The 72,089-nt window shown below is 42.1% G+C and overlaps 1 protein-coding gene across 1 annotated transcript; it reads right to left on the bottom strand.

Annotated features, from left to right (window-relative positions):
* Nucleotides 1-50,419: 50,419 nt before the first annotated feature.
* Nucleotides 50,420-61,132, bottom strand: MRPS30 (mitochondrial ribosomal protein S30). Its single transcript, XM_044446619.1, has 5 exons — nucleotides 60,503-61,132; nucleotides 54,427-54,572; nucleotides 53,126-53,231; nucleotides 52,367-52,543; nucleotides 50,420-51,303 (listed from the first exon to the last, which is right to left on the bottom strand). Exons 1-5 carry the CDS (start codon nucleotides 61,119-61,121, stop codon nucleotides 51,035-51,037), a joined length of 1,317 nt encoding a protein of 438 aa, XP_044302554.1. The 5' UTR covers nucleotides 61,122-61,132; the 3' UTR covers nucleotides 50,420-51,034.
* Between the last annotated feature and the right edge of the window lie 10,957 nt (nucleotides 61,133-72,089).

The raw sequence follows: 72,089 nt of genomic DNA, 5'->3' as shown, positions 1-72,089 counted from the left end.
ATGTAGTAACATTAATAAATAAATTCCTTGAACATTCCTAGTGTGGGCATGCACACCACCTCGTGAGGCTGCAGAATTTTAAGACAGCAAAACACATGGGAATAAGCAAAAGGAAACGGATGGACTACTGAGCCACTCTACATGTTACAGTATCTTTCTGAGACATTCCCATTCAACGAAGAGCAAATGCATGAAGAGCAGGGCTGCGGCATTCTCACCCACTTTCCCTACCTGTATGCATTGCCCTGTACAGGTAAGGGGTGAATATCTGACATGGAGAGCCTCTTCTATCCATGGAGCTTCTCCACACAATTTGGAGGTTTCTGAATCCTATGGTGATCCTCCCCAGATGAAGAAGGATCTCCAGTTCAGAAGTCAATTTCAGATGATAGAGGGGTGTGATCCTGTCCCTCACTGTCTTACTCCACACTGAGCTGCAAATCAGACTACTGCAGTGGGCCCATTTTGGACTATTCCAGTTGGGGTGTTAGACAGGGAAATTATAGAACGTAGAAACATAGAGCCAGTCAGAAAGGGCCTCCCGGGCAATCTAGTCTGACCCCTGGCTCCAGCCGGCTCTGCTCATGAAATACCTAACATGTGCATGCCCAGCCTCTCTTTGAATGCCCTCCCATGGAAACCCATTCCATACCCTCGGGGTTCCAACTGTCAGGAAGTAATTCCTGGCATCCAAATTGAACCTTGGTTTCCTGAACTTTGCATGACATGATTGGAGCTGGCTGGAGCCATGGGTCAGACTAGATGGGCCAGGAGGCCTCTTCTGACTCATTCTGTTTCTATATTTCTATGTTATATTCTTGAGTGTTCATCTTTGTGAAATGCTAATGGTATATATTCAACTAGTATTTCAGAAAGAGTTTATATCACACCTTTCACTGTGAAGTACTAATTTAATGTTGTGCCACACTTACAACAATTATTCCTGAATGCCTATTGCCTTAGATTTCTGTGTTAATGGTATGCTTTTATTCCAACTATTATTTGAAGTAGCATAAATATATGAATTTTTCCATCAAGGTAAGATGAAGATATGTATTTTGCTACAGCGTGGCAGGATGAAAAAGATGTTTGCTTCAATGAATGGCAAAATGCCCATCTTGCGGGGAGGGGAGGGTTGTTTGTTTGGCTGCTTCTCTTTCACCACAGATTGGGAAGGTGGATTTTTGCGTAGGTGAACCTGTTGATACTGTGGGCTTGCTTTAGGCACCAGGGAAAAACTTCCATACTCAAGTATCTGAAGTATTGCATATGTTTGTTTTATCTGCTTCGTTTGTGTTGTAAATTGTGTATTGCAGTGAGCAAGTGAGTCCGAGATCAAATCGAGCCAGAGCTTTCTCTGGAAGCGAAAATGACACAACTGAGGCTGTCCTACTTTGGGCATATCATGAGAAGGAAAATATTCCTGGAGAAGACAATCATGCTAGGGAAGGTCAAAGGCAGAAGAAGAAAAGGGAGACTGGCTGTGAAGTGGACTGACTCCACCAAGGAAGCAACAGCCCTGACTTTAGAAGAGCTGAATGGAGCTGTCATTTTGGAGAGCTTTCATTCATGGGGTTGCCATGAACCAGAGACAGCTTGATGGAACATAAATGCACACTGAATTTGTTCCTTTAATTAAAATTATTAGTGGAATCATTTTTGATGAAGGGCAGTGAAGGAAGGAGAGATGCAACCAACCAACCACACCAGGTGAGCAGGCAGAACTGGGGCATTAATATCCAACATTACAAAAAAACCTAAAAAACAGAGGGAAAAACTGGCACATCTGTGAATTGAATAGTAACAGATGATCCTTGAACTGACTCAGCTTAAAAGGTTCTGGAAAAATATAAATGAGATTCTGAGGGGGGAAATGGACATAATTATTTGGGACTGCCATTTTTATAAAATTTTAATTCTTTTCTGACCCTGCTGCTACTTTTTAAATAAAAGTAGCTTGATTCTTAGAAAATAGAATGAGAAGCTTTTACAGTCCACAGATCCACCTGTGTAGCAGGATAGAGATGGCTAAATTTGTCAAATTCAGTGTTGTTTGGGCAGTCCTTTTTTCTCACCTCTAGTTCATCCTGCCTCATTTCTACATCAGTTTGAAAAAATCAGTCTGCATAACAGTCCGTGCATATATTCATTCATGGGCATTTTGTAGCTATATGCAATTTGGCATGCATTTTCAAATTTGCAAGTAGTTTTTCCATAGAAAAAGTGATACAAATCAATTTGCAGGGAAAATGAAATACTGCCATGGACTAAAATTATTTTGAAGTGGGATAGTGGAGTTCTGCAGAGATTGGTGCTCAGATCCAATTAGTGGTAGGACAGTGATACTCTACCTCCTTAAAACATTGTGTGTAACGGGGAATACGATGCTTGTGAAGTTGGAGGCTGAGAGAGATTTTGAGGAATGGGTGAATGGGAGAGACACGTGAACTATTTCATGCACCTGTCACTTTAAGCCCTTGAGCGTGTACTTGCCTCCCAGTTACAGAAAGAGATTGCAAGTAAATCAAGTGTTCTTGTCATCTGAACAGTGTCAGCTTAAATGGCTTCTCAATCAATCACCCTTCATATTGGAAACTCCAGGGCAATGCATCTCTCTCTCAAGCCAACCAATCAAACTCACTTGGCTGACAAGCTGTAGGAAAAAGCAAATCATGAAGTCAGTTATAATTCCAATAAACGTCATTGGTATCAAACCCATCCTGACACAGCACCCGTCCCACGCAAGGCCAGCACTGCTGGAGAGCAGCTCCCGCTTTGAGTAAGCAGACCTGATGAGGCTGGGGCCAAAGCTCTGTGCTTCGTTAGCAAACAAGCATCTACAGTAGCACCCACACCAAACAACACTGACTTTTCTCTATTTACCATTGCATGAATTGTGGCTATCAGTATGGGAATGCCCATATTCCAGTTCCACTTACTGGTGGCCACTGGGATTGGGTGCCAAAGCTCATAACATAACAGCATGTCCTCTTCATGTCCTCCCCAGTTCAATGAGGCAGATCCAGTTTTATGGCGGGGAAAAGCAAATGTATCTAGAGAGAACAAATGAGATGGTATCTGACCCTGCTCATACTTTGCCCCCATTTTGCCTTTTGAGATTAATCAATCAACTGATTGTAGGGCTTTGATTCTGTCCTGGGGCAGGGGTTTATTTGAAAATGTAGTTGCTGCATAAAACAGCCCTTGCCAACATGGTGCCTTCCAGACTATCAGTAATGCTGGCTAGGGCTTATGGGAGCTGCAGTCCAAAGCATCTGGAGGGCATCAGATTGAGCAAGGCTGCTCATTGGCAGTGCAGACTGGCAAAAAGCCATGTGTTCCTTTCCAAAATACATCGTGTCCTTTGAGAGTTAAAGCTGAGCACTAGCAAACCCTTTGCAGGGTTCTCTAAATGTTTGACATAATACTTGCAATGTACAATGCCATTTTCTTCTGCACCCTTTTCCTTTCGTCAAAGACCAAAACTCCCATCTCACTGGGAAAGTGGGACTGGGGAGCAGCTCCTGGGTTTACAAGGTTTTTACTCTGTCTTCATTGGAGCTCAACACCCCCAAAAGCATAGGAAATGATCCATGGAATCAGAGCAAATACAAATCCGTGGGAGCCTTCATCTGCCTTTCTGTCGCTGTGATCCCAGCCCATCCTGCTGACTGCAAACTTAGGTGAAAAAGCAGAGTCACTCCCCTTTCCTCCCTGAAAATGAACGTCAAATGAGAGACGCCTGTTTGGAACATTCCTTTAAAAATAGAACTATCCTGACAAATCCAGTTACCCTGACAGCACTTCTAGTAGACAGGTGAGTTCTCCAAACAAAGTCTTTGTACTCCCTCTTCAAAGGGAGAGAGGGGAGCAGCCTAAAACGAACCCTTGCTCACACATCTAAGCCAGTTTGAATCACATTCAGCTGTTTCTTTGTTGACATTTCTTCCTTGCTCACAAACCTCACTGCATACATACAGAACACCTCCTGCTGCTGCTTTATTTATAAAGGTGGTGCAATTCTTCAATATCATATTTATCAATTGGGTAACAGAATGTAGCACTTCCTGATCTAACAACTGTGCTCCAAATGGCCTGATAGCAAATCCTTGTGGTTAATGACTGATATTTTCTGTTTAATGTTGCAGTGCAGCCTAAATGTCATGACATATTTTGAATTTTGCATCCAGCTGCATGATGCAGGATACAGGATAACACAATAAAAAAATGTCTTCAACAAGAAATAGAGCCAGGACGAGTTTTTTCTGAGCAATGGCACAGAAATTACACAGACACATACAACATAAGCATGGTATACAATGCATACTAAAGTATGTTGGAAAAAAGGAAATGGGGAGAAAGAACCACAGGGCTACTATGCATGAAGCTTGAGTGATATATTTAGAAACTGTTCCTTGATTATAATCCAAAAGCTTTCTCCACTGAGAGACATACCATATAATGGTTAGATATTTCCTCCACCATTTTGCCTGATCTCACCTTTCTGCCCCTCCCCAGGTTGGAGGATCTAGGCTCAAGTCCCTAAGCTTATTGGATGACCAGGGACACTTACTCATTCTCAGCCTAACCTATTTCACAAGGTTACTGTGAAAATAAATGAACAGGAGAAGTTGGCTGCCTTTGGTCTTTGGAAGTGGAGGAGAAGCAAGATAGAATACTGCATCCTGTTCTGGGCACCAAGATTTAAAAATGATGCAACTATTGTCTAGGACAGTGAGGGCAAAACTTTTAAAGACCAAGTGCCCACACTGCAAGCCAAAACACACTTGTTGTTGTTCCTGCTCGCAAACTCGTGACCGACCCATCACGACCCCATAGACAATATTCCTACAGGCCTTCTTGTCCTCCACCATCTCCTGGAGTCCACTTAAGCTCACACCGACTGCTTCAGTAACTCCATCTAGCCACCTCATTCTCTGCCATCCCCTTCTTCTTTTGCCATTTGTTGTTCCCAGAATTAGGCTTTTCTCCAGTGAGTCCTTCCTTCTCATTAGGTGGCCAAAGTATTGGAGTTTCATCTTCAGTATCTGGCCTTCTAAAGAGCAGTCAGGGTTGATCTCCTCTAGAACAGACTGGTTTGATTGCCTTGCAGTCCAAGAGACTTGCAGGAGTCTCCTCCAGCACCACAATTCAAAGGCTTCAATTCTTTGGTGCTCAGCCTTCCTTATGATCCAACTTTCACAGCCATACATTGCAACTGGGAAAACCATAGCCTTGACTATACGCACTTTCCTTGGCAGGGTCATGTCTCTGCTTTTTAGTATGCTGTCTAGATTTGCCATAACTTCCCTCCCCAGGAGCAAGTGTCTTTTAATTTCTTGGCTGCAGTCCCCATCTGCGGTGATCTTAGAGCCCAGGAAAATAAAATCTGTCACTACCTCCATTTCTTCCCCATCTATTTGCCAGGAAATGATAGGACCGGATGCCATGATCTTACTTTCCTTAATGTTGAGTTTCAAGCCAACTTTTGTGCTCTCCTACTTCACCCGCATCAAGGAGGCTCTTTAGTTCCTCTTCACTTTCTGCCATTAGAGTGGTATCATCTGCATATCTGAGGTTGTTGATATTTCTCCTGGCAATCTTAAATCCAGCTTGTGATTCATCTAGCCCCGCCTTTCTCATGATGTGCTCTGCATATAAGTTAAATAGGCAGGGCGACAGTATATAGCATTGCCGAACTCATTTCTCAATTTTGAACCAATCAGTGGTTCCGTGTCCAGTTTTCACTATTGCTTGTTGACCTGCGTACAGGTTTCTCAAGAGACAAATAAGATAGTCTGGTACTCCCATCTCTTTAAGAACTTGCCACAATTGGTTGTGATTCACACAATCCAAGGCTTTAGCATAGTCAATGAAGCAGAAGTAGATGTTTTTCCGGAACTCCCTAGCTTTCTCCATGATCCAGCAGATGGTGGCAATCTAGTTCCTCTGCCTCTTCAAAATTCTATCTGTACTTCAGGTAGTTCTCGGTCCACATACTGCTGGAGCCCAGCTTGTAGGATTTTGAGCATAACTTTGCTAGCATGTGAAATGAGTGCAATGGTGCGGTAGTTTGAATATTCTTTGGCATTGTCCTTCTTAGGAATCGGAATGTAAACTAACCTTTTCCAATTCTGTGGCCACTATTGAGTTTTCCAAATTTGCTGGGATATTTTACTGCATCGTTTTTTAGGATTTTGAATAGCTCAGCTGGAATATTGCCGCCTCCACTAGCTTTGTTGTTGCTCAGACTTCCTAAGGCCCATTTGACTTCACATTCCAGAATGTCTGGCTTAAGGTCATTGACCACTCCATTGTGGTTATCAGGGACGTTAAGCTCTTTCTTGTATAGTTCTTCTGTGTAATCTTGCCACAACTTCTTCTGCCTCTGTTAGGTCCCTGCCATTTTGGTCCTTTATCATGCCCATCTTTGCATGAAATGTCCCTTCATATCTCCAATTTTCTTGAAGAGCTCTCTGGTCCTCCCTATTCTATTGCTTTCTTCTATTCCTTTGCACTGTTCATTTATGAAGGCATTCTTATCTCTTCTAGCTATTCTCTGGAATTCTGCATTCAATTGGGTGTATCTTTCTCTTTCTCCCTTGCCTTTCGCTTGCTTTCTTTCCTCAGCTATTTGTAAAGCTATTTGCTTTCTTGCATTTCTTTTTCTTTGGGATGGTTTTAGTTTCTACCTCTTGTACAATGTTGCGAACTTCCATCCATAGTTCTTCAGGCACTCTGTCTATCAGATCTAATTCCTTAAATCTATTTGTCACCTCTACTGTATATTCATCAGGAATATGATTTAGGTCATACCTGACTGGCCTAGTGCTTTTTTCCTACTTTCTTCAATTTAAGCCTAAATTTTGCAACCAGAAGCTCATGATCTGGGCCACAGTCAGCTCCTGGTCTTGTTTTTACTGACTGCATAGAGCTTCTCCATCTTTCGCTGCAGCGCACATAGTCACTCTGATTTCTGTGTTGACCGTCTGGTGATGTCCATGTGTAGAGTCGTCTCTTGAATTGTTGGAAAATAGTGTTTGCTATGACCATCGTATTCTCTTGACGAAATTCTACCAGCCTGTGCCCTGCTTCATTTTGTACTCCAAGGCCAAACTTGTCTGTTATTCCAGTTATCTTTTGGCTTCCTACTTTAGCATTCCAATCCCCCATGATGATAAGGACATCATTTTTGGGTGTTAATTCCAGAAGGTGCTGTAGGCCTTCACAGAACCGGTCCGCTTCAGCCTCTTCAGCACCAGTGGTTGGGGCATAGACTTGGACTATTGTGATGTTGAACGGGTTGCCTTGGATTTGAATTAAGATCATTCTGTCATTTTGGAGATTGCATCCTAGTACAGCTTTTCCTACTCTTTTATTAACTATGAAGGCTGCTCCATTTCATCTGAGGAATTCATGCCCGCAGTAGTATCCCTGATGGTCATCTGAATTAAATTCACCCATTCCTGTCCATTTTAGTTCACTGATTCCTATGATGTCAATGTTCAGTCTTGTCATCTCTTGTTTGACCACACTTATTTATCGCAAAGTGCCAACATTGCAATAAAACCTGAAAAATGTGGTCTTGGTTTAGAAAAAACAGTTCACACTCAGTCCAAGCTCCTCTATATATTTTATTTATTATTATTTATTTAAACATTTCTATGCCGCCCCTTGCCGAAGCCTCGGGGCGGCTCACAACACAAAATAAAATACAATAAAATACAAAAATAACAATATAAAATTAGCAATATTAAATAAATAACAATATAAAAGAAGTCGCCCTGGCCAGATAAATAAGCAGATATTGTTAACAATTAAAATGACGCTATCCTTGGCAGCGCACTGACAAGACATGCAAAAGCTCAGACGAGTTACGGCTAATCAGCAGGGGCTCATGATGTCAAAACCTGGGGCTGTGATTCCTTTCCGAGCACACGCATGGCCCCTATGTGCTCTGTTATCCAACAATTAGCGAATGGAGTGATGCTGGGGTGACTCGGCTCACATGTAAACAAAGAGGGCTCTGCATGCCCACTGTGTCAAGCATGCCATAGGGTCACCACCACTGGCCTAACCTTAATATAACCCCCTAACCTTAATATAAGGGTAAAATACAATTGAAAGGGGCAATTTTCAAAAAGTCTTCCCTGATTAACTTTTTCTGCACACCTCAACATTTCTGCCCATTCTAAACACAATCCAACCATCAAAATCGTGCCAGGACTCCTCGTTTTTCTAATCTTATCCATACTCTGGTGCAGACCCCTAACCCTAATAAAGGGATAAAATACCATTAAAAATAGGGCAATTTTGAAGAAGCCGTACCCTTTTCTGAACAGGTCATCATTTCAGCCCATTCCAAAAACATTCCTACAATCAAACTCATGCCAGGACACCTCATTTTTCTAACCACAACTGTACCATGGTGCACACACCTAACCCTAATAGAGGGGGAAAGTTCCATTGAAAAAGGTTTCTTTGAGTAGCTTTTCCTGCATAGCTCATCATTTCTGCCCATTCTAAAAGCATCCCAACCATCAAATTCAGGTCAGGACACCTCATTTTTCTAACCCTAACCCTACCCTGGTGCACACCCCTAATCCTAATACAGGGGTAATGTTCCATGAAAATAATGCAATTTTGAAAATGCCATCTTTGAGTAGGTTTTCCTGCACAGCTCATCATTTCTGCCCATTTTAAGCACATCCCAACCATCAAATTCATCCCAGAAGACCTTGTTTTCTAACCCGAACCCTACCCTGGAGCACACTCCTAACCCTAATAGAGGGATAAATTTCCTTTGAAAATAATGTGATTTTGAAAAAGCCTTCTTTTAGTAGCTTTTTCTGCAAAGTTCATAATTTCATCCCATTCTGAACACATTCCAACCATCAAAATCATGCCAGGACACCTCCTTTTTCTAACCCTAACCCTACCCTGGAGCACGCCCCTAACCCTAATATAGGACTAAAGTTCCATTAAAAGTAATGCAATTTTGAAAAAGCCTACCTTGAGAAGCTTTTTCTGCACAGCTCTTCATTTCTGCCCATTCTAAGCACATTGCAGCCATCAAATTCATGCCAGGACACCTCATTTTTCTAACTCTTACCCAGTGATGGTGAACCTTTTAGAAACCAATTGCCCAAACATCCATGCAAAACCCACTTATTTATCACAATGTGCCAACCCTATAAGCAAATATATGTATATCCTTGGCAGTGCACGGACTGGCCATGTGAAAACTCATTACATCATCACCTGGCGCCTCTATTCCTTTCCGAGATGTGTGTGTCCCCTGTGTGCGCTGTTGTCCGATGCTCGGCTGCTGGGATGATGCTGGGGCGAGTTACCCGCATGCTGACAGAGAGGGCTTTGCGTACCTGCTGTGGCACGCTTGCCATAGGTTCCCCACCACTGGTCTAGGAAGTAGATATAAAAATTAGTAGTAGTAATAAAGAATAAATTCCCTTCTGCCATATTTTTACAACACTGAATAAAGGATAAAGATCACCCTTTGGTGATATTAATCTGCTTGTGTCTTTTCAAAATGGCATGTAAAACTCAGGAAGATGGGGTGAGATAAAGGTATATTTACTCTGCGCTTTTCCTAATCCCTAACATGAAGGAAAAGATGCAACAGCACTTAAAAGAGAACCATTTGCCTTTAAGATTTCCTCTTCACTCCCAAAGCTGGGTACAGATTTATGCTTATCTGCCACAATGTCTCACAGCTTTGCTATCATTCATACCTTGTATGCCAAGATAGTTTATGGCATAACAGTACTGCCTTTGTCACAGAAATAAATTACATCAGCCATCATAAAAAGAAATCATATAATGAATATTATTTGCTGCTATCCCTCACTGAAGTGCAATGGAGATAGAGGTAAACTGTTTTAAAAGGGGACCATGATACTCCACCTAAAGTCAAAGGAGGTTATCATTCAAAATCAGTAAATCAAACGAACAATAGAGAACATGCAAAACCAAAAAGAAACAACCCATTCCTCTTGTGATTACTACAATAAGTTAAACATCTTGGATTGATTTCAAATTTAGTCACACTTAGAGTAGAACCATTGAAGTAACTGAGGCTTCAGTCTTCACTGACTTAAATACCTTTAAAAATTATGTATCACAGAGGTTTCTAAAGGCAAACAACCTGGAAGTTTCAGAAGCAAAGCTACATGTGTTTAGAATTTATGGTGATTGAAAAGCAGTTGCTTGGTGGGACTGGAAGACCGGACATATCATCCAGAACTTGCTTTAGCTCAGGTTTTGGCCAAATTTAATGCTATCCTTGCCGTACTAATCTAATTATCTGAGATACTACTTTCTTCTTATAGGCTGCCTCCCATGCATTTCCGAGAGGGGGCCTTGCTTAAACTGGTTAGGCCTCATCTGCAGTGCTGTGTCCAGTTCTGGGCACGACAGTTCAAGAAAGATGCAGACTAGCTGGAAAGGGTTCAGAGGAGGGTAATAACAAGGATGATCCAGGATCATGACTGTGAACAAAGCCCCATGAGGAGAGATTGAAAGAACTGGCATGTTTAGAGAAGACTGGGGGAAGGTATGATATAACTCTACAAGTACCTGACAGCTATGAGAAAGAGGAAGGATGGGATCTCTTTTTGCTCATCCCAAAGCGGAGGGCATGGAATAAATGGGTGAAGTTAGAGAAAGCCAGATTCTGGCTAGATACCAGAAAAAAAATTCTGACCCTTAGGAGCAGTAAGACAATGGAAACAATGAGCTAGGGAAGTTGTGCGTTCTCCGACACTAGAGATATCCAAGATGCAATTGAACAGCCATCTGGGAGGAAAGGTTTAACTGGGAGCCCTACACTGAGCAGGGGGGTTGGACCCCATGGCTCTCTGGCTCCTTCCAACTCGACTCTTCTAGGATTCTGTAGTTCTGTGACACACACCATATGAAATGATCTTTTTGGTAAAATCAGGCAGACTGCTAGTATACAATACTTCCACTGACAACTTAAGATGCATTTGTTTGCCAGAGCACTTCCTAGAACTTTAGTATTGCCCATGTCAGATCTTGCATGAAACAGGCCAAAATAGATAGAAGAAAAACAAACCAGCAATATTTATTAAGCACATGGCATGCAAAGCTGTTGACATGTAAGGCAGAATGCTTTGGAACTGCATAGCACACAATCAGAACACAGTTTTTATCGTTTACCCCTCCCTCTGACAACATTTTTATAGCCCCAACCCCCTTCCCGGGCCTGGGAATTGTTCTCCTTCCATTCCTACCTTATCTAAGGACAACCCTTTAAAGATGCAGCTCAAACACTCATCCTTGGCCTGGTTCCTTCTTGTTCTGTCTTATCTAGGCGCAGTTCTTCTGCAGCTATCTACACAAAGTTTTCTCTTTAACCCTGTATTTGTAAGAACAAAGAAGGCAGTATCTTCTCTAACACCAGCTACTCCAGGTTATTTTAATGAGATATTTTACACTTTGATTACTCTTCTGTCTGGTATTTTATCATATGAACAATTGTATGAAAGATAGATGAAAAGGGGCATAAATATTTTGTGAAAATAATGTACTAGGCAGTAAGCTCCATTAAATGCAGTAAGATTTACTTCTGTGTAAAATACATAATATTGTTTGAGCCACAGCTGTTCATGAGGTATGCATAACTATTATTTTCATCATTATTAATTTCTTTTCTATTCCACCTAGTAGCAAAACCTCTGGGGGATGTTCACAATAATTCATCAGCATAGGTATAATAATTTCACATTCATTTCCATGATATAACCAGTTGTGGTTCTGTCTATAGAAAGGAAATCATCTGCCCAGTTTCAGCCCTGCTCACAACTGTTTTTATTAACCCAGTGCTTGTATTATAAACACCATCCACAAAAGCAGCAATACATGGAAGGCAGAAAAATCACATGCCAGCAAGCAAAATCATAGGAAAAGGGAGCTGGCACATTAATCAGTGATGTACAGATACTATTTTCCACATCAGAATTCCTTTCTTCTCTTAACCAATAGATATGCTTTAAAGTCAAACAGCTAACAGCACTGTTTTCAGACATCCACGTATTCAAGTAATTATGACTTCTGCCATTCACGTCATGCATCCATTTCCTGTTCTTCAAAAGATATACAGTCCATATCTTACATTATTAGGCTGAAACCTTGGACTTGGATCAAGGTTGTACGCCTATTTCCAACAAGTGTATTTTAATTCATGGCAACTTTGTTCATTCACTTTGCCAGAGGAAGAGGTCTGCATAGGCTTGGAAAACTTGCATTAGTTATCCTAGAGACATTTTCATATGGGTGGCCTTCTACAAACTACCCAAGCTGGATAGGTGGAACATAAACTGGCTCCATCTCTTGGAAGTGCATTGGGCTGTCTTGATATCACTGGTTTATCATTGTTGTTTCCATAGTAATATAAGAAAAGCCATGCTGGCTCAGAGCAGTGGTTCATCCAGTCCAGCATGATGGCAGACCAGCAGCCCACAGGATCCCTCAGGTAGGAAGGAAACCATAGTTAGAAGGCATACCACCTCTGAGAATAAAGGCAGCGCATAGCCATCAAGGCTGGTAGCCACCAGTATCCTTTTTCTTAATGAATTTCTCCACCCTGCCTTTAAAGCCATCCAAACTGTAAGCTATCCCTACTACCTGTGGCAGTAAATTCCATACTTGAAATATGTACTTTGTGAAGAAGTGCTACCCCAAACAGTGTGGTGCCATCTAACTTGGCCACTTCAATGATTGCTTCTAAGGCCAGATCATTTATGAATAGATTGGAAAACACTTCTCCTAATACAAAACCCTGTGGTTATATCCCTCCACTGGAAGAAATTGTCATTTATTCCCATGCCCTGATTTCTGGTCTTTAACCTGCTAGTGATCCATAAGAGGACCCTGTTCCTATTCCATGACTGAAATCTCTGGTGAGGGACTTTGCCAAAAGCCTCTTAGAAGTCCAAATGAACAATACCCATGTGCTTACTGACCCTCTCAAAGAATTCTAATAAGTCAGTTAGGTAGAACTTACCTTTGTGGAAGCCATGCTGGTTCATTTTCACCGAGGCTTCTCCTCTATGTGTGGATTGATTCTGCTTTTCATAATGCTTTCCACCAATTTACCCAGAACAGATATTAAGCTAATTGGCCTATATTTTTCCAGATTGTCATTTAAAAATTAGTTTTACACTGGCCGTATTCCAGTCTTCTGGTACAGAGGATGATCTGTAGAAGACATATCAGCTATTTTAGTAAGAAGGTCAGTAATTCTGTATTCAAGCTTGTTAAGAGAACATGGGAGGATACCATGTGGGCCTGGTGATTTATTATGTTTCCTAGTATCAATAAAGTCCAGACTTTAATCTTTTGTCATTATTATTTTCCTTAACTTCTCAGATTCTCTTTCTGAGCACATAAGTTGAGGAACAGGTAATTATTCTGTATCAGCTGTGAAGGCAGATTAAAACAATTCATTCAGCTTTTCTGCAATCACCTTATCTCCCTTTAGTGCTCCTTTGATTCCATGCTCATCCACTTGCCCTCTCTGACTGGTTTCTTCCTTCTAATATATTTAAAGAAATCTTGATTTGTTAGTGATATGTCCTCAAAGTATTTCCTTGCTTCTCTTATTGCCTGCTTGCGGCTCCCTTGTGCAACTTCGTGCTCTCTTCTGTTTTCCTGATTGGGGCCTGATTTCCATTTCTTTAAGGCTCCTTTCTCTCTAATAGCTTCCTTGGCTTTCCTTGTTAACCAGGCTGGTCACCTCTTGGACTTCGACCCACCTTTCCTCACTTGCGGTATGCAGACTATCTGTGTCTCTATTATGGCAGTTCTGTGTGGTCTCCATGGATATTGAAGGTATTTAACCCTCTCGACTCCTTCTTCAGCCTCATTTCTACCACTTCCCTCATTTTAGAGAAGTTTCCTAAAATGAAGCCAAACATGTCAGTGTTTGGCCTCTTTATCTGTCTTCCACTTACTGTATATTAAACTAGAGTGTGCCATGTTCCCTGTTTCAAATTGGCTCAGCAACATTTACAACTCACACCTATGGCCTAGGCAGCTTCACCTAGGATTAAATTCAGGTTTGCCCTTTGGTTGGCTCCATGACAACTGTTCTAGAGCACAGTCATTTATGACACTAAAAAATTAACCTCTTTGTCAGAACTGGAACATACATTAATCCAGTCAATGTATTGACAGCTGAAGCCACCCAGGATTGCAGCACTGCCTTTGTCTGAGGTCACCCTGATTTCATTCTGCTGCTGTGGAGGAAGATATCATAGTATTTTAGTATCCATAGGACCTCTGGAGAGCCAAGTATTTTCATTCACCCACAGTGGCTCACTGCTTTCAGAGTTTGTGCATGTCAGATTACCAGGTTGGCTCGACTCCACGTCCTCTTGATGTGCAGACCAACACCTCCTCCTGCACACTCTTCCCTACCCTTCCTCTGCAGCCCATAGTCAGAGATGACTGCAGTCCACTGGCTCGTTCCATTCCACCAGGTTTCCATAATGCCACTCGGTCAAGCTTCCCCTTTAAAACCAGGCACTCCAGGTCTCCTATTTTGACACAGAGGCTTCTAGAATTTGCACAAAAACATGTAAACACAGCATCCCTTGCCACACATACGCAATTTCTGTTTTGCACTTAGGCCTCTCTGACTGGGTATTGTGTCTCACCATAAGCTTGTGGCTTATTTCCAATCTGTCTGTCAGTCAATCAATTCAATTCATTGTATACCATCAATGCCCACAGTGCTTTACAGAGGGGAAAAGGACAGATACAACAGGGCAGGTTTGGCCTGTCTTCTTGCAAACTAACATTTGACACAGGCAGAGACGGGTAAGGAACTGTAAACAGGGAAAGGATGTGCAGTTATTCTAGCTATATCTACTTAGGCTTAGGGATACATTGATCAGTCCATCCAGAGTATTCTCTCTTCTCATCCAAGAACTCACTATATGTTGTCTTAGGTAAGCCACTATGGCCCAGACTCTTTATATATGAATATGATAATAATACTGAGCTTATCAGTGCTAAATAGCATAAATGGAGGTGGACTAGCAATCAAACCAGGCACCACGTCAGTCCCCCAGAAAGTGACTCAAGGGGCATCACCTTCAGGCAGCTCACAGCTCTCTCTACCACTGCAAGATTGGCATTTCTCACCAATGATGTGCTAGGCACACATCTCAGATCCTACCACTGCAAGTGAACTGCCCATTCAGGAAACACATTCGGCCATTACAGAATATTAAGGTCCTTTTGGGTCAGACTCCTGTCCAGAGCCCAAGACCAGCATTTGATATAGAAACATAGAAAACAGAGCGAGTCTTAAGGGGTCTCCCGGGCCATCTAGTCTGACCTCCGGCACCAGCCGGCTCCGCTCACGACGTGCCCACCATGTGGACGTCCAGCCTATCCTTGAACACCCTCACCGATGGGGCCTCAACAACCTCTCGTGGAAGCCCATTCCTTGGGGTCCTGACTGTCAGGAAGTGCTTCCTGGCATCCAAATGAAACCTTGGCTCCCTGAGCTTTGCTCCGTTGGAGCGCATTCTGCCTTCCTCTGCAGGGGAGAACAGGTCTCTACCCATCTCCATGTGACATCCCCTCACATACCTGTATGTCACCAACATATCCCCTCCGAGTCTTCTCTTCTCCAGGTTGAAGAGACCCACTTCCCTCAGTCTCGCCTCATACGGCATCCCCTGCAAACCTTCCACCAACCTTGTGGCCCTACGCTGCACTGACTCTAACCTGGCTATATCCTTTCTGTAATGAGAGGCCCAAAACTGAGCACAATACTCCAGTTGCGGGTGCACCAGAGTCATATAGAGTGGTAGTAATACTTCTCCTGATCTAGAAATCAGGCACTTGCTGAAGACAGTGCTTCTGAAGGGAGACAACCCATGTATGTTTGGATTGTATCATTTAGGGCATAGAAGACACTGGACATGCTTGTGTCTGGGTAGAGTCAGTGGTTTCTTGATGCTGATCAGTCCAGGTTGAGACATTTCCTGACCAGTGTTACCTCTGAGACTTTGTACAGCATTGACTAGAGGGAGGAGATGGAGTGACAGCAAGCGTCAGCCTTTTTCACTGGGTGGCCATGCAGATCAGAACTAGAGGAAGAGGGCAAACAAAATGGGCAATAAGAACAGGGAGAAGGGCACAGTTGACTCAGAAAAGCAGCTTGCACTCTGGTTGCCAGAATCATTTGGTGTTAACTGTATTGTTTCAGGGTGGGGATTCTGCTGGCACTCTGCACAGTAGCCTAGACTGCAGGGTTTTGTTACAGATCAGATGTTTTACAGGAGTCAGGCTCAGTCAGGTTTCTCCGGGAAGCGAGTCATGCAGCGAGCAGAACCACAGAAAGCACTGGGTGGTGCTGTAGCCGTCAGCCATACAGAATGACAGTTATCTGCATGTTGCTCCAACAAGGAACAGATTGAAACTGATCCTGAAGGAGGAGTGTGGCCACCTTATATTCTGACCGAGACTTAGTCTTTTAAAGGGGGTGGCTTCTTTTACTTGGCTCAAGCTGCAAACGTGTGCCTGTGTCTGTGGCATGCTTCCATCCATAGGAAGCCAGAATCCTTCTGGGGAACGTTGTTTCTCAGGAGGTGAAAGCCTTGGAATGCTTTTCCATCACTGAACCTTCTCCCTGAACTGTTAATTCGGGGAGCCTTATCTTTAGAGGACTAGGGGTTCAATTCCCCTGAGGATGAAGGTTTCAGGTGTACAACAGACTTAGCTACTGTCATCAGATAGCAACTCAGAACCCCTCCTCCTCCAAATTGCCCTTTTCTCAGTTTTTTTTCTCTGTATTCTTCCAGCATATTGTTATTCATTAGATCATGTCCTCAAAATATCATCTGGTGTGAGACACCATAGAGGTAATTCGAATCCGGCAATCTGCTGCTTATTTGGGTAAAACAAGAGAATGACTAATGGTCTGATAGCAAGATGTGCTGAAGCAACGAAGAAGTGCTTAAACCAGGAATACAAAGGGTTGCCATGGCACAGCACTGCAAGGGCATTGGGCCAGGGGGTGGATGCACATGACTGTTTACCACATTGGAAGCTACCTGTAAGTCCATCGTGGTACACCAGAAACCATGTGGGAAAATAGAATGCCTCGATATATGAACATGGTTGCGCACCAAAATTCACAATGAATGTATGCATATTAGGGGACAGTAATCCATACCAGAAATCCATGCACTAGGGGAACTGTGCACAAAAAGGCAGCCATTAGTGAAAAATGCACCCACAAATACATTATAAAGGTAGAATAGCTTGCAAAAATCATGTGTTAAAAAGGTGCACACAGTAAAGTACACAAGTGTGTATACTAAAACTGTGCCCAAAACTGCCTATTAATTTTCATGTGGAGTATTTTTTTAAAAGTTGTACACTGATACTGAAATGAATTTAAGGCCAGAAAAATACAAAACTCTAGAGAATTGTAATTGAGAGGTTTACCCCTTCCTAGTCTTGAGTCATAATATTGTTAATTTTAGAAAATCAACTTTGACTTTAACTGAAATGGGTTCTAGTTGACCTGTTAATCTAAAAACTCCTGCGAATGTTTCTTATATGTTTGATACTCACAGGCCATACCTAAATCCCTGAGCTTGACATGAGGTGAGTGAGGTTTTGAACTATTGTCTCTGGCTTGTAGAGGTGGCACCGTACGATGCGGTTTCATTTCAATCTGTCTTGGAGCCTCAAAGCCAGAATAAATGAGCGGCAAACATGACAAGTGTTGTGGGAAGCCTGTGTGATGGCATCTGCATGCAGCAGATCATAAAATGATGAGTGTTATCAGGATTAGGGCATTTGTCACAATTCTTCCGGATCCCTGGAGCAGAACCAAAGGAGGCTGTTCTTGCGCTTTGCCCTGTAATAATAGCAAATACAATTTATCTCCCTTGTGCTATGAAATCTTTATGCTGGATTCATGAGCAAACATTTTTCTAGATTTGAGTCCTGTTTAAATAGCACCTTTTCCCCAAAAGAGAGGAGGAACGGGTGCAATGAACAGGAATCAGCCAAGCATCATATGAGTTCCAGTCCATGCCCAAAATACCAATGGTTTATTATATGGAAATCTGTACAACAAAGATATAAATTCCAGAGTACTCTGTGAAGACACCATCCTATGTCTGTTTAGAGAGAGAGAGAGAAGTCACAGAGTTCCCAACATTCACCAGCCAATCTCCAGCATGCTCCATTAAGAATAGGATTGTAACAGTAGCAAAAGCATAAAAGACTCACTGTTTATTGGCTAGTAAGAACTAATAGATGCAACTATAAATCCATATCTAACAGAAGTCTTCATCTGATTCTTCAATGGATTTTAATAACCAACTCCTGACTCAGCTGGCAGCCACAATGGAAAGCTCCATAAGAAGTGATTAAGTACTTGCAACTAGTTGAGGCCTTTTCAAGAACCTCAAGCAGCTAGAGATGTTGCAAAAACAGAACTGGATAAAAATGGTAAAATGATGAATGCATCTGGGTCTCACAACCACTTTTTCCAGAAAGATCAGCTCAAAAGACATCCATTCTGTTTCCAGAATTTTCAACACCCATGTGAAAAAGAACGTCCACTTAAAATAATGTGATTTTCACAAGTATTTCAAAACCAAAAAAATGCAAATTGTTGCAAAATAGGACAGAACAGAGTTGGGAATGAGCACATGGAAAGCTGACATGGACCAGAAATAGACTGCAGGCACGAAAATGACATAAACCATCTTTCTCAGTCTGTGCACATAGTGCAAATGATGATAAATGATCTTTTGTGAAAATTTATTTATTTACGAGCAGCACATTCATTTAATTCCATGTATGATGGAAGCATCCCATTTTATCCATATACGCTGCAAGATGGTCACTGCCCTTGCCGAAGATCACCCCGCTCCTCCCAGTCCAAGTTCTGTCCATGACATCATGCCGTCTCTCTGCCTACGCTCTCAATTGCCTCATTGCTGTGCAGGATGGCAAAGCTGATATTTATCAAATAACTACTTCAACCCAATAATTGCTTAACTAGCAGCAAGATTATAACATCTGTCAAGGGGCCATTAATAGCCTGAAAGACTGCTACATAACCACAGCAGCTGTCACCGTAATTAATTCCAGATACTAGTCTGCAAGCGTGATCTGTTAGTGGACAAAATCTTCCATCTGACAGAATTAATCCACGCTGGATTCAGTTTTCTGCCCAGTCAATGTGTTTCCAAGTTTGATTCAGTTACTGGCTCACCCAGCCAAGGACAAGCAGCAGCACCAAAGATGTGAGAACATAGATGCTCATTAACTGACTGGAAGAACACACTTTTTCCCAGCAGCCCTGGATTGTGGCTTTGTTGTAGTTGTTATGCTGCCATCAAGTCCTCTCCAACTTATGGCCACCCTATGAATGAGAGCCTTCCTACATCTCCTGTCCATGACAGCCCTGCTCAGCCCTTGTAAACTCAAGGCTGCGCTTCCCTTTATGGAGTCAATCCATCTTGTACTTGGTCTTCCTTTTCTTCTTTTGCCTTCTACTTTCCCTAGCATGATTGTCTTCTCCATGAGTCTTGCCTTCTCACAATCTGTCCAAAGTATGGCAGCCTCAGTTTTGTCATTTTTGCTTCCAGAGAAAGATCTGGTTTGATTCCATCTGGGACCCAGTGCTTCATCTTTCTATCAGTCCAAGGTATTCACAAGGATCTCCTTCAGCACCATGTTTTGATTTCATCTATTTTCTTCCTGTCAACTTTTTCCACTGACCAGTGCTTACACCCATATATAGTAATCAGGAATACAATACTGTAGGTGATCTCGCAGCTGTGTGGGACATTGTGTGTTGTTTGTCTATGCCTTTTCTTTTTTCGAGGAGGAGCAGCATCCAGTGGTGTCATTCCACTGGTGCAATTAAGTGGAATTGCACTAGTGGAAACCAGGTTCCAAATTATCTGCAGCAAAATTTCTGCTTGTGTAACTACATACGTCAGAAGAATGGACCAAGTGTTCCATGTGCCTTGCACAACTTAAGGTTTGGCAGAGTTCTGTTGGTGTCACTCTGCAAGCTTAAGTAGCACTATTAGATGCTGCCTGAGAAATTTACTGGAAGAGGAGATCATTGATGTCTTGTGCAAACCAAAACAAGCCAGTATGGTGTGGAAGTTAAGAGTCAGACAAACTGCTGGATCTTGCATCAGAGCTGCACCTTCAGAATCTCTCTCTCTCTCTCTCTCTCTCTCTCTCTCTCTCTCTCACACACACACACACACACACACACACACACACACACAGAGGAGAAACAGGGCTCCTACAGTCCAGAATGTGGAGAAGATTGTGGAAGCCCTCTGCTACCAGAGGTATCTCTTTCATGGGCACCACAACAAACTAGATCCAGCCCTAAAACGGGAAATTCTAGGTTCAAGCTTACCCAGGAATGGATGGTTGTGAACTAGTCACATTCTTTCCACTTAAACTACTGATGTAAATTTATGTGATTTCATGTTATACTGAAGTACCTCTAAGATGAATTGCTATGGATGCAACATATAGCACTCTGTAGTCATTACTTACATTGAATGTGAAAGTCGTTCTAAATGGAAAAGTAAACAATATGAGACAAATTACCAAGGTTAAGAGAAGTGATTCAGGAGCAGAGGCCACTCAGATCTGGCTGTCTGCATAAAACATGCACTTGGCAGCTATACAGAAAGGAGAAATAATGCAGGGGAAAACCCAAGTATCCTTGCAACTGTATAGATAGATACTAAATCATAGATAATGCATGCCTGTTTCTTGAATGTTCCTATCTTTCATTTTATGAGAAGGCAAGAAGTTATCCAGTAGAATGCTCCATAAGATAATGTTTTAGCTCCTAAGATAAGATTAAAATGTTCATTGAAGGAAAGTTTTCTTTCCCATTCTCCATCTGTGCTCTCCACCTGCATTCAATCTCTAGACCTGTACTTGCTGTAAAGCAGATCAGCTCCTGCAGAACTACCTGATTCAAATTAAAATTCTGGAGGGGAAAAAACTATTAATTACTATGAGAAGCCTCCTTTTCACCATCTCCAAATAATTTTAAGATTTTGGAAGGCATCCCTCAAATCATCCTTCATATTTGGGCTGCAAATTCACTGATCTCCTGAAGCAGATCCATAAAAAGATGCCAACAATTAATTTCTGGCAATTTTTAATTTGGTCTTAAAAACAAACAATTTGGTCTTGTACTCCACATAGTTCAAAGCTCATATGTACCTGCAGGAATATATAGAACAGAATCCAGGTGCATCATTCTCCAGAGCTCTGAATTTCTCTGCTTCAGTTCTTTAGCATCAGACCCAGCTCCCATATGTGCAAGGAAAACAAGACCTTCAGTAGCTAATCCCTGGTGATTTTGAGTTGTTCTAACATATGAATCCATTTGAAGTGTTTATGTGGCCACAAGTAACAGGACGGAATTGTAGAAACATTCCCTCTCGGCCTGACATAGGTAATACACGTGCAGCTTTCCTGGTACCACCACTGCCTCATACCCATGAGTAGAGTTTAGCATTTGTAGGGTAGGGGGGAGGAAATCACAATACTTAATGCTGAGTAGTTCTAAAAGGGTCAATGAAAGGGTCAACCAGATAACTTTAACCATATCCTGCTCTTCTAGCCTTTCATTGAAGTCAGATGCCCTTTCCCTTGTTTTGTCATGAATTACAGGGTGCCCCACAGAATGCAGTTTTGGGGACAAGATGGCCCCAAGGACCTTTGCAATGGTCCATCTCTGCCCTAGACCTACAAGTACCCCATACGGGTGCAATCCAACCACCATGCATTCAAAGCAGCTCTTGTTACAGCTGATGCTGCAGGACTACAAAAGCAGAGACCTCCTCAGTCCCTGGCAGACCATAAGACATTGCTTGGTGAGTTGCTTTTACACTGGCTGGCTTCCATTTTGTGCAGTGATGACAGAGAAATCTCTCAAAGAAAGGTCACTCAAAACTCAAAGTAAAGAGGTTCTCTTTATGGGCACTTCTTCTCATAATGTTCTGTTCCAGATATACCAGTACTTTTTGATGAAACATTTATGGGAAGCAAATTATAATACCAGCAGTGGTTGAGAAAGGAGAAGCATTGCAGGTCTTCTGAGTGAATAAGGCCCTCAAAGATTTTTTGGCTTATGATGCAAAGTCCAGATAAGCACCAGGCCATTCAAGACAAAAACTGGGATTGCAGAGACTTCCAAGGATAAGAACAAGCAAAAGTAACTGTGTCTGACCTGTGCAGACTTTGAGTGATGCTCTCAGGATTTTAAAGGTTTTTAAAGTTCAGAAATAAAGCAGTGGAAGAAAAGAGAGCATCAGAACACAAGAACTGCCATGCTGAAGCAGAAAAACAGACCTTTTAGCAAAGGATCGAAAGTCAGGCAATGGCCTGTATGTCTTCCAGTAAATTTCATACTAGTACTTGTTCCAGACCTTCAGCAGGGCTGGTGAAAACCCTTAGAAACACATGAAGCTGTCTTGAGCCATATCAGACCACTTGTCAACCAGCCCCATGTTGCTTTCATTGACAACAGTTCTCCAAGGACCAAGGCAGAGCAATTTCTCCTGACAACGATAGACTGAATCTGAGAATTTCTGAATGCAAAGGACTTGGGTTTGTTATAATCCTATTTTAAATTAATTTGATTGTAAGTGCTGGTATGAATAATTTCTATAAAATTATATTTTGTGGAAATCTTAAATCCTTTTCATTTACTAAATGAAGAAATATGTGAACATTTTCCAATGAGGAGAACTTTCTACCTCTTGTGTTTAAACACACACTAACAAGTAAAACTCAATTTATTTCCTATTCATTTCTCAATAAATTGGCAGATTTTGGGCAAGTTTATCTAGAAATGAACCAAATAAAATCTTGTTTATTGTTATCTGGTTTGCCTGAATTATAGAACCGAAGAATTAGAATCCCAATTTAGAACCCCAGAGATTCCTACCACATGTGCCAATGACTGGTCTTTGACGAGTAATTCATCCTTCTTAGTGGTGGCAATGATATTTATTTCTCTCTAGATTTCAAAATGCTGGATTATCTGGGATTATTTCTGAAATGGAAGTGAAACCTTAGGATTTTTCTGTTCCATTTTTTCATTCTGAACTTTATAAAAGCATTTAGCCATAGCTTTCAGCTCTTTCCATCTATTTCTGTCTTCCTTCATCTGCAATACCAACGGTCCATGTCTATACAGATAATTAAAAAAATAGCTAACTAGATGGGATTGTATGCATGATCGCCTCAAGATTCATTGCCTGTAGTCTTTTCTGGTATCGCATGTATGTATGCTATCCATTGATACAGCAGTGGCCCGAATGTATTTGATTGCACATGTACTTGTTGTGAAGGTCCTATTGTGTGACATTCTACCAGTTTTCAGGAGAATGCATGCATGTCAGTAAAGTCACACAGAAAAGGAACCTCAGTGTTATCAGACATATGATCATATCTGTCTGATTAACTTTTTATTGTTTTGTCAACAAAAATACGCACGAGATTCATAGACAGCAGGGGGAACATGTGGAAGCATTTATATTAATATTTTCCCTTAATTAATTTGATACTAGTTTGGAATCATAATAATGTTGATTTTGTGTTGTCTTGGCCCAGCTGCAGACTAAAGCTTCGAATGATTCCAAGGAATTGGTATGCCTGGTCCAGAGTTACTTACAAGGTGACTTTATTGTTGCAGCAAGTAAATCACTAGCTAGCTTTGCAAAGGGTTTAGCAAGTAAGCCAGTTACAACACTGTGCATAGACCAGCCTGCAAGGTGGCTTCAATCAACTGGAAGGGAGGGTCAGCAAAGCTCCCTCGTGGAATGCTGGTGTCTGAACAAGACACAAGGGGAAATGGCTAGCCTAGAGAGGCTGCTCATGGGAAAGGGCTGGCTGTTACACAGGAACAGAGGCTAAGCAGAGTGAAACTCCATGCTTACCTTGTTTGCAAACCAAAATGTATACTGCATAGATACATAGGAACAGAGCAAGTCAGAAGGGACCTTCTGGCCATCTAGTCTGACCCCCGGCTCCAGCCAGCTCCACTCATGACATGCCTACCACATGCATGTCCAGCCTGTCCTTGAACACCCTCACCGATGGGGCTTCAACCACCTCCCGTGGAGGCCCGTTCCACACCCTCGGGGTCCTGACTGTCAGGAAGTACTTCCTGGCATGCTTTTAACTTCCCATCATAGCACTCATGACGTTCTGGTCCTCATTAGCTGGCCACATGCCACAAAAGCTAGGCCTCTCCATCCGTGGCGGTCAGGATGCTCATAACATACAATAGCATAAGCTAATTAAACTAAGCACAGATCAAGGTACAAGCCCATTAATAGTTCCTGATAAAGTGGGGACTCTCAAAGCAGCGGACAGCAGCTTGTCTGTCCTTTGGCCATCTTTCCCAGGGTCTTTGGAAAACAACAGCTAATGAGCTAATTATAGGACAGCATTTCACTCATGCTAAGCAGGCCTTTTACTTTCAAAGGCAGAGACCCAGGCCTGGATTCTCAAAGTACAGGCACAGGTCCGATATATGTGCATGTGTTATATGAATTGTCCTATGTATCTGTAGCATTGTTTTAGTCCATATTTGTTATCTGTTACAAGAAATCATTCTATCCATCTATCTATCTATCTATTTATTTTTGGATTTATATCCTGCCTTTTTCCTACAAAGCGCTGAAGGCAGCTTACATCTCCTCCTCCATCTTATCCCCACAACAACAATCCTGTGAGGTAGGTTGGGCTGAGAGTCTGTGACTGGCCCAAAGTCACCCAGCTGGCACCATGGCTGAGCAGGGACTAGAACCCAGGTCGTCTGAGTCCCAGTCCCATGCTCTTAACCACTACACCACACTGGCTTCTAGCAATTTAGGATACATTGCTTTTGTCATAGTTGGATATGAGCTGCATTGATTCAATTGAATAGTGGGCAGCACAATCCTATGACTGCTGAACAGCATCTAGCTGGCTACGGGATCATTTGGGGTTGCAGCTTCAATGCCAGAAATCCTTTCTGAGGTCAGGGCTGGAAATCCAAGCTCACAGCACCTTGCAACACTCATGCAAACAGTTGTATAAGCCATTGTTCAAGAAGTTTCACATTTGGAATGCACAACCTGCTGCACACCATTCAGTTAAGGATGTTTAGTGTATCTTTGTCTGCCATTATACAAGATTTATGCACAACCACTTGTGAAACCATGTGTATGCAAACATAGTTTTAGTTGAATTCTCTTCTCATGCATAGCACATCAATTGTGCTAACAGAGTGACAGGTGGATACTGCCCACTTAGATGCAATGAATGGTGTTATGTTGCTTTGGCAAAGCTTGTGCTGTCAGCATAAGCCTCTATCTTATCCTCAGTTATCATGAAATGTGGCACAACTGTTCACCGGTACTGAGAAATGAGTAGTATCCCAGAGGTACATGTGTCAGTGTCAGCCATTATTAAGCAAGGAAGAGGAGAGCGAAGGAAAAGAATGTCAGCTAGAACAAAGCCCATTTTACAAGAATAAAAGTGTGTGTGTGAGGGGGGGAGATGTTGTTTTTTCCTAGTGGTGTGCCAAGGCCAATGAAAGAACAGTTGGGTCAAAGTGGAATTGTCCACCCAGAATTTGCTCAGCCACTGGCAGAACAAGTTCCACTGTTCACATCTTTTTGCTAGCGTTGAATAAACCGATATTTTCATCCAGTTGTCTCTTATGTTCCTTTGTCCATGAGAACTGCCTTGATAGCTCGCCTGCCATGTCAGAAACCCTGGCCTGTGGCTTGCTCATTCCTACTGGACCGTTCCCGTGCCGGTTTTCGGAGCCAAGCCTGCTGCTAATTCAGCAGTAAGGTTTGCATGGAGTTGCAAATGCTTAACTCACATGTTAGTCACCCGAGGGAAAGCACTGGCAGGTATGAAATACGTTGAAGCTGACTAGCTCGTTTCATGAACCATTTGCACTGACAAAAATAAACCCAGCATGGAGCTCACCCTGCGCTTGCGCACACACCTCCTTTGACTGTTACTGAAAATTGTTTTCAGGCATTTCTGCAATGTTGAAACCATTGCATAACATTTTCCCCCCAAGACTCACCTCTGCCTACAGAACAGAAAAAGTTTCAAGGAATAGAAAGTTTTTTCTTTTGCTAAGTTTATCATTATTTTGAATCAAACAGTAATTCAGATCCTTATGCTGCCATGTGAAACCTGAAAGGGTGGATGTCCTGTGGAATAACATACAACAGAGAATCAAAATGGCAAGTTGAAGTCCCTTTCTGGAACTAATAGGGGGTATAAACAGCCCTGTAATAGGGAACAAAGGGTTAAGCCCCTTTCCAGCATCCTGTGGACCCAACCCTGGCCACTCTTCCCACCACTCTGCACCTGTAATTAGAGAGAAGAAATAAAGAGGCCCATTTAATAACACATCCAGTTTGGCTCATAGCCTTCATATCCATTTTACTTTTCAGAGTGGAAAGTAAATATATAATATAGCACATTTGTGAGTGAAAGGGGGTAATAATGAGATGGATGCAGAACTTTGATATAAATTTGGGCTGTATTTATTTAAAAGAAATCTGCAAAGGAAGGGGGCAGTGCAGGCTTTAGTTCTTTACAGGTAACTAATCCATAATTGCATTGGGCCAGCCACCTGCCCCTCACTGCACCTCAGGTCCACACCAGCCCAGTTAAGGCACACCTTGCTGAGCGATCCCTCTCCCAGAGCCAAGAACCCCAACTGGGTGAAGTGTGTTAGGCTCAAAGGCAATCTCTGTCACTATACTGGGCTGTAAAACCTTGAGTGTTAATCCTCCAGACTTGCCAACTGCCATGCAGGTTCCTATGGGTGCTCACAACCCTAGCCTCAGCTCAGATATGCTCGCACCTACCTGCCTAAATGTGACCAATTAACCTGCAAACAGCCATTCCTGCTTACAGAGTGATGTAGGGAAGCCCAAGATACAACCCACAGCCATTCAAACTGCCTACCAAAATTCCTGCTTTGCCCCTGAAAGGATGACCAGCAGAGTACATGGTTCCCTATAAGCCACACCTAGGCCCTTCATGCATAGGGCCTCCTTTATCTGTTCCACTCCCAGCACCTATTGTATCCTTTTGCACCCAGACTAGGTGCAGCCCCATGTGAAGGCCTCTCTCTCTCTCAATCTGTCACAATCTCTCTCTCGCTCTCTCTCACTGGCCCCTTCCTGTCTCACGCTTGCTACCTCCTGAAGCAGGGCTGAGTGAAGACTGTCTGTGCTGCCTTCTCCATCCACCTAAATGGGCAGGCTCTGTCCTGCTTATTATAGACAAGGATCCCAAATGTGGGTGTCTCTAGCAACTTGCAATGATTGTTAACCATAAAGCATTTCATGGGCAAGCAACTATAACATGGATCAAATACGTTTAAGATCCAAGGAAGAACTGTGGTGGATGAGGACAAGAGAAGTATGATTTGACATACAATCTAGGTCAGCGTTCTCATGGCACAAATTTGATGTGGTCACCCAGTCTTTTCCCTTCGTGTTCTGTCTATCCACCCATCCATCGTCTATCTGTGCATCACCAAACAGAGGAAATGGCAACCCATAACAGCGAGAATCCCAGAGGTTTTTCTGTATTTCTGGCAAAAAGAGCCATCTGGCAGAAATGTTTTGTCTCATTTCTCTGCACAGCTCTAATCTTTACTTGAAATACTTGAGGAAATTACTTCCTAACCGTCCCCGTCAGCTGGCCTTATGAGATGTCTAGCTCATTTCTAGCTACTGCAGAGACAGCTGTCATCCTAGGAAGACCTCTGGTGGCAAAAAGAGAGCATTACTGCTCGACAGAGGCAAAGCATGGTGTGCAACCCCAGCAGTAGCTCCACGTAGACATTTACGAACCCGAAAGATACACCGGTGACTTAGATGCTGGTCCATCTAGTTGAGACTTTTGCTGCCCATATGGACCATCCAGAGGTTCCGCAAGCTCACGAGCAGCTCATGTGTGTCAGAGCCTCTGCTGATGCTTGGCCAGACCTTATTTCATGCCACATGGATTCCAGCCTCTGCCTGCTGTAGTGCAGCTAAGCTGGGGCTGAAGTTCAGGGTCATGTAGCCCGGTCCCCACCCATCACCACTCCAAGTGGCAGCTGTGGCAGGCATAAGAGCAGAAGCAACAGCGTTTTTGTCTCAGATGCACTTCATTCCTGTTGTAATGATGGCACCATGCTATAACTGAGTTTAAAATGCAAAACTACATAAGCTCAGAGTAATTTTCTTTTTTTATTTCTGGAAGTGGCTTTTTAATCAAGCTTCTTTTTAATCTATCAACCAACCACCCAATATTTTGTTCTTGTTGTTCTAACACAGCCCTCTAGATATGCTGGGTTATAACTCCCATCATCCTCAGTCAGTATGCTGGCTGGTGGGTGATAGGGGCTGTAGTCTAGCACATCTGAAAGATGCTGGGCAGGGAAGGTGTTGCTCCATCACTGCCTGCCAAGATACTGTACCCCAGCAGGGCCTGCAGAGACTCGCACTTGGCTGTTCCCAACAATCTGCCAGGATCCCCTCCATCTTGAGCCACGACCTGGACGCCTGGGCACTATGAGGATGGGTGTCCGTGCAAGGCAGCTAGTGCAAGGCATACCAAAACCTGCATCCAGACCTTCGTTTGGCCCCAGCAAAGTGAGCTCAGATATCCTGAATCTGAGAAGGATCCATTTGCTGGCCTAGGTGAATAGCCATAATTTTATCTATGAACTTTTCTATGGCACTGGCTGTGAAGGGAAAATATGCATCCCCAGACATTCAGACCTTATGGGAAAACACTGATGCATGCTGAACATGGGCTGTATTCAGTGTGGCGTAGTGGGCTGGACCAGGACTCAGCTGATCTGGGTTTTCGTTTCTGTTTGGCCCTGAAGCTTTCTGGGTAACCTGGGCCAGTCCCAGACTGTCAGCCTAACATACCTCGCAGGGATGTTGTGGAAGTAAAATGGAGAGGGGGAGAATCATGTATGCCATCTTGGGGTTAGGGTGGAAGGGTAGGTTATAAATGCATAAATAAATAATCAGTCCCCACACACATGGTTGAGACGAAAGATATTTGTTAAATGGGCTTATAGTCATCTCTCTGGCTGGGCTGCCTTTAAAGGGCTGAACACTGGGCTACGAACACATGCCAGGTTGCACTGGACTGTGGCCAGATGTCTAGCTCCGAAGTTTATATACCCCTCCATGTTCCAGTATGGAGGTTTCGAACAATAAAACAGATAACATCTACTGATGCATCATGTTCTCTGCTTGTCTGGCAATTTGCACGTCCTGGTTAGACAAAGCCTGGCCAGGCAGTGGTGTGCTGAGAAAGATGGCAATCAGAATGAGACATCAGAGACTGGGGGCTTTGGGCCTGATGTTCTGTTTTCTAGTGTTGATCGCCTGGCCCAAAAGTGGAATGGTAAAGGTTCCCCCGCACATATGTGGTAGTCATGTTCGACTCTGGGGCCAATGCTCAGCTCCTTTTGTAAGCCAAAGAGCCAGCATTGTCTGAAGATGCTTCTGTGGTCATGTGGCCGGCGTGACTAAATGCCGAGGTGCACAGGACGCTATTACCTTTCCCACCAAAGTGGGACCTATTTATCGACTTGCCTTGGCAGGCTTTTGAATTGCTAGGTAGGCAACAGCTGGGACAAAGCAGCAGGTATTCACCCTGTGGGACGCACTTGAACTGCCAACCTTGTGATCACCAGCCCAGAGGCTCTGCAGTTTAACTCACTGCGCCACCCATGTCCCTTGGCCTAGGGGGACAAGGGACAGCAGGGTCTTTCCTGGCCCTGGTGCTTCCAGAATTCTTCCTTGCCACTAGCCACGCCTGTGATTATTATAGTGCTTTTCCTGTTGCTGTGACCAGGGCATTGTTCCAATTGCTATTCAGTCCCTGTATTACTTTGCCCACCTGGGCATGTATTGGGGAATAGTTGTGACTCTTCTATTGCGTTGCATTGGATCTGAGAAACAATGGAATGTCTTACAACTCTGTAGTTTCTTGTCCCCACTCCATGCTGAAAATGCACCAAAAGGAACAAGTTTCTTTGTGCTACATTTCAGCAAGAGCAATCTCACAGTGACAAACTGAATCAGAAGATATCTCTGACAGCATCTTGTCCAAGGACCCACCCAAAATGTGCAACTTTGAGCCTCAAAGGGTAAATTTGGGATGCTGCAACAAATCACACCCCTCAGAGAAGTGTTCCAATGTTGCTGTGGTCATTTTCCCGGTGGAATTCTACTTAATTTCAGTTTCCAGGTGAACATCCTGGTGTGCCATGCCTCTGTGTGCAAATGCACAGGATATGGACTTTGGACCAGCCCTGATTTTCCCATTTCACCCATGACCCAAAAGTAGGTATGTACAAAGCTGTGTGTACAGAGCAGCATCGTCATTGTCAACCATTCAGTTGTGTCCGGCCCTTGGCCACTCCACGGACCACTGCTCTCCATGCCTCTCTGCCTCGCACTGCTTCCTTCAAGACCACCATGTCCATCCCGGTGTCTTTATGGTGTCCACCCAGCGGGTGCTGGGACGGCCCCTTCTCCTTTTCCCACTGATCACTCCCAGCATGATTGACTTTTCAAGTGAGTCAGCTCTCAGGACATGACCAAGCATGGCAGTCTTTGCTTGGTGATCTTGGCTCCAAGTGATACTTTTGGTGAGGCTCGGTCTAGGATTTCTTTGTGATTTTTGCAGACTATCGGGTGCTCAACAGTTGTCTCCAGCACCACAATTAAAAGGCATCCACCCTTCTTCTGTCTGCCTTTTTCAGAGTCCAAGTTTCACAGCCATACATGGCAATTGGAAAAATTATTGTGTGGACAAATCTGACATTTGTCTTTACATTCATGCTGGAATGTAAGCAACAACTTTGAATTGTTTGTCCTGTGTATGCACCTAAGACTCTCTTCTGTTTTAAGGCTGGATTGATTCAGGCTTAGTCATGCTGTAAGTAGACTTAGCATTTACCTTAAATCCCATTGTTTTCAATGGGTCTACTGCAAGTACAACAAATTCTGGACCCACCTGCTATTTCCAAATGCATTCATTCAGCACATCAGTCATTTACCAAATTTGCGCTTTGAGTTTTTTTCTGAAACTCTTGCCATAGTTTGAGATCCTGAATTAAAGGGCACACTGGAGATTATATTAGCTCAGAGAATGTGCCTTAGACAAACCAGCAGTGCCAACTGGAAGCGCTAATCTCCTATGCCATCAAACTCATCTTGCTAAAACCAGATAAATCCCTTTGCTTCTGCTCTTCTAATCATGAGGTTTAGAGGGTGCAAAGGCTGCTTTTTGCTTCATTACAATTTCCTTTTAATCTTCTATAATCTCTTAACACGGCACACAAACACCCATCAAAAGCTTATTCCTTCTCATTTAGCAAAAGGGGAAAGTTTTGCTATACATCCCATAATTGTTGCACTCTGTCCCAGATCATGATCATGACAAAACTGATTTTTAAAGGCATGGTGATGGTAATAGCCAGTCCCTAAATATCTAATTTAAATAAATCCATTAAATAAAGCAGATTGACCTCTGTATTGTTTATTACCAAGCAGTATGACATATGCTAAACTCTGTATGCAGACAAAACCTATGAAAATGAAATTCTGACAACCATTTCTTTTCATTGCTCTTCTGATAGTTTGCGATCGGGGTAAATCCAGCAAGAGCCAGGACAGCATGGTGCTGTGTGTGTGAGAGAGAGATCCACCTTCACGTTTCCATGCAGTGATGAAACCGACTGGGTGAATTTGGGCCAGTTATTCACTCTCCGGCTAACCTTCCTCAGAGAGTTGTTGTAAGAATAAAATGAAACGAAGGAAGACTATGTAAGCCGCTTTGGGTTCCTTGCAAGAAGAAAAAATACGGGATATAAATGCGATGTAATCATAATAATTCAGAATTTCTTGTTTACTGCCATTGTAAAAATGTGTGGGTTAATTTTATATATGCCACCTTGCTCTTCTTAGCTGTAAAATGGGATACAAATGTGATCAGTACAAATAAGCAATAAGCACTTACTTTTTATGTTTATCTTACTGCTGGTGCCACTTTAATCTTATATCATTCACTGCTCTGGAATCTCTTTGGATGTGGAGCAACAGTAAAATACTGAAGATAAAAAAACAAATACTGCCCACTCGGAAAATATCTGTAGTGTTGAGCTATTTCAGCTTAGTGGACAAAGGATAACAGTCACACTTGTAACAACCATCCTACAGCCTGATCCTAAACATATTTTATGGAATTAAGTTCCATCCTTTGCATGTTTATATCAAGTTGCCAGAAAAGGTTTAAATGTGAGCATGTTGCCTTAACTGCTTTCCAGATTGCAGTCTCATTTCTCTATCAGAAATACAAAATGATTCCAAAGGCTTCCTTTGGAAGTTTCTTCAAGGATAAATACACAAGAGGAAGCTCCAACAATTGTTCCCATCCATGTTTCTTTCATGAGTTAAATGATTTTTTCATTACTTGGCTTCAGAGATAATTGCACCTTGCATTCCACATGGCCATACAATTAAATTCTGCATGTTGAATTTATTTTCATTAAATTCTTATTACAGGCTAAATCACATGGATGGTGTTCTTTACAGTCAGAGTTAACCAAGAGGAATAGTTTCCTGACTTTTTGTGACTGTCTCTTTCTCTCTGTTTCCTGAGTTAAGCAAAGAACTTTAAAAAAGAAAAATCAACTCACTCTTATTATGCAGCATTGCAGGCAAACAAAGCTGGCTTTAGAGTTCAGATTAAGTATTTTGCAGAGATTAACAACAACATCAAGCTGTAATGGAATGTTATAGCATTAGTTCATGAAGGCATTATGACTAGATTGAAAGTTGATTTTAGACTAAGTAGAACAAATGACCTCCCTTTCCAGTAAGTTGCATCTCAAAACTAATTTTAAGGGGGTTCTTTGTTTAGCAGATTTAACTGCTTAGAATCATTTATGATTCTCCGTTGTTCTTCTCTTTAACTGACGCCATGCCTTTGAATCCACCACATTCCTTTGCTGCTGTTCCTCATCTTGGAAGGGCTGCTGATGTGTGTGCAGTGTCAAAAACACCTTGATACTCTATTCTCTGTGTGTATGTGTGTGTGCACACTGAGTGGACTCCGGGGGATGGCGGAGGACAGGAGGGCCTGGAGGAATGTTGTCCATGGGGTCACGATGGGTCGGACACGACTTCGCGACTAACAACAACAACAAGAACAAATGTGCGTGTGCACACGTCTTGCCCTTGTCCTTGCCTCATGATTTTTCATTTTCCCTTCTTGATTGAGAATCTCTCCTGAGTATGTCTGCAGAACAAATGGGCCCAACCCTCTACACTGACCACCCCAAACCAAACCACAATGTATTTAAAAAATCAGGACGAACTCGAGCTATTGCTCAAAAAAATCCTTATTGCACTAAAATAATGCATAAATATGAGAATAAAAAGGTGTGTTCAAAACAAAATACAACCAACCATTTTCAGTTGCCTAACAGAGCAATAATAAATTCTTAATCCCTTACTTACATCTGCACAAGGCGATATTGTAAGACCATGTGCTACATATTGCACTGGGAAGCTAGAGGTCCTGAATGAGAGAAAGCATTTATTTCTAGAAAGGGACAGATCAGCCGAGCTCATAGATGGCTTTGCTGAGCTTTCCTTATCCAGACATAAGCATTTCTGCTCATTTGTGGAGCTGCTTTTGGATGTGCTAGTTCCTGTTGCACTAATGGTTAGTCCTGTGGATACGGTGCAACCAGTGGAGGTGATGTATCAACATAGGATACTGTCCAGATAAAACAACCTATTGTAAATTACTAACATTTTAGGTTCCCAGGCAAAATCTATTGCAAAAGAATCCTACAAATCGTCAGACACATTTTGACTATGTAGTCTTCTTCAGTGATACATTCCATCCACAACATGGCCTGCATCCTGTACTTGAAGCACCTGGCCTTCCAGTGGCCCTCCTTGCAACAAGGCTGGTCTGTTCCTGTGGGAGAGGCTTCCCCAGCCTCCCTGCACTGAGGCTTCTTCACTGCTTCCACAGAAGGTATTAAATCCAGGTTTGGAGGTACCTGCAGTCCTTCCGTCTCTTTCTGTTGGGTCTTCCACACTATTTGCCAAAGGAAGCCAGGACTGCTGGCTTTGGAAGGGATTTTCTACCTGCTCTTGTTGCCATGACCTCCCTTGCTCCCAACCCCTCTTCCTCACCTTCCTGCTACATCCCAGAACTTAATAGTCTTGAGGAGCCCCAGCTGCTGGAGTTTCACTCTCCTCCAGCTGGGAGAGCCTACCCTCATTGACTCAAGGCCCTCTTGGACAGGCCTCCCTCCATTCCATCCTTTCTCTCAGCCCAAGCATGAGGAGGACCTGGCCCAGAGAGTCCTGGCAGCCTGTCCCAGTGCTACATGGCATGGCCTACACCCTTGAAGCTTCCATGCTGCCCTTGGTTGGCAGATGATAGTTGGCCCATCACCCATGGCAAACTATTATCACTGTCACTCTGGTCAGCCTCTGTCTGTGGATTGGAGAGCAGGGTGCTATTTTGTTCTTCTCAGGCAGCGAATTGCCTTCTGAGAGCTCCATTATTTGCACAAAGTTATTGGCACAAAGCCAATCAGCTGGACTAAAACATCTTCCTATTTAGGATGTCAAATTTTAGCACCGTCTACTGAAGTTTTTATGCAGTATTTCTGCCCATCCTGCCTTAAGGCCTTGCACTGCATTGCACACAGTTTCCCTTCCTGAGAAGAATTAGTGTAACTTTTCTTCCTCATCACACCATTTCCTGAAATCACTGTGCTGCAGGGGGGGTTTGCTGAGGTATTTTGGCTTCTTGTCCTGCCGTTCCTTCAGTCATTGTGATAAGGCAAAATGCCACCATTGTATTTCTGACATTTAAACTTTCAATTTGAGTTGTTTCCAGCCATTTGCCCACAAGAACGAAGTACAACGCCAAATCATCAGTCATCTAAACTGAGATATCCAAACTCATGTACTGTTCTGTCGTCTGTACTCATGGTGACATTTGCATTAAACAGCACTAAAGGGAGTATCTCTTGGAAGGCAACAGTGCCCAAATGCTGTTATTTTTCATAAAGAATTAGCATTCCTGTTTTGCCTCAGCCCACATTTGGGGAGGTTCATTTTGAAGAAGTGACTAACAGGAAAAGTCAGCTAATTCAGCAAAACATGAGAGAAGAGGGATTTTTGGGGAAGTAAAGCAATGCATCTGCAGAAACAAAGTCTATTTAGCTTTAGTAAGTCAGTGCAAAACTTCAGCAAAGATTAAATATGCACGCTTAGGCATAATCAAGATGAAATGGCAAAAAAGCAGTAAGTGGGCACAGAAGTTTTCTTCCTACAATGCTTCTAAAGAAAGAAGAAATGTAACATAAGACCTTCTGTCAGAGGCTGGAGACCTTTGGGGCCAATCCTCTGTATTTTAAGAGCATTCATTACAATTGGTCCTTTACTGCAGTTGTTCTTTACATCCCATAATAAACATGGCAGTACGATATACATGGGTGGGAGTCACAACTTAAAGGGATTTTTGCCTTTGACATATGCATCTTTAGCACAATCAGCCAATATGCTCACATGCATAAGCCCCAATGAATTTGTAGGTGTGTGTAGGATTGCACTTTTAGAGAGCCAACCTGGACTTGGGGTGCTGACCACTGTGGTTGCTTGTAACTCTTGGGACTTGGAGGATTATGGACATCCAGTGAAGGGTGGGAGGCCCTCTTCCTGCCCTCCAGAACACACAGGCAGCCAATTTCACCTTGTGAAGAGGAGAACTGAGGCACTGCCAGGGTTCCTCCAAACATAGTGCAGCCCCATTCCTGCCAGCCCCCCGCTCCCTTCCCAAATGCCCTCCACATGCATCAGATCTGAAGTTGCACTTGCGATCTTGGAGCTGCAGCTGGCATGAAATGAACTGTACCAGCTGCAAGGGTAGTGGTAGAGCACTCTGAATTTGGAGTTCCTGGTCCCACCATGAATGAATTAATGAATGAAATCTTCACTGAGGAAAACCTCATACCTACGGCCATCTAGACTACCTCTAACAATCCTTAGTGTTTTAGGAATAAACCACATTGAACTTAATGGTATTTGCTTTTCAGTGGACATGTTTAGCACTGTGGCCTTCACTGTTTAAGACATAAATCAGCTAGTGGAAGATGGTTCCAAGGAGAACCAACACATGCAGGAAATAACCCCCTTTGCCTTCTTTTGATGGAACTCTTGACCCAAAACAGACCTAACCAACAGCCTGAATCCAAGTCTATCCAGAACAATTGATACAGCTGGAGGGACAGATTTGTTTTCTTCTTTGCAGCCCACTAAGATGCATCCATATCTACCCTGGAGGGTTGGAGTTCCCCCTGGAGCAGATACATTGAGCATGAAGTAGAAATGAGAGAAAGGGGAGCAGAAACTAACTGATGTAGCATAAGATGATGCCTGAGGACATTCTGAGTGGTCATTTAGGGAATGTTTCAAAATTGTACTTTTCCTTGAATTGTATTGGAGTGTAGCATCTGCCTGATTAACTTAGTGTCCTGCAATAGCACAGGGTTGGACCAGATGGCTTTCTGGACCCTTTCAGCTCTACTAGTCTATGATTATGGAATTGTTTAAGTTCTGGGCCTTCTTCCTCTCCCTCCGCCCCTGCATCCTAACTGCCTTTGTGGCAGCACAGTACTAACATGTAAAGAGCGTGGCTTTTTTGTTCTCCTTGCCCATTGTCTTAGCAGTCTGACAGAACTGGTTCAAACACCTGATCATTCACAACTTGGTAACAAACCATGAAATCTCCTTGTGGGTTGTTCATGGTTAACAACCCATAATTAATGTATAGTTCTGGTTCACATGTAATGACCACCCACAGTTCACCAAAGTATGGCTAATTAAATCATGGTTTGTCATTACATACAAACCAGCTCATGTCTACTAATATTAAAGCCTATATATTATATTATACACATGAGAAAAAGCCTTACCATTCCATATCTGCTTTTAAATGAACATATAGCGGGTCATAAGAAAAAGACATTTTTGTATTTCATGCTAGAGGTTTCGGCTGTGTTGACCTCCCAGCCTGAGCCCTGTTTGTTGCTGCATTCCTTCATGTCTGCAGTACCATCTCACTTTAATTTCAAGAATGCTAAGAAGGCCCTCCTTAGACCACTGTCCCCTCCCTCATACCTAGCTGTGCTTGAGTAACAAAGGGCACGATGCAGGATGCTGCTAGGAGTTCTGAGTCCTTACCCCTCGTGGCCAGACAGAAGGATTGGGTGGGGTGGGGTGGGGGGGACTCTGTGTCAGTGGTTTTCAATTTGCACTGAACAGACTTACCTCCTATGACAAGAATGAGCAACTACAGGCAGCTTGAGGCCATGTTTAACCTGCTAGACCATACAAAACAGCAAAATAAATAACATGGTAAGCATAATAGCTGCAGAATGCCGAGAGGCTCAATAGGAACTTGCAAACGAATCAACTTTGACTCTTTGGGCACCCTGCAGCTTTTACGGACACCATTCATTTCCAGGGGGAAAAATGTAATTTCTTCTCATTGATTTGGCGGGGAGGGGGGGCAGCATGTGCCTTAACTAGGAATCATAATGCCAGGTGTTATGCTGAACATTATCTGGAATTAAGCCACAGCCTAAGAATGAAAAAAACAAATGAATGAATGAACAACTGAATGAACAAATGAACAAAGTAAGTTGATTTACCCTTCTGGTGCCCTCCAGATGGTTTAATCCCAACTCCCACAAGCCTTAGCACAGCCAATGGCCAGGAATGCTGGGAGATAGAGTTGGAAATGCTTGGAAAAAGGTGTCCTACGCTCTGTCATGTTAAGTTCACCAAGCCTTTATTTATTATTATCTGTTTACAAATATGTGTGTCTATAGATGTTTATCTATAGATTTCAAGGCAGTGTGTACAAATCATATAAGTTACAATGCAAAACCAATATATAGAATCCATATGCCACATATAAACTACACCAACCAGGCTTGCATAAATGTATGTTTTCAGCATGTTCATAAAATATTTTATTATCAAGTGCCTCTAGATTCATAGAGTCACCCTACATCAGAGATGACTTGATGGAACATAACAGCAACTCTGCATGCCACTCTAAACTTCTGAAAGAATAAAATTCCATACGAATCCTTAAAAAGAAAAAAAATGTCATATTCCATAGCATTGTCAAATGACTTCTGCAATTATATGCTTTTAAATATTTTTCCCAGCCTTTCTCTAAAAAGCTAAAATAGCAAACATGGTAACTCCCCCACTAACAAGTTATTAATTGCAATAATTTCATGAAGGGCTCTTCTCTGAGATAGAACCTTACAAGGTAAGATTTGTGGTTTAGAAACCAGATGTTCCTTGTTCATCCAGGATGCTAACGACCTTGGCTTCTTCAGATTGGGAGTCTAACTAATACTCTCACTTTCTCAAACTGGATGTGAATCCCGTTTTTCCAGCTTTTGTTTATGAAATCCTCTACATTCACTGTGCAGTTCACCAAGTCAACATTTTGCAAAGTTGTCTATGTTCCTCTTGCTTCCATCCTGGAGATGACAGCTACTTAAGAGTTTTGCTTCCTCCAAGAGGCTGCCTTGCACAGAGCATCTGTTCCACAGCTTGCCATGTGCCTGCTTGGATCATACTATATATTCACTGTACCCAAGAGATGTGCCAGCGGCATCATCTGTGACACTGTGATAGATTTGGGGAAACATTTATTAGGCTGCATGCTGGGTCTGGATCCAATTCAAGCCAAGGCTGGCCAGACAGTCTATCTGAACTTTATCCAAGTTAGACTGGAGGGAGTTTGTTCATCTCTATAAAAGGACAGAATTTGGGGTTTGGCACTGAATTGCAGGATCCCTCAGCAATTTCATTACTTTCTTCCACTTATTCTTCCCCAGTTACTTAGACATTTAATTTATTAAGTGGCATATAAGTATTACATATAAGTATTTTAAATAAATTATAAATAAAGCACTGTGATTATGGATGTGTGGGGTGGTTTTCTGGTGAAATTCTGAGAATTTTATTTTTATGTTGTACAAATGTATTTCTGTTCTGATCCATCGACAAAGCCCTCTGGGTGTTTCACAAAAATTAAAACCACAAAATACAATGCAATCAAGCATCATGCAAAAACATTACAGGTTTAAAACAGAATAGAACAAAAAATAAAATCACTGTAAACCACCCAGAGAAATTCAGCTGTTGGCTGGTATTGGGGGGGGGGGGGGGAGAAAGAGAGGGAGAGAGGGAGGGAGCATCAATGTAAAAGGCTGCAGAGTGTAAACATCTAAACAGAACACAGTTAGTTGCACAAGATTTCCCAGTGGTTAGGCTTGGCTTTGGCCCTTTTCTGTTAGTATGAAATGTCACCTTGCTTGTTCTGTGCACCTCTGCCTAAAATCCAGGTTCTGACAACTCTCTGTTTCCATCCTGCTTGCCTTTGCCTGCCAGTACAAAGAGTCAAACCATGCACCTAATTCCAATCAATATACGGATTTCATTGACACGGACACAAACTTTTGCATGAGAGTGGCAACGTTGCCTTTAAGTAAGGCACCAGTCTCAAAATTCCCGGTTTTAAAAAAAGAGCTTAAGGGTGATCTTCCTGTTTTCAACAGTGGCTAACTAAGTGTCTCTGGGAAGCAAGGCATGAATGCAATAGTGCCTTTCCTAGGCTGCTTCTTGTGACCTGTGGGTTACAAAATTCAACCTTAAGTGGAGTGGGTTGATTTTTGTAACATGTGTCTATTTCAGGGGTGCAAAACTGCAAAGACGGGCCAAATCCTGCCATCCTGAAATCTCAACCAAACCCTCTGCAATGGTCATGTCCCATTCCCTGGCTTCTCCACTTTCCTTCAACCACCAATCCTCAAAAGTTTCCTGACTTTTGAGCAGTTTTCTCCCATTCTAAAAGCCTGACAGTTGACCTGTCTCTCCTTAAGCCCCAGCAGGAAAAGCTTTAAGCGTGATGGTGACAGTGATATTTTTATCCTTCCCACTTCCCTTCAGCCCTGCTCACCACTGGAATGTAGCTCCCAGGAAATTCTTTGAAAGGCCATTCAGTTCTCAAGCTGATCAAGGTCCAGTGCTCCTGAAGTCACCCTTGGTCTACCTGACTGAAATAGAACGAAAATGGTATGTGGCCATCAGTAGTAGCTGGCACCTTAGTCTTTTTGGAACGTCAGGGAAGGACTCTGCTTTTGCCTTTCCATTTTCCTACAGAAGATTGTTCCGGCACTTTGCTGTAAGCCTGGGTATTCAAACCTGAAGACTGCAGTGCTGATCACCAATAATTACATGCCACTTCCTTCAGTCCATGTGTTTTCAGGCAGAGAGAAGAACATGGCACTGCAGAAGGGCGGAGATGTGTGCTTGTAACGTCTGTTTACACAGAAGTAGTTCTACTCTTCATACATCCCCAAAAGAGCCATATTCAACCATATAGTTTTAAAAGTTCAGTGGTGAAAAGCAAATGTTTTGACAAGAGAGCTATCAGAGCTATTAAAGCACTTACATTGTCTGCTATTTTCCAATATGCTTTCCTTTTTCCTTTTCATGTTGTCAGTTTCCAAACAGCTTGTAGCGGTGGAAATCTAGTTACAACCTGCTGTTTCAAATACTGCAATTTTCAACACTTCTGTGATGGATTTCAGGGCTTCCTTTGCACATATCCAATTTGCTACTGTAGTTTAGACAGCTCAGAAGAACAGAGAACAGTGACCAGAACGCCTGGCTATATCAGCTGAAAGTATGACATATGAACAAAGGGACAGAAAAGTAGTGTTGTTCAAAGTCTCTATCTTGAGTTTGCCCTTGCAAATGTTGAACAAGAGTGACCATACTCAAAGTATATATAAAGTAACTCTGGTCAGGGAATAATGAATGGGCCTTTGGCCAATTCCTTCATTCAAGGGCAATTTGATGCCCTAGGCCATGGGTCCTCAAATTAAGGCCTGTGGGCCAGATCCAGCCCGCCATGGCCTTTCAACTGGCCCATGCCACACATTTTGCACTTGCTCGGCACACTCACGGCTTGCTCACAAGGAGGTCATTTTGGAAATGCTTGGAGAAAGCGATCTCCTCATGAGCAAGTCGGCACCTCACCATGTGCGTGCCTGGCGGCAGCTTGCTCACAGGGAGATCATTTTGGACTCAATTGGAGAAAACGGTCTCCTTGCGAGCAAGCCAGTACCTTGCCCCATTCCCCCCCATCCCCACCTCACCTCGTGTGCGTGCCCTGCCCCCCACCAGCCCACTCCCCCCCACAGGCACCAACTTGGCTGCCCGCGGCCACCACTAGCACCTGTCAACTGGCCCCCTGTTCAAAAAGTTTGAGGACCCCTGCCCGAGGCAAAGCATAAAACTCCCTTATTCCACATATATAAGTCCAGAGAGATAGCTGAATATTTCTGAAATGCACCATCCTCCAAAATACTTGGGAACTCCTGTGGTTAGGATGCATAATGCTCACTGCTCTGCCCTGCAGCACCTCATTGCTGTCCCCTCCCAACATCTGCCGCATTCTCCCCAGTGGAAGAGCTCGGCCAGCTCAGTTTCTCTCCCCCAAAAGGGCTCACTGACAAGTCCTATCCTTGCACTTACATGTTCCTGTACCACCCCTCTTTTACCTTTAGGCTGCCAGCTCTAGAGCAGGTTGCTGAGAAGGATGGCTGAGAAATTGGGCTCGATTCACATTTTCTTTGAAATCTTACATTTACACATCTCAAACCTAAACATGAGCTAGCATGCAAACCACGAAGTCTACTTTGTATGCTCCTGAAGCAGTTTATAAATTCAAGATGCACACAGAAATACATACATTTTAAAAAGCCTGAACAAAAATGCATGTATTTTGAAAAATGTGCACAAAATACGTAGATATGGTTTTTCCTGATGGACTAAGATAACGAACTTCAGTGCAGAAAAGATGGAATGAACTTAAAAGGTGAAAAATATACCATTTGAGTGAACTCAGATTTTACAGATTCATCCATTCTTAGTTACTGATTTCTAATATACACACTTTGGTCGCCCAGTGGATTGGTCCAGGCACACCAAGATTAAGAATGTGGTCTATTATTACCTGCTCATACCACCTGTCTTGTTGGATCAAGTGTCCCCAAAAATTCCAGCAAACTTTGTTCAACAGTGGATCACCTGGAAGTTCCTAAAAAGAGCGTGCAGTTTATAGCTGCATCCTTTTTGTTCCAACTTTTGGAAATTAAAAAGCATACTGAAGCAGATTTCTGACATGCTAATGGTGCACCAATAATGACTAGGGGTTCCGTTTAAATAAGCATTATTCTCTTCCCTGAAAACTTAAGCAAGTTCTTCTTTCCTATATACATCATATATACACTGGTCCTGAAGTTTTAGTTGTGCATAAAACTTATATAGATCCACTCACCAAATATTTTGCACAGCATTCTCCATTAATTTATTAATAGATTTATACCCAGACCTTTATCAAATATCAGGATGAATGTAGGAAGAACCATGTTGGATCAGACAAGGGCCCACCTCATTGAGCCTGCTGCTTGCCCAGTGGCCACCCAGATACCCGTAGGACATGAGAGCAAGAATGTTCCTCCACTTGCATTTCCCAGTCTTGGTGGACATATGTGCTCTGCCTTTGATACCAGAGATAACATAGAACCATCAGGTCTAAGAACCACTGATAGCTTTGTCATCCAAGAATTTGTAAAATCCCATTTGAAAACCATCTCAATTGCTGGCCATCACTACAAATTGTGGTGGCAAATCCCACTGTGTACTGTATGAAGCAGTAGTTCCTTTTAACTGTCTTGAAGTTCCTATCAACTAAGCTCCATGACAATAACCTGGGTTCAAGCATTATGAGAGGGGGAGAGAACTCTCTCTATATCCATTTCTTGTCTACCGTATAATTTTTCTATGCCTCTTTCATGTCTCCCCATAATCACTTTTTTCCTTAAGCAGAAACAGAGACTTTTTATTGTTCATTTCCTAACTTCATAGTCAAGCTGCTCAAGGCCCTGGATTATTTTGGTTGCTCTTTTCTGCATCTTTTCCAGCTCCGTAGTATCCCTTTTAGGTGCCTTACAAAGCTATGGGACTTCCTGCCCATGATAATATATCTCTAGGTTTAGAATTAGGATTAGGGTTAGGGTCATTTTTTAAATGGCATAAGAATATTTAACTAGTTGGATTAAGTTTACTGTGGGCTGCATTAGTTTTTCAGCTTTTTTTCCCCTTCCCACAATTAGGTTTTCAGCTGTTTTTTGATGTTTTGTACTTGGCACTTTTGGTTTTTTAAAAGCTCTTTGTTGCAAATAATTTTATCTTTTTCATATTTTATTTTATTTTAAGAAGTATATCACCTTGAATATTTGTTTAGTAAGCATCTCATAAAGAAGTTAAATGCTGACATGGCTCTTTCCCTGAGACTTTTTGTCTATTTTTTAAAATGTTAAATTGCCAAGCCCACAAAAAGCTTACAGTATCACTTTTGACACAACATGGTAACTTTCCTTCCTTGTAATAAAATGAAGATTTTATTTCAGATACCCATCGCAAATGCATGTGACACCACGTAGGATTCAGTCTTAGGATTTAAGCTGCATCTGACTCCTATGTGGACATTTTGGTCGAATAGGTGAATGGCTGAGTTCTCCAAGTTAAGCAAAACGAAGTCAGAGCTAGCCCCAGAGAGAAGACCTGGCAGGAGGGAACAGTTTGAAGATTGTGCTCCACTCATGTAATCTGTATTTTAATTGATTTATATCGTCAAAGTTTTTCTGCACCTTGGGAACGTGACAGAACTGAAAATCGAGATTAAAAAAATAACCTAAATCAGGTAAGGGCAGGCTTCAATTTTGCGGAATCTGCAGTTTTCTCTTTTTACTAGACCCCAAGTCCCCCAGTTGTTGGGCCACACTCCACTCTCATGACTTGGAGATCCTATTACAAAACTATTCCTAAGTTATTTTAGGTTGCCGATTGATAGATCATGGAAATTTGTTGTGACTGTTAAACAACAAGACAGAAACCCTTAAAGATCTACTGCACATCATCCAGCAATCTATCAGAAAATCCCAATCTACCTTCTGCCCATCCTAGGCCTAAATAAATCAATTAGAATACAAGCTGTTCTGCCGCTTGCTGTGTGTAGGTGTAAAAAACAAAATACACAAGGTCAGAGAGGAGTCAGGTGAGTATTCATAAGCCATTTTTCCCTTTCATCACCTTAATAATTAGGCCATGAAAAGCAACACAAACTGCATTTTCCTTTCCTCAAGTGGAATTGTTGATGTTGCAGTTTAATAAAATAGGTTCTATACTTTATCCTTGACTTCTTCCAAGCTGACTTCTAGAATAAACTTTACTAACTTTAAACTTGTGTGTCCATGTGTGCTGGGTATGTCCGTGTGTGCTGGGTATGTCCGTGTGTGCTGGGTATGATAACAAGATTGTCAGGAACCTATGGAAAAGCTGCAATCAGAAGGTTTTGCAGTCACCAAGTAGTGATTGCAAAATTGGCTGATGTTTTAGCACTGCATACCATTTGAACCTAGCTTTTCTCTGATGGGAATAGTCCTTGTGCTGGTTCAGCAAAGGCTGCAAGCAGATATACCCTGATGTCACAGTTGTACCCGTGACACCTGAACTAAGTGAAGCAATGCCTGTTGGCACTCCAGGCGACTCCCTGTCCCCAGCCACGATGCATCCTAGAGAAGCCCAAGCAAAGGGTCTGTCCACTGTCCAAAGGGGACTGTGCCTCATCAGGGAGGAAGGAACAGACATCTAACAGTTCCTCAGCCTACTAAACAGTCCTTAGTTAATTGAGTAAAGACATCAACCAAACCCAGCAAATGCCAAAGAACTGGGCACATTGTGACTTACCTGTCTGGCACTCAGGTATGGCCCCTGTCAGTTGTAGCCTAGTAGCCCCTTAAGGGAAAGTCCAATCTCCTGAGTGAGGGCTGCCCTAGAGGAAAGGTAGGCATATAACTATGTCCCTTGACCTATTACTCTCCCTTGATTTCAAGATACAATGGGCTACAAACCTATGCAATCGTTAAAGCAGTCTTCTTGTGACTTTAAAAAATGGAGGGATTTGTCCACCATGTGCCCAGAAGAGTTAACCAAAGCAAGGAGAAGGGGGCTGGCCTGTAACTGTCTAGGAGGCCCTCAACTTCAAACTGTATGAAGTGCAAAGCTGCATGGTGCTTACAGAAGCCTGCTCCTAGTAGCTGAAGATATGCAACAGGCTTCAACATCCAGACATTGCCCACATTTATATTAACTGAAGTGAATAATTTTAAAAACAAAATAATCCCAAGATGCACACTTTGTTGTTGTCGCAAAGTCGTGTCTGACCCATTGCGACCCCATGGACAACATTCCTCCAGGCCTTCCTGTCCTCCACCATCCCCCAGAGTCCACTTAAGCTCGCACCGACTGCTTCAGTGACTCCATCTAGCCACCTCATCCGCTGCCATCCCCTTCTTCTTTTGCCTTCAATTGTTCCCAGCATTAGGCTCTTCTCCAGGGAGTCCTTCCTTCTCATTAGGTGGCCAAAGTATTTGAGTTTCATCTTCAGGATCTGGCCTTCTAAAGAGCAGTCAGGGTTGATCTCCTCTAGGACTGACCAGTTTGATCACCTTGCGGTCCAAGGGACTCGCAGGAGTCTCCTCCAGCATCACAATTCAAAGGCCGCCTCAATCCTTCGGCACTCAGCCTTCCTTATGGTCCAGCTTTCAGTCATACATTGCAACTGGGAAAACCATAGCCTTGACTATACGCACTTTTGTTGGCAGGGTGATGTGTCTGCTTTTTAGAATGCTGTCTAGATTTGCCATAGCTTTCCTCCCCAGGAGCAAGTGTCTTTTAATTTCTTGGCTGCAGTCCCCATCTGCGGTGATCTTGGAGCCCAGGAAAATAAAATCTGTCACTAAGATGCACACTTTAAGGTCCCCCTTGGTATGCATTCCATGTTTCATTATCTTGGAGCTATGGCAATGATGGACGGACAAACCTACTACAGAAAAAGGACCTGTAAGAAAACACAATGAAAGAGGCAAATGAGAAACAGGGATGTGGCTGTGAGAGCAGCAGAACTCTTCTTCAATCGTAGGATGAAGTTCACTGAATAATTAAGAGTGGGGAAAATGGGTCAACTTAGCAGGCCATGGCTGTAAAAACTCGATTGTCTCCATGGGGCTTGGCAAGGCACACCCTGGCCATAGTAAGCTTGGAGCTCTGTTCAACTGTTTCTCTCCCGTCATGTTCTGCCCCGATTCTTCATGTTCGGAAAAGCAAGGGAACAGAATGGGTGGGGAGGGGGATCCCAGGAGCACTTTGTCTGCTTCACGTTAACACACTCAGTATCAAACAGAAAGATTTCATATGGACATCGTTTGACAAACCTACACAAAGGCTTTCAGTTACAAAGTCAAGACAAGAAAACGTTGCGGAATCAAACCAGCTCTGTGAAAAAGAGACCATGAAACAGGGCACATATTTGCTCTGTTTATTGTTACTGTCTGATATATGAGAGCATGCAGGTGCATTTCTGCTGTGCAAGTATTTTCCATTTCAGGTGCATGGAAAAGCAGCACTGCTTGCCTCATTGTACAAAGCCTGGCACAAAGCACACGCAGGAAATTCCAGCCCTCTGAATAATTTCAGAATTTTTGTTTTGAATGGTTTATATCCTTGATAGAGTTCCCAAGTTGCAAGTACTTTTCAAAAAGCTATACAGCAGCGCTTTGGGAAAAAGCATGGGGATTTAATTTTGAGAACAAAACCCTGTGGCTCTAAACCTGAGTCATTCACCTGAATTCCAGTTAAGTCAAATGAGATTTATTGCTTTCTCCAGTCCGATGCCTTTCAGGTATGAAGGGCTGGAACTCCCACTGGCCATGCTAGTTGGGGAGGATACACAATCCAACATAAAGGGAGGGCAGCGGTTTGAGACAAAGGCTGACTTGAATTCATAGGGAAGACACAACACAAACAGGAAAACATTTGAAAATCTTAAGCAAAAAATCTTTATTTGACTGAATCAAGATTTCAAATGATGCATGAAAGGACTTGGAGTCACAAAGAAGCCTTATCACTTTGCTACCAGTCTTTTCCTAAACATGACGGGCTCCCAGCATGACACATTTGTGTATGAAGAAGCTTGAAAGCTATAAGCAGTGATTACACTGTAATCTATATACATCTCAGGAAGCCAAACACATCCATCCTTCCATAGTGAACTAGATATAGGCAGCTTCTAGTGCTTTAGTGCTGTTTGTTCCTGCAGGATGCCCTGCAGGTTTGTTAGCCCACAGATTTGCACTTGCTCAATACAAACATGGCAAAGGTAATCAGACAGAGAACAATTAAAATGCAATCTTCTATGTGGCAGTTGCCAGCTGACAGCTATATATACAAGGGAACTGCCGTAGATTTGGAATTGCACTCTTTCCACATAATTACAAACTCCTTGATGGAGACTACAAGTGATGTGTCTAGCGCTAAGGTAAGCAACTATTTCACACTGACAATTTGACACGAGTTGCTGCAAAATCACAATAACATCTCAATTGGATTATAGGCAGATCATGCTGTTCCCAGTCAGTAAGACAGTAAATATATGTTCTGTTTGAAACCAACAATAAGGCACAGTAGTATCGCTAGAATACTTTAAAAACTCACAAAGTACTTGGCTGATGCACAGGCGTGCGTATGTAAGGAGATTAAAACATTAGGTACAGTCAGCTACAGTGCTGTGCACATACAGGAAACAATGCAGGCTCCAAACAATTATGAAACTATTCTATGAACCTAAGTATGCTTTACAGTTGCACCTATTGAACAGATTTTCACTTCACAAATGGCAAGAGAAGGCTTCTGAAACCAAGGATACCTTCAGACAAACTTTAAAAGATGATATGTAGCTGGAAGAAGCCAAAATGTCCAGCCCCCTTCCATGAGTTTAAGCAGATTTTTCAATCGTATCTGTATTATGCAGAATGTCCCAGCTAAGAAATTACATTTCTGCTAAATTTTCAACCGTCTGAGATTCACAAAGTCATTGGTGGTTAACAAATGCCCAATAGTCAAGCTGGGTACTGAAATTATCCAACTCAAATGAGCTGTTGATCTGCTTTTTGCCACTACGGGATCATGACAATCAAGCTTTTGACATATCTTTACTATTTTAAGTTTAGAATCACAGGGCTATTGTACAAAGAAGATGGTATCTATCAAACTGAATTGACATTTGAAGTGCAATGTTTCTGCTCACTATGTAAGAGGTAGTAAGTGACAGTTGGAGGACATGTATGCCCAAGGAGAATCTTTTTTAAAGTCAAACACTGTACAGTTTTTAAAACCATAGTAGACATTATGTATATTTTTCTAAGGGAGCAACAATGGCAGGATAAGACTAGGATGACTGGTGCAGTCACCAAAGTAGTTCAAAATAAAAGGTATTTTGATTTAAATAGAGCCTGCATAAAAGTAAACAGAAACACCTATCCAGATACAACTGTCTGAAGAACCAATGCAGGCTGGGAGGGGGAAGGATTATCAGCAGAGCTTTCAAATGAGTATCTTATTTAAAAAAGCAATTCCTGTATTTTCAAGAAGCCACTTTTTACAGCAGGCAAATACAGACATTGCATTTCATTCCACATAATGGTCAACAGTGCCATCTGGTGCTCAGCACCTTCATTTCTAAATTCTAATTCCCAATATCAAGTCAGAATCTTAAGATGCATACAGTTTAATTGGTGCTGCTAGCAAAAAGGAAGGAAGGAGTTATGTTCAGGGCATTCTATTAGATGAAGTGTGCTTGCCTTTTGAGCCCCTACTGAAAACTATTTAGCGTCTCTGCCCACCATGTTGTACTTTAAATCACTGTCAGTTCTGACAACCATCATATACAACCCCCCTTATGCATTATACAACCCCCTTATGACAGCTTATGTCCAGTGTAAGTCACTTGAAGACAGATCACAAACAATCAATACAATGTCAGCTTGCATTTGAATGCTATTGAGTATATTGAATGCAAAGCCTGCCTCACACCAGGCCCTCTATTTATTGCACAATAAGTTGTTCTAGGATCTATACTGATCATCTTGCATTAGCCTGGAACCTGTATGACTGGCAGAGCAAGCAGATTATGCTTCATCCCATTCAATTTATTTCTTAGTTCTGGAAAATGGCAACATCATTCACTCATATACATTTGGTTCCTCCAGAGTTGACAGACAGATGATCTGAGTTCTAGTCCCCGCTCAGCCATGGAGCCAACTGGGTGACTTTGGGCCAGTCACAGACTCTCAACCCAACCTACCTCACAGGGTTGTTGTGGGGATAAGATGGAGGAGGAGAATGATGTAAGCTGTCTTGAGCCCTTTGTAGGAAAAAAGGATATAAATAAAAAATAAATAAAAAGTTTTATTTATTTCCCTTCTAGTTGCAGTCTTGCCCTTCTCTCCAAATCCAAATCTGGGGATTATTATATTGTTATTACCTACATTTCTATACTCCCCTGTAGCCAAACTCTTGAAGCAGGATCTTTTGAAAGAGCACTGAAGAAAATGGGAAGGGCTGGAATGAGAATGAACTAGAGTCACCTCCTTCTGGTTTAACTGGCGGAAGCCTCCGCTTGATCTAAAAGCCTTGCAACAGCAGAGGAACAACAAATGAATACAAACCATTACAATGACCTAACTGGACCCGAGAGAGGTCTGGCTGGTGCCATCATTATATGTTTTTTGGTGCCAGGTCAAGACCTTTTTATTCAGCCAATATTTTAATGTTTAATAGATTTTATTTTTTATTTCAGTTGTGGGTTATCTTGTTTTATATTATTTGGGATATTTATGATATTTATATTGTATTTATTGAATTTGCTGTAAGCCATGCAGAGATGCAGAGAGATTGGACTGGTTAGAAATATCCTAAAAAAAATTAAGATGTAAGAGATTGTTTTTGTATACTTGTAGGAATGTAGAGTCAACTTGAAGTGGGGCAGCCTATATTTTAATAAATTTGCATGAATTCTGTCTTAAAAGCGTATGTAAACTTGTATGTTATACATAACTTGTATGTGACTAGAGCACAGAACTGAGTAATATATACCAATTAAAGCTAAGGCGCATGGGACTACTTTGACCAAATTTATAATTGTATGGTAGAGTTGAGGAAAGCACAACTAAAAAAGCCTGATTTCAAATTATCAAGTAAGATTTTTGTTTAAATTCATTTATATGGTGTTGCATCTGTAAAAGAGATTTCTACACTTGAGTAAATTGTAGAACTGTGTACTGAACGTTTGTACATTTCAAGTTCAAGTACTGCCTTAAACCCCTTAGACACTTTCAAATTGGTAAAGCAATTGTGCAAACTGGAATACCAAAAGATCACAGCATCATTCAGTATGTATGGTTAACATTTAACAACACAGTTCTCTTCTGTTTCAACACCAACTTTAGCTTTATGTTTTTACCAGGAACAGAAAGAGACACAATGAAATGAAGTACCATGAATATTGTCTTTTACTAGGCTGCTAACAGCTACCTCCATCTTCCTGTCAGGGCAACTAAGTTATAAAACAATACACCACACAGAGACAATGTTGGCCTTGATAGTTCATTTAAACAGCTATTTAGATGCATCTTTCTGCAAACAAATATATAATCCAAGACAATTAACAGCACCAGCAATAATCTCATACAACTCCCAGTCTTGCTAAAGAATCTTGTGTACAGATAGTGCTCAAAATGGTTATATTTTTAATCATTCAGACAAAAAAACATTGGAACTTGTTTCACTAACATGATTCAGATTATCTGAATTTCAAGTTATTCTTCCTTTGGTCTGTTTAAGAGAAATGTAATCAATTGAACCAGAACTTCATCATTAAAACCTTTTACATCATTATCTTCTAATGCTTCATACAGGGGCTGACTTTCAGTTCCCCAACAAATATTCTTTCTTGGGTTGTTTTTATCCGCATCAACAGTTAAAGCCAAGGTGTTCAACTGGTAACAAAAGAAAGCAAAATATCTTCCATCAGTAATCACAGCCTGTGCTACAAAGGGCCGGGTCACATCAGCCTCACTCCAGAATCCTGAGAAGGAAGGGAGGAAAACAGATAAACAAAAGCACATTTCTGTAAACAAAAACAGTTAAGGCACACGCATTATAAATTATGCATATTATAATCTTTCCAACTTTTTAGCCAATATTCAACCAAACTGAGCCAAATACTAAAACTTAGCAACCTAGTACGTAATGACCAGGGACAGGAGGTGGCTTTCTCCACTCAACATTTCTCTCCTCTACTGCACTATATAAGGTATCTGTTCCCAACTCTGGGAAGAGAAAATGGGGACTGTCAAAATGAATGATTCAAGATTACATCCTTATACAAATAAAAGTATCACCACAATAGTCCTCTTTTGGCAGAAAATTTATGCAATCACAACTAACAATAAGTGCATATTACGTCCATTTCCTGATCCTATAAGGGGCCACAGCAGCTCACAAACCAGCTCCAGTTTGGCAACCAGAAAGACTATGCTCCACATTTTTAATGAATTTCCATTTGAATAGCTTAGGATCACAAGGCTGTATCAACTTCTAAATGTTAGCTTTGTCAATCAGCTCTGCATTTAATTTATTAACCTCAAGTTTTTATTGAATTAACTCCAGTAAGTTACAGAAGTCAAAGAATGTATTAGGCCACAATTCTATCAGCTGTACCCATGATGCTTGTATAATACCTTCTCAAATTCAGAGGCTGCTGAGTTTGCAGTACAGAAGCAAGCTTCTCCTCCCTGCACCTCCCACTCTCCATTTTAACTCTATTTTCAGCACTTCAGAAGTGGAGGAAAAGCAGCTGAAGCACCATCAGGACACTTTCTATACTGCAACTCTACTCTTCTCCCCACCTCACTCCACCCTTTTAAACATTCCCTTCCCACCTCTCCAAGGCTGAGATTGGAAAGGCACCTGGCATGGCTCTTTCTGTGCTGGTAGCAAGAGGAGTGAACAGATCAAAGTGAGCACTCCCAGCTCTGAGGCTGCAGCACTCTCTCTGACTTCAGCTCCAGGAATCTGAACAGCCCCCACAGACAATGCATAGCAGCCCTAGGAGCCCTCCCTTAGTCTTTCATTAACTTTTGACATACCTTGATACATTGCTTGTGCTCCAGTCCAAGCAAAGAGACTTGCAATAGCATTGGCACGAGAGGGAACTTCAAGCTGATCAATAAGATTCAACTTAATAAGTCTCTCCCTCTTTAGTCTCTCAGGAAGCAAATGAAATTGTGTATGTCCATAAGTACATGGATCTGCTATCCGTGAACCTACATGGCACAAGAGAGAATTATTTCAGTTCTTTCTCTGTGCAACATAACATGAAATAAGCTAAGAAAAGTACCAGTCCACCTAGCATGCCCTTGTTGTTTTAGCTTCAAAATTCTAGGTAAGGATGATACTGACAAACAGAAAACTTAAACATGAAATGCTGGCACCCAAAAGTTCTGCAATCACATGTAAGTTGGCTTACCAATGAATTTACTGTTAAGCAAGTGTTTTACTTTTTACTAGAATATAATGATTATTGCAAAGTATTATCTTCAAAATCACAATTCAGCTCAATTTAGGGCTGAATTGCAAGCCACAATATTCCCAGTTCAAATGGCATATCAACCATAGACTTAATGTGTTCCCTCAACCTTGGTTGCCCCTTATGTACAATACAGGTACAACAGTGACCCGCCTGTCATGTCTGCAGTCAGCAATAACATGTGTTGCATCTCATGCTAATATAAAGCTAAAATATCAAGCCACTTTATAGTTAAAAGGGAAAATAAAACATCCAATGTTTGTACATGAAGAACAGACTAAGGATTTTATATAAAAGAATGTTGATATGGCAGTCTTACCTATAAATATTTTGTTATAATACTGTCTTTTGAACAAAGGAAGCTTGTCTGGTAAAACTTTAAGATGAGGAATTTCTTCAGGAGATATATAGTCCAGAGGCATAAACTTGAAGAAAGGAGAAAAACCAACTCAGAAAATGAACAAATTGTTAATAACGACATTCTTATTCATATTATTAATAGATAAGTAAGTTAAATGGAAACCACAGAAGTTCAAGATCTAAAATTAGATTGAATTTTCAATTAGCCGCTAGCCTTCTTGTGTAAGGGAAATTCCAATTCATGAAGTTGATTACACAGATCTATACCACCTGCAAAGTATCTGCTTTTTCTTCTCAAGTGGCAGGAAGCGCAATATGGATACGAATATATGAGCAACATATACAATGTGGCAGCAATGCCAATTTCTAGTTTAGGAAGAAAACCTATGGCCCCTAGGCAGTGTTTGAAGATACACGATACTTCAAATTCCGTTCTGACCGCAACCCCACCGCTGGTGCAGAAAGAACTTAAGTTAGGAGAATGGGGCAGTCGAGTGTGCAGGTTGTATTCCAGTCCTTCTGGGGAGGATGCAACCTACAGGAAGATCATCTCAACACTTCTACAAGATTGTGCTCTTAATGGTATAATCAGAAATACTATATCCATGTGGTTCCTTAAGCTCACATTGGATTGCTGCCTCCTAGATGGAACAGACATCTGAGATTCCTATAAACTGCTGGGCTGCTGCCACCAGGATGGGAGAAAAGAAGGAGATGGTTTTCACGTTTCCTTCCTTCTTATCTTCTAAACAGGCCTCTAGAAGAAAAATAGAAGCCCATTTCTCTCCATCCCCAGGTGTTACAATGCTGGGCCTGGACTTCAAGAGGCTAAAGAATTTTGCAGATACCAGCTTCTCCCATACCCTCCATCCACCATAACACCCTTTTTTGACCTCTACAAGGTCATGTGAGATCGCATATGAGATTTTGGAAGCGAGTAGCTGCTTGGGGGAAGGAACGAGGGTCAAAAAGCCCCCTCAGAAAGTCATAGGAGGATTCAGGAGGGGAGAATAATCCTATGTCCCTGGAACACTCTTGGAGGAAGCATAGGTTCACAGCCATTTATTCTCCCTCATTCAAATTACTACTTTTCAAAGAACACTCAGCCAAGTCACTTTAAAAGCATATGAAGTCAAGTCCACTGGACACGTACACCCAAGCTCCACCTCTGCAATTTCCCAATACAAAAAGAAATGTCTCTAATTTATCCAAACACTAAACAGTCACATGTGTGAACAAAAAAAATCAGAGTATCTGTACCTCTGAAAGCTGTTTTTTTATACGAATCTGACAGTGTGGTTTATCATCAATCTGAAATCTCAGAGGGTCAATCCTGCCCTTCCGATGGCCACAGGGAACAACTGTCTCACCACGCATCCAGTAGAAATTTACGTCTGGTTTGAAGTCTGAAATAAGAACAATATATTTCATACTGGCTGGTCAGGATCAATAATAATAATAATAATAATAATAATAATAATAATAATAATAATAATAAGCATGTGCTAGGGTACTTATGCTTGTAGTCAAGGATACATATATAATTGTACATCTTTTTTCCAACAGGTTGCTTTATAGCTCAGAAAGCAGTTAGAGTACATTAAATGATTTTTTTTTTACCTAAGATTTAATTTTTTGCTTGGGATGTTACCAGTTAAGTTATTGAGAAAAGAACGAGAAGATTGGCAAAATATAATAATAATAAATTTTGAAACGGCAACAAGAAAGCAAGGATTAGTTTTAAAAAGTGATATTAATTACAAAAAATGGGAGGATTAGGTATTCTGACTATAAAATCAAATTATGTAGTCAATCAAATGAAGCATATACCAGATATTATGTTACAATATGAATAGTTAATATGGTCAGAAGTAGAATATCAACAAACTGACGGATCCATGTAAAACTTGTGGGTTATTTTTTCAAACAGGATAAGAAGATAATTTAAAAGATCAAGAACCCTTTACTTAAGAACTTTGTGCAAATTTGGAACAAGTATAGGGAAATATTCATGCCAACAATTTCACCACTAATCCCAATCATAGAAAGATTTCCAGAAAATTTGAGAGGTAGTTTGAGAAAAGTATAGAAGGATAAACAAATACTTAGGTTAAAAGATTGGCTAGAGTATATAAGGAAAAGATAAAAGTGGTATTAGGAAAGGAAAAATAACTTGGTTTAATGTTATGCAATAAGAAGAATGGACTAAAAAAATAGTAAAGAAAATGGCAAATGAGAAGATATTGGTAAATGTGAAGATATTGTGTAACAAAAGGAAAAACAAGATAATAAAACAAGAAGAATAAGTAAAATTTATTTAGTTATTTAAAGTATTTGTATGCCTCCCAATTGTGCCACAGCACCTCTGGGTGGCTCACAGTTCTAAGATAAAACACAATAAAAACTAATTACAACATGTTAAAATATGTTAAGAAAATACATATAAAATACAAAACAGAAGATTGAGTAGCATTAACTATTAAAATAATTTATAAGATATTATTGTTGTAAGCCGCCCAGAGGCGGCATAAAAATGTTTTAATAAATAAATAAATAAATAAATAAATAAATAAATAAAGTGGTGGATCAGTAGGACCCTCTTAAGGTCTCATGGGAAATGGATTTAAGAAGGGATATAAGTAAGGAAGAATGGGGGAAAGTATGGGATAAGAAAATGTTGAAAGGAAAACTTCTACAAATTAGTATGAAAATAGTACCTGACAATGGTAAAATTGTATCATATGGATAACAAGTATCTCAACATATGTTGGCAATGTGGTCATAAAGTGACCACTTATTTCCATATGCGGTAAGCAATGTGAAAATATTATGAAATTTTGTAAAGTGTTTTTCAAGGAAATTAACAAAATATTTCATTTAGATCAGGGGTCTCAAACTCAACTTACCTGGGGGCCGCTGGAAGTAGAGTCTGGGTGAGGCTGGGCCACATCAAGGATTCCACCACCGCGGTGATGGTGGGCCGCTCATCCCACATTGCTCCCAGAGGCTGGCCCGGGTGCCGCCAGCGCTTTGAAGGCCGCAGGGCCCCTCCCCCATGCCCCGCCCCTCCTGGCAACTGGCCCGCGGGCCGCGAGTTTGAGACCCCTGCTTTAGATAATGAAGACCCTAGAATTGCATTGCACTATTTCAAAAAATAGTGGACTCCGGCGGATAGTGGAGGACAGGAAGGCCTGGAGGAATGTTGTCCATGGGGTCACGATGGGTCAGACACGACTTCGCGACTAACAACAAATTTCACGAAAGGAATTGGAAATGGAATATTAAAGAATAAATTTATTAACAGCTGTAAGATTAATAAAAGCAAAGAAAGAGAAGGAAAAACATGATTTCCAATTAAGTTAATGGTATAAGGAAATTTGGAATATAGCCACTAAGGACAAGTTAACATGTAGTATTAAGGTAAAAAAAAGGGTTGGTATATTAGAATAATTTTGATGACATTAGGGGGTTGTTTACTGAATATCAACAATTCAATGATATCAACAAAAGGGAAGGGTATTAAACCTTTGTATGATTCAATGCAATTTTGGTTGGGGAACGGGTCTTCCTGAGAGAGGGAAAGGAAAGAAGATGAAAAAGAGAAGGGAGTTTATTATCATGTAACTGAAGATCCCAGTGTGGGAGTGCACCATTCGTGTTCAGTATTATATATAATTTAATTATTGATTACAAGCCAGTTAGCCTTATGTCCATTTGGGAAAGATGATGGGAAAAACTAATAATAAAGCAAGCTCTAGAAACCCTGGATAGGGAAGGGAGGTTGGTAGCCATGCAACTTGGTTTCTGAAAAAATAGGTTCTGACAGACAAACCTTGAGGAGTTCTATGACAAGGTTTCGAGGTGACCAAATTTGCAGACCGTACCAAAGTGTGGGCAGTGGCTACAACAGAGGAGCAGGCACTCCAGATCCTAAAGGATATGAACAAACTGTGGAAGTGGGCAGGGGACAACAGGACGGCTTTCAATACAGACAAGTGCAAAGCATTGCACTTGGGAATCAGGAGTAAGTGTCATAGATACAGGATGGGGACAAGTGGCTACAGAGCAGCATTTGTGAAAAGGATCTCAGGGTACTTGTCGACACCAGACTAAAAATGAGCCAGCAGTGTGACACAGTGATTAAGAGGGTGAGTGCTATCCTTTGATGTATAGCCAGGGGTGAGACTTCCAGATTGAGAGAGGTGCTAGTGCTGCTCTAAAAGACTCGGGTGCACCCACAACTGGACTACTGTGTCCAATTCTGGACACCACATTGTAAGAAGGATATAGCAAAGTTAGAATCAGTTCAGTGCAGGATCACAAGGATGGGAGCTAGAATGTGGGGAGGATGCCATATGAGATGAGACTGAGGGAACTGGAAATTTTCAGCTTGAATGGGAGACTCAGAGGGGATCTTATGGAGATTTACAGGTATCTGAAAGGATGACACAAGGAAGGGGGTCATGAGCTGTTCTCCCCTGTGGTGGAGAGGACGTGCTCAATGGTGCAAAGCTAAAGGAACTGGGCTTGAGGATGGATGTCAGGAAGTACTTCCTGACAGTTAGGACCCCTTGGATATGGAAAGGGCTTCCATGGGAGGTGGTGGAGGCCCCATCAGTGAGGGCATTCAAGGAAGATTGAACACCTACATGTTGGACATTATATGAGTGGAGTCAGCTTGTGCTGGGGATCAGACTAGATGGCCCAGGAGACCCCTTCTGACCCCTGTGCTCATTTTTTGTGGGTTTTTAAAACTTGTTGTTAGTGATGTATTTTATATTGTATAATTTAATTATTAATATTTTTAAAAGAAAGCAAAACAAAATTCTGCATACACACCATCAGTGAATTACGATCTGCTCCTTAAATATTTATCCATTTTTGTCCAAGCCCGACAGGAATGTGTGATTACTGGATTCCAACTCTCATTAGCTCAAGCTAGCATGCCAACTAGACAGGGATGATGGAAGCTGAAATCCAACAATATATGGAAAGCAATAGGCTCTCCACCCCTCTTCTAACCAGTGTGGTGTAGTGGATAGAGTACTGGAGTGGGACTCAGTAGATCCAGGTTCTAGTCCTAATCAACCATCAAACTTATTGGATGCCTTTGGGACAGCCACTTTCCCTTAGCCCCGCCTACATCACAGGGTTGTGAGAAAAAGATAGAGAGGAGAAGGTTTATGTAAAACACCTTGGGTCACTCACAGAAAAAAGTGATATATAAATATAATTAATAAATAAACTGCAGCTCAAGACAACTACGCAAAGCCCTCAAAGGCTGAATATTTGTATATACTTCCAAACTTAAGAATATAGAACTTATCAGTAATTCCAGTAAAATTAAGAACAGATGAATGGGAAAATGAATGCTCTAATGCCTTACCTCCTGAAATAGAAGTTATGACAAGAAAACTGAGTCTAAAAGTTTGACGCCATAGCATTTATTTCTCACATTTGCTTAGGGTAAAATTCTATGCAAGTTTAGGCAGAAACCCATTCTACAACCACCAGCATTTCCTGCCAGCATGATGAGAGATGTATGATTTTTCTCTGTCTAAACATATGTAGGACTGTAGACCTAATTTCACAACTGACTTGCGTGTAATAACAATAACTAATAACAATTACCTTAACAGCCATGAAGAAAGAGACACATGACCTAGCTTGAGTCACTGTCTAGGCAGTTTTGGTTTAGTACCCTTCTAACAATGCCCAGTTTTCTGTAACTACCAGTCAAACTTGCATTTGCATGCTTTCGAACTGTAAGGTTGACAGGAGCTGGGATGGAGCAACGGGTACTCAACTCACCCCGTTGTGCAAATTTAAAATGGCGACCCTTCGATCAACCAGCCCAGCAGCATAGCAGTTTAAACCTCTGCACCACCTGCATCCCCTTTTAAATCAAGATGTTGGATTAAATCCATACCATGCATAGAGCAACTCTGAAGTTGCATAGCTAATAATTTTCATACCAAGATACTTGCTAAAAAATACTTTCCCACAAAATCTTTGGTATAGGGTTTCTATAAACATATTTTCATTCATTGCATTCACAACAGCAAACCCAGGGTTGAAGTATGCAAGCATGAAACTGTTTTTTCAACCCATTACCTTTCCACATACTGTTCTTTCTGGTTAAGTCTATGCATCAAACAACAGCTCAAAGGGAAAGTTAAATAATTTCAAACTATGTTGAGGCTAGACATCTTTCTTCAGTGGAAGGGCAAGTAAAAGTTTCCCAAAAATTTAAGACTAATTGTAACAGTTTATATATATATATGTGTGTGTGTGTGTGTGTGTGTGTGTATGTGAGAAGCATTTTGAAAATGCCAGATATGTTCTATCTAACACTTTGGTATTGGCTCCAATCTTGGTCATATATGAAACAGATCTACTGAAATAAATGTGATCTAAGTTAAGACTAACCCTTCATCCCCACTGCATCAATCGAATCAATCATTCATTATATGGATATCCACAATTATTAAAAAAGAATGTCTCAGCCTGATTTTTGAAGTGGTTAATTTTTAAGCTATGAAATATTGTTAAAATTAAGCAATAGCAGAATGACCAATTAACACTAAATATACTAAACAGCAGAATTAGATACATGTCTGCCATTCAATTCTTAACTTAGTTATACCCTATGAGGCTGGAGACATGCTGGTAAAGTCCCTTAAGATAATTCAACATGGGTTGAAAGAATGCATGCTTGAGAAGAGGCACACTGCTGAAAATCTCTACACCTAACATATATTTATTTCTTTTAATTTCAGATTAATAGATGCAGTCCAAGAGATCAGGAACTTTTGATGCCATGATGCTGACCAGTCACCAAGCATACTGGCTGTATTCATATCAAAGCCTTCCTTAATTGGGCTTCTTCCTTCCCTATGTGTCACAACTAAAACCGCAGTATGCACCAGCTGGCCATGCTATTAACTAGTAGCCAACACATCCCTAAAACACCTTGGGGAAGGCTTCTATAGTGTTGCTCACACAGCTTCTCTCTCAGCCTCAGCACCACCACCACTCCTACACTGGGAAGGAAAACACTGACTTGTTTCATACAGTAAAGCATTTTGCAAGCTCACATTTAACATAAACAAATTACAAACAAAGCAGAAGTTTCACAGAACTATTTTTGCCTTCCATCTTACTTGTATATAGATGTGTGGGATCCTAAACGTGTCACGCAAAACTGAGCCTCACTGACCTCAATGAATTTCCTCCCTAGTAAGAAAGGGTCGTATTGAAAGAACCCAGGCCCTGCTTCTCTCTCGCACAAACATCCGCACGCACATTTCTCTCAAACAACAATTCTGAGACACACCTAGGGTGGAAGAGGTGCCAAGCATCGGGTTGGCACTGACCAGGTGGGAGATGAGGGTTGGCACCAGATTGGTGAGGAAGGGCTCTGGCCCCACCTCCACAGTGCGGAAAAGGTACGGCCGCCGCTTGCACTGGTAGAAATGCTCCTGAAGGAGCACGTCGCACACCACGGACCTCAGCTCGGCCAGATCCAGGCCGCCAATGCCGTCTCTACTGTCTTCTTTCGCTGCCTCCGCCGCCGCCACCGGCGCGGGCAGCCCCCGCACAAAGACGGTCTTGGTGAAGTTCTGGTACCAGCGGTCCGCATTCAGCGCCCAGGTCTGCGGGTAGACCACGTACTTGAGGCGCTGTCGCTTCCCGTAGAGCCGCAGCTTCTCCTGGACGGAGGGCGCGTCGTGAATCTGCTGGTAGAAACGCTCCCGGCGCCGGAGCTTGGCGGCATGGCTCTTTGCCGTGAGAGAAGCCACCACCGGCGGGTACAGCGACGAAGGCGCGGCAGCTTCAACAGCAGCCGTGTCAGACGGCAAAGAAGGCGGCGGTGCTGCCGCTGAGGGTTCCGTGTGGAGCAACCGCCACGGCCGAGCGCTGCACAGCCAGCGCCTTCCCCCGGACGCCGCCATCTTGCCGCTGGAAACGGAAGCGAGAAAACAGAGTCGGCGTGCGCCGAGCCCCGCGATTGGACACGTGCTTTCACGTGACCCGGCGAGAGGAAAGCGCGGGCGCCAAAGGCTAGCGAGGCGGCTGCTGCGCATGCTTGGTAGCGCGCGGGTGGGATGAAAAGAGCTAGGTGGTTGCGGATAGCGATCCTCAGTATTCTGCGACATGAAGGCCTTAATGCCTGAAGTGTAACAAAATTATTAGCCTTCCGATTTAAGGAGAGCAGAAGAAAGAACGTTGCTATTGTGGTTTTTGTACGGAAGGAATAGGAAAAACAGCAATATAGACGGTGCTGCTTGGGACAGGGAAAACAGTGGATTTGAGGGAAAATGCCTTGAGGCAGTAAACAAGCAGGTTAGAGAGCCGCACAAAAGAGCTGGGGCCTGTGGTGTAGAAGCTGCATTGTGTGCCGAACTGACTTAAGCGTCATTTCTGTTCAAGGTTGAAACAGAACAAAATGGGGGAAAGGCAAAGGCAAGTGAATACTGTTGCAAGGCACTGTCGAGGCATCTTGTCTCTGATAGAGAGAGAATACAAACTTAGTGTCCATGAATAGTAGTTCTTGATAGCTTTTCTCCCCAGGAGATAAGTAAGTAGTCTTAAAGCATATATTAAAATGTCAACCCCAGTATTGGCAAATTGGGGTGAGACACATATCCTATCATATAAGGGAAAAAGTGAAAGGAGGTCATTAGTATTTTGTAGTAAAAATGGACTTCTGACACCATGGGGGATTGGCAGCCTGTGATCCTCAGCCTAACACTGTGAAGCCTTTAGTTTAATTGCATAACCCTACAAGCAATCGGGACTGCAGGTGGTGCAGTGGTTTAAATTGCTGTGCTGCTGTGCTGGTTGATCAATAGGTCGCCGGTTTGAATCTGCACAATTTAAACTCAGACCTCTGGCAAGAATGATCTGAGCTACTTTGGGAGGTCTTTACAGGAAGGAGAAGACAAGTAGCAGGAAGAGAAAAAGGCATTGTTCTCATCATTTGGCTTCGGTTGAGGTCACTCTGGCACTCATCTTGTAAGGAATGGAAAAAGTAGTTCCCAACAGGAAAAAGAACTTCCCCACACCTGCCTTCCTGAATGTTAACAAAATTCTTGGGGAAGGTGAAGGAAACAGGCATGGTCTATCTTGAATGTCAAAAAAACTGTATACTTGATGCCATAGGTCCTTGTGGAAGCTTGTGCCACAATACATTTAAAGTTTATTTAAATAGTATGGAACTGTTGCATTTCTAACACGAGATGTATTTAAAGGAACATACAAAAATGCCATTATAATTATGCCAGTTCTTCTAATTTAGGACTCAAGTTGTGTTGGCTAAGGGATTCAGGAAGTGGTAAAACTTACTTCTGTCTAAATATACATAGGATGTGCTCTTAACTTTGGTTTTCTGTGTGTGAATAAATAATATTTATCTGATACATAAATATTGTAGATGGCTTAGAAACAAATTGACAATGACTTCAAACAGTTGCAGTTTATATCCCTGCTGGAGGTCATAATTTTTTCCATTTCAGTTGTCATGAAGAAAAATTGCATTATAGCACATTAAGCAATGTGTCAACTGTTATACTATTTTGTTAAATCGCCAACAGCAAAAGCAAAAAAGAAAAAAAAGGAAAATTACCTGCTCAAGAAGACGAAACCCATGTGGGGCAACCACAGTTTTCATACACTTTCATACACTTACCCAAACTTTCTCTGAACTTTTCATATCAACAACAGAATATTTCCAGAAATCAGCCATTTCTGGGACAGACAAACTGCCATTGTCTTTAAAAATAAGTTTCTTTGAAATACGAGGCATTCAATGTATTCTCGGTATCAGAATGAAGAAAAAGGAATAATAAATTGAAATAATTTTTATTTTTCAGTGTAAATCCACTTAACTTCAATACACTTATTACATATAAAAATTAACTTTTCAATTCCCTGTAAAAAAATACCCTTCCTCCTTGTCTAAAATATGTGCATTAATTGCCGCCTTGAGCTCTTCATCGTCGAAAAATCGCTTTCCATGAAGATCTTTTTTTAAATTTGGGAATAGGTAGTAGTCACTGGGGGCCAGGTCCGGGCTATATGGTGGGTGGTTTATTTCTTCGAAACCACGGTCTTGGACAGCAGCCTTTGAAACGCGCCGTGTGAACGGGCGCGTTGTTGTGAAGAAGCAACACAGCTGCAGTCAGTTTTCCCCGCCTTTTTTCTTTAATTGCTTCTCTTAAATTACGCAGAGTGGTTGTGTAAGATGCTGCATTTATGGTTTCACCTTTTTTCGTGTACTCGATCAATAAAATTCTCTTTCAGTCCCAAAACACTGGCCGTGATTTTTCCGGCTGATGGAGTGACTTTGAATTTCTTCAGAGGGTCAGCACCTTTTTTATGCCACTGCATGGACTCCTGCTTACTTTCAGGGTCATAGTGATGAACCCAAGTTTCATCTCCAGTAACAATCGGGTCAAAAATACTTGATGGATGTTCACCACAGAGCTCTAAAAATTCCCTACAGCACTCGATGCGCACTTGTTTCCGAGGCGCCATGAGCATTCACGGCACCCATCTTGCACAGACCTTTGAAAGGTTAAGATGCTCATGAAAAATAGTAACTATGGTACCAATGGATAGGTTTGTCATCTCTGCTAACACTTTGGGGTTTTTTTGGGTATCTTTCAATGCAAGTTTCTCAATTTTTTTCACGTTTTCTTTCATAATGGCAGTAACCGGCCCGCCTGAGCGAGGGTTGTCTTCAGTGCCTTCTCTGCCTCTTTTAAATTCACTTGACTACTTTTGAACAGTAGATAATGAAGGTGCAGAGTCCTGGTAAACGGCCACCATCTCTTCCTGAATGATTTTTTGACTTTTTCCTTGTTTTGTAAGGAACTTAATCACAGCGCGGTGCTCGATTTTCTTCAACATTGTCGCGTCAGTCATTATGGTCGTCTTTCACTGAGGATTACTAGGAAACTAATGATCACATTTATTTGAAATTTTGCATGTATATCCTCAGATAGTGTCATTAGCTAATGAAATAATGAAATTACCCACATCAATAGCAAATCAACCCGATACTGAGAATACATTGAACGCCCCTCGTAAATACAAGTGGTTTGCTTAGCATTGGGTATAGCTTCCAGTTTAGACCCCTCAACCCCCACATAAGATTCACATGGTTAGTAAATATATGCCGATGATTATTTAATTTTATCTTGTTTGTTTATTACATGCACATATTGACTACTGGTGGACTCTCTGATATGTCCGTTGCTTTCCCCAAGAACAGTAGCACTCTTATTGATGTTTTCTGTCATAAGAACCCAGTTGCAAATTTCAGCATGGTATGTTGTAACATGATCTGGCCCTTGGACTCACAGGAAACCGGGAGGGGTTAATGCTATAATGGTTACCTGTTATAAATCCAGGTGCCAGCTCAGTAAGGATTTATGATGTATTTTGGGGAGTTATCAGAAATGGCCTGAAGGACACTGAAGATAACTGGAATGACTGGTTAATGACTGACACCTGGAACCGATAGTTGGGCCAAGGACTGGGAGATGGGCTTGAGGAATAGTTGGCCAGTGGTGAGGGATAAAGGCTGGAGAACAGAGAGGTTCTTTGTTTCTCCTTGGGGGATCCGTACTGCTGCCTGCTGCCTGTGTTAAATAACTCTGTGAAGCCCTGTGCACCCTGCCTGTCTTTGAGGTAGAATTTCTGTGTTTAGCTGAGGCTAGGTTAGCTTTGTTGTTTTCTAGTTCAAGTGGGTCAACAAGGCCTTGGGGTTGGGGGGTGCTTGGTTGGCTGTGAGTTGTACTGTTGCTGCTTTCCAACTCCCCCCTCCCTTTCTCCACTTTCCCCTGTTCTGTTTCTTTAGTCTGAATGTTTTAGTGTCCTATGTTTTATACTTTAATAAACTGGTTTTGTTCCCCAAGATTGGGTTGTAGTGTGCTGAATCCGGTGTCTTGTCCAGGAATTCAAGTTGTAGGCCTTTTTATGTTTAAAGAGGCACAGAATTTCACCTCAATTGAATTTATGAATAGGATCTCCCTTTCAGACTTTTTCTTTGAAAGGGCAGAATTTTTCTCTCCACCCGTGGAGGGAATTCTGGGATCCCTTCCAAGGGATTATGGGCTCATTAATTAAAGAGGGTATGGTTTAAAATGATCATATTTACCTGTGTTATCAGTGAGACAAGGTTTTATTCTAATATTAAGAGATGATACATGAATGTCGTTTAGATTTCTGATTGTAATTGTGTTCGACTAATCGTTCATGTAGTGGTTCCAGTCTGTCAGATGCTTTGGGGTCAGTTTTCTGACATAAAGGAAGTAATTATTTCCTCCAAACTCCCAGTACAGGAAAGCTGAAAATTATTTTCTCTGCTGAATCTTCCTAGCTCTGTCACGGGAAGATTAGCTATCACTGTTGGGTAGGCGAGGCCATGAAAAGCAACAGAACTCAAGGATAAAGCAGCTGCTCTGTGAGGTCAATTGAATGTCACATTTGTAAGAAAATAAAAAAATCTATCAAGATGCACTCAGGCAACCACCAAGTTGCTTTTTTCTTTTGTCCGTCCTTTTGCAAAAAAAGAAAGCAAATATGCAGATCTAAGCACTAGGTGTCACTCTCTTACCACTAACAATGTATAACCAATAAATTATTTGAGGTGTACTTCCAGGTCTACTGTACAATATGAGAAACAGCAACACCAGGGCCATGTAGCAGCATGGAAATCAATGGGCATCAGTTGTCTCACTAGTACTATGTTTGACACAATAAACAGTTGTGCTGCCTTATTTAAAATCTCGGCATTTGCACAGTGTGGCTTCTTTTTCCTCTGCAGCCTCTGTGATTGGACAGATGAGATATTAGGCCCCACAGAGGGAAATGATCACACATTTGCATGTATTTGGTTTCAGAATGCTGTGCCTGGCAAGTCCAAAGTTTCCCTTCTGTGCCAGAATGTATGTAGTGAATGAGTCACTACCCAATGTATGGTGTTGTTAGCCTCTAACTTGGAAGGTTTTCAAAAGGACTGACCAAACTCATTTGGCAACATGTGCAGAAGCAGCCACCAGCTATACTTGCTTGATGGAAGTTGTATGTATAGAAACAATATTTATTGAACACCAAATACTGGAATTGGATGATAAAGAGAGGCTATAAAGTCCTTGGCAGTCCAGAGATTTCTTCTGTAAATGGGCAATTTCTGCTGAATTTCCTGTACCACCTGCAGCCATAACAATACATGGGGAAGCAACCCTTATGTCTAGGGGGCCATAGATTCTGAAGGCTGAACTTAATGCATTGATTGGATTTATATCCCACCCTTTTTCTTACTCAACACAAAAGTTGCTTATATAAATCTCCTACTTCCAATCTTGTCTCCGCAACCATAACCCTGCGAGGTAGGTTGGGCCGAGAATCTGTGGCTGGCCCCAAGTCACTGAGCTGGCTGCATGGCTGATCAGGAACAAGATAGCCTGAGTCCCAGTCCTGCACGCTTAACCATTACACCACACTGGCTTTCAGAAATCATTGTCAAAATTTTAATCTCAGAGCTGGGGATCCAGGCTTCTCTGCCCCTGGTATGGAAAGAACTGTGCTGGCTGCTTTTCCAAGGTTGCAAAGTGACCTCAGAGAAGAGAGTTGGTGGGTGTCCCATGCTGCAGGGAAGGGAAGAGACCATCACTTACAGAATATATCCTGGCAGCATCTCTGCTTTCTCTCTGCCAACAAAGTGCTGCAGTTAGAAAGCCAAAATCAACGGTCTAGCCAGTTTGCAAGGTTGAAGGAGCATGGAAGCAACCTTTGCCTCCATACTTAGCCCCTCCACCCAGCATCAGATGCCTGATATCTACCTGGTTCAGAGAGGTACAGGTTTCCCCATAGGACTGTACCCTAAAGATGAGAGTAAATATCTTTGTTTTGTATTGCAATGCAAACATATCCAATTTCACACTTGAGAACCAAAACTCAGTTATGCTAAAGAATCACATGTTTCCTGCAGCAGAGTATTATATAATCTCACCAAGTAAGAAGACTTTGTGAGTCACTATATATGTATATAATGTGCTATTAATGACAACAATTGTACAAGTATGCTTGGAAACATAAATTACCCTACTCCACTATGGTACCCTATAGATGTTTTATATTACAACTCCCATCATCCCCAGCAAGCACGGTCAGTGGTTATTAACATATAGGGATTGTCAGGATTAGGATAAGGATTGTCAGGATTATCTCAAGCATTTTCCTATCTGCGTTGACATGGTTGTGGACATTAAGTACTGGCTACATAACTGCTCTGTTGAGATCAATGCATGGGACAGAATAAGGAGAGGAGCACGAAATTAAAATATAAGAACACTAAGACCTTGTCATCCTCAATGCACATTAACTCCCACTTTCAATCACACCATCATGCATGCTTTTGCATATAGGCTCTTTTTTATTATATGTTTGAACTGGCCAAGAATAAATTGCTTATAGTCAGATTTTGGCTGCATAGGGATTCTTAGATAGAAACACATAACAAACAGCTTTTTAAAAAGTAATGGAAAATTAACCCATGGTGTCTTGATGTTTGTTTATCCTTTAAAGGAAGGGACCAAAGAGTCGCACAAGATAATTTATATGGAAAGTGTGTGCCTGCCAAGTTCTCTGCATTGCAAAAACAGTGTTTCATTCATATGCTGTCTCCTAGAACTAGTAATTTTCCCCCAAAACAAAAGTAACTGTCTTGGACAAGAGCAAAAATCTAAAATAAAAGTTCCAAAGTACATATCATTATTCTACTTTTCATTAGCTCAACTCAAAGGTCACAAAATACTGTGCAAGCTTTTGATTTCTCTAGAACTCTTCAAAAGGCAAGATGGTTAAGGAAAAAAGGGAGGGAGAAAAAGAAGCTTACATTGAAACTCTGCAGTCTTCATTGGGTTAAAAAATGAGGAGGATGCTGAGACATTCGCATTGCACTCTGGTTTCAGGTTGTAGCTGGGATCCTCCCAAACGTTGCTGGGAAGATGAAAGAAACAATGGTTGTTTTTTAAAAAATGAAATAAAATCCAGCTGTTTCTCAGAACTGTCTACATCCTTTGGCCAAACACACAGGTTCCTTGGTAGGTGGAAAACAGGAGTAGAGAAATGAGACAGATGTTACATTAACAAAGCTGGAGGTAATTTTAGCTAGTGTGCTGTACTGAGTCCTTGAAAGCAAGACAAGTGGGCCAGGTTTCACAGTGCTTTCTGAAACGATTATATCAAATGGGCCAGCTGACCAGCCACCTATGGAGCACTTAGAGAGCTGGATTTTCCTTGTAAGGCAAAATTGGGCTGAACTGAGTCCAAACCAGTTCTTGTAGTTAGTGCACACCTCTGTTGCCTCCCCTAGGGGCAGGGAGGGGAACCTCCAGTGAGCCAGCTTGGTCTGCTGACCCTCCCAGGTGATCCATGAACCCAGTGATCCAAGGCCCTGTAGGGCAGCAGGGAGAGAAATCTCCACTGTGATCACCAGTTGGTTATTGCAGACAACAGCGGAGAGTCACTAACTGGGATGAGGTTGGGGGGGGGGTGGCTGTTGCGCCAGGGCCCTGCCTGCTGACAGAATGGGCTGGGCTGCATGTGTGTGGCCTGTATCTCCCATGGCTACGCCATGTGTTTCTAACGCCCTGAGATGAATATTGCAGCAATCGCATGTTTGGTGGATTAAATCCAGTTTTGCAGCAGTGCCCAAAAGCTTTTGTATGGTATAGAAATTAAATATATATTTATTTCATGTATAAAAATTAAATCATGAGTAATCATTCATCATGGGCAAGTACTGCTTTACAAATATTTCCAACAAAGACAAGGCTGGATATAGACCTGCTATCACTGCAGTTGCATTTTCTTCAGAAGGCCTCCAAGCCCAATTCACCTAAAAGCATCCGTGTGGCTTCGAGGTGACTCAGTCACCCATGTTTGTTTTCCAACACCAAAAATGCATTGCCTTGAGGCCAGGCTGGAGTAGCAGGAAGTGGCAAGAAGACCCTTCAAAGTTGGGAGATCACCAAGGGGCCTCTTCTCCTTCCGTTGTGGAAGGAGGGAGCAGGAGCTTGCTGAATAATGTGCTTACAGTGTGCTAATGTTAGCGGTGTTCTATTCTGGTCTGGGGTCATTGGGCTGAACTGCAGGTCTGAAGCTCCTTGGTGGGAAACAGCAGTGCCGCTGTGGCTGGCAGCATCAATTTCATTTTCCAAAGTAGTGCAAAGGAGGCAGAGACATGTGTCCTGGCAAGTCTGTCCCATCATCAGAGAAATTGCTCCTACCTCTTACTGCAGCCTGGCCCCAAGATATTAATCCACGCTTTGGGGGATGGAGTGGCAGGCAGTGGAAGGACCTGGAGCCTTTGGGTGTTCCTTCAAATGCTTACCTATCCCCTTGAGAGTTTGCAGGTATACAAATGGGAAATCTAGTGACCAGCTCCTTTATCATGTTTGCAGTGGGACAGATGCATCCTTAGCTATAGAAGTAGAGGATTCAGTACCAGTATGTTAGCATAAAAAATAGTTCTCGGGGGTGGGTGGGGGGATTAGCAGTGCCTGTCCTAGCAGTGCACCCCAACCTGATTTGGGATATGCAACTCACAGATCTCCTGTATCACTGCTACTCTGGACTGCAGTCACATTGGAACAAAGTACTTTCAAGTAAAGTGCCGTTGCTTTCAGGGCTTACTTCGAAGCAACTCTGGCTAGGTTGTGGTATTGGCTTTGAAGTTAAGTGAGTCTCTTATAACTATGTTAAATAGGAATCGTTGGCAGAGTGAGGCGAAGGGGTTACATCTATGAGTAAAATTTGTTCTCTGCCAGAAACAAACTACCCTCGGAACTTTACAATCTAAAACGCCTCCAAACATGTTCCCTAGAGGTCTGCTATAGTGTATTTTGGTTCCAGAAACAGTCCTGCAGAAAAACAGAATGTGAGTCCAACAGCTGATTTCTATTAATAAGTTCCTTTCTTAAAAAAATAAAATAGCATCTACCTCTATAGTGATCGTTTAAAAGGTCACATTAAGTAGATGTATGTAAAATCAGAACCTTCACATGCATACACTTTTGCTTACACACATCTGTTCACCTTGGAGGAAGAGCAGGCTAAAAAATCATTTGAGAATACTAGAGCATGCATAGATGATTTAGGTGCGAGTCCCATGCAGTTTAAACAAAATAAAGTCCTATAATTACCCCATGTGCTAGCTGAGAAATGCTGGGAAGTGTGGCACTTCTGCCTAAACCTGCATCAAGCCATTTATTTATTTATTTATAGCATTTTTATGCCGCCCCCATCGCAGAAAGCCTCGGGGCAGCTTACAAAGAAAATAAACAACATAAGATAGAATAACATTAAAAATTCAGAGCATCTCGGCAATAGTTTAAAACCAATAAATAAAAACAACAATTAACAATTAAAATATCGTTTAAATAAAAAGGTCTTGCCCTGGCGCCGAAAAACAAATAACGACGGCGCCAGGCGGACCTCTCTGGGGAGCGCATTCCATAGGTGGGGTGCCATCGCAGAGAAGGCCCTCCTCTGGGTACTCACCCTCCTAATATCCTTCACAGAGGGCTCCCAGAAAAGGGCCTTCTCCGCCGATCTTAGGGGGCGGGAGGGCATATATGGACGCAAGCACTCCTTTAGATAACCAGATCCCAAGCCATTGAGGGCTTTATAGGTGATAACCAACACCTTGAATTGGGCCCAGGCTTCAATGGGGAGCCAGTGAAGCTGACGGAGAACTGGGGTTATATGAGAACAACACCCAGTCCCCATCAGCAACCTGGCAGCTCTACTTTGCACCAATTGAAATATCTGGACTGTCTTCAAGGGCAGCCCCATGTAGAGTGCATTACAGAAGTCTAATCGGGAAGTTACCAATGCATGTGTCACAGTCGCCAGGCAGTCGTTCTCCAGGAAGGGACGCAGCTGATGGATCAGCCGAAGCTGAAGGAAGCCTGGGACAGCAGTTCCAAAACTCAAAACAATCCTTTGAAATGCAGTTCTTTTCCTGAAATCCACAGTTGACAGAACAGTTTGACTCTAAATACAGTAGTTTTATCAACACTGGAATGAGAAGCCTCTGCTCATGTAAAGAGCTGAACCCAAACTATAAAGAGTGGGTCCAATGCTAGGAATCTGAGCATTCATATCACTGCCTAAACAAGGTCTAGCAGAGCTATCAGAAGTTAAGAGGAGCAAATTAAGGTTCCAGGACCTGACTGCTGGGAGCCTGGATTCAAAGTGCCCTCGGAAACCACTTGCCCCTAGTTTCTTCATCTGAACTATCTGCGTCAAAGAGGATTGTACCCCGCATCAGGTATAGAATTATTACATAGTATTTCTTGTCCCATCTTTTTTCCATCTGTGGGAAACCCAAGGTGACTTACATAGTTCTTCATTCCATTTTACCCTTGCCACAACAACCCTGTGAGGTGGGCTTGGCTGAAAGTGAGTGACTGGCCCAAAGGCACCCAGTGAGCTGCATGGCTGAGTGGGGACTAGAGCATGGATCTCCCAGGTCCCCAGTCCGACACTCAAGCCTGCCTCTTGCTCTCTCTCTTGCTCTCTCTCAGCTGAAAGAGATTTGTTGAATAAATACATACTTGTTTATTCAGTTAAATACTTGTTACAGGCATATGAATCAACTCAAACAAAAACAAATGTTGGTGAGGTTTTTTTTTTGTTTTTTGTATTGGTCAGATTGTTCGTCATTTTCACTGTCTCCTGGGTTCCTCCATTGCAGACATTAACATCCTTGGTTTCCCTAGGAATTAACGACATAACTGAACATAGATGGAGGTGCCACATGGAAGGCCTGTGAACTAAACCTGCCTCCAAACATTGAGAATTTCTTTGGAGAAGTAGATGGGAAAAGCTCTTGGTTCAAATAC

Source organism: Varanus komodoensis, unplaced genomic scaffold, assembly GCF_004798865.1.
Source record: "Varanus komodoensis strain SLA01 unplaced genomic scaffold, ASM479886v1 scaffold5, whole genome shotgun sequence".
NCBI classification, from domain to species: Eukaryota; Metazoa; Chordata; class Lepidosauria; order Squamata; family Varanidae; genus Varanus; species Varanus komodoensis.
The sequence above is the reverse complement of the archived record's forward strand: the minus strand, read 5'-3'. Positions and strand labels throughout refer to the sequence as shown.

Bases quoted from the DNA above. Each gene is read 5' to 3' on its own strand.
- MRPS30 (XM_044446619.1), bottom strand. From the start codon at position 61,121: ATGGCGGCGTCCGGGGGAAGGCGCTGGCTGTGCAGCGCTCGGCCGTGG. The intron at 54,573-60,502 runs GTGTGTCTCAGA...TTCTTATTTCAG, and splicing joins TGGCACCTCTTCCACCCTAG to ACTTCAAACCAGACGTAAAT. The intron at 52,544-53,125 runs GTAAGACTGCCA...TGTGCCATGTAG, and splicing joins TTATAACAAAATATTTATAG to GTTCACGGATAGCAGATCCA.